General features: G+C 33.8%; 1 protein-coding gene across 1 annotated transcript; it reads right to left on the reverse strand.

The window, feature by feature from the left end:
• Nucleotides 1–18320: 18320 nt before the first annotated feature.
• On the reverse strand, nt 18321–32996 carry LOC137408466 (galactoside alpha-(1,2)-fucosyltransferase 2-like). Its single transcript, XM_068095005.1, has 3 exons — nt 32890–32996; nt 25185–25602; nt 18321–19315 (listed from the first exon to the last, which is right to left on the reverse strand). Exons 1-3 carry the CDS (start codon nt 32962–32964, stop codon nt 18468–18470), a joined length of 1341 nt encoding a protein of 446 aa, XP_067951106.1. The 5' UTR covers nt 32965–32996; the 3' UTR covers nt 18321–18467.
• Between the last annotated feature and the right edge of the window lie 36835 nt (nt 32997–69831).

The raw sequence follows: 69831 nt of genomic DNA on the forward strand, positions 1-69831 counted from the left end.
ATGAAAATGAATGTTGAATTTTTTGCAAGCGTTTAGAAGTATAGTTCAAAGCTGAACGTACATGTAAAAATGCTGTTGTCTGACTCAAATGAGCATTGATAATTTTCTAAGCAGTGTATCAGTTTTACAACTCCTTAAGAAAGTTTAAAAAGGATGAAGCATGAACACACAATTATATCTGTTTAAGTTCTAAATTTTATAAAAACTTAACTCAGCTTAGCTAGTCAGCATTAAACCAAACCAAGCTACTTATGGCTAGCCAGCAATAATAAAAAACATTCAACAAAGGCTTATAAGTAAAAAGCAAGTTGACCTGCAAACACTTTTAACTGAGAATTGTCAGCAGTGTAACCAGAGGTTTACCAACTAAAGATTTAGAGTAAAACATGACTCAGGAGATCAGCGGTTGATGTAATTGCACAATTCACCATTCTAGAGAAGTTTTAGTTACCAGTACTTTTGTTAAAGCTTTATCTTTGATCCCAGATAAAATTTATCTGGGATCAAAGATAAAGCTTTAACAAACTTTATATTATTACATGTATATTATTATTTTTAATGTAAGAATATAATAATATAATCTCTATTATTATATGGGCCGTGGCCATCCTTATTTTCAAACCCATGATTAAATATTATTAAAAAAGAGTGCATTGTACTGAATTCAAACTCATAACCTTCCACTTCGTAGAACAACACTCTACCAATCAACCTGCACTAATCAACCAATCAGGATAATTGTGCAGATAGTTATTCCACCCGACGATTTCCCACAATGCACTGAGCTGCCACGGAATTAGTGTAATATAATAACTTTGTACATGCTATAATATAACTTGATAATATAACCACATCATACGCCCTAAATAATAAAATATAAAAATTCATTAAAATAGTAAAATAATATAAACTAGTATAGTATAACAAATATAGCATAATAATGTAACAAAGCAGAGTAGCAAAAGATATTACAGAATAAAAAATATGAAATATCCAAAAGGCTAAAATGTGAGTGAACAGACTGTCATAGAGAGAGAGAGAGAGGGAAAGAGAGGGAGAGAGAGGGAGAGAGAGGGAGAGAGAGGGGGAGAGGGGGAGAGAGGGGGAGAGAGGGGGAGAGAGGGGGAGAGAGGGAGAGAGAGGGGGAGAGAGGGGGAGAGAGGGGGAGAGAGGGGGAGAGAGGGGGAGAGAGGGAGAGAGAGGGGGAGAGAGGGGGAGAGAGGGGGAGAGAGGGGGAGAGAGGGGGAGAGAGGGGAAGAGAGGGGGAGAGAGGGAGAGAGAGGGAGAGAGAGGGAGAGAGAGGGAGAGAGAGGGAGAGAGAGGGAGCGAGAGGGAGAGAGAGGGAGAGAGAGGGAGAGAGAGGGAGAGAGAGGGAGAGAGAGGGAGAGAGAGGGAGAGAGAGGGAGAGAGAGGGAGAGAGGGAGAGAGAGGGAGAGAGAGGGAGAGAGAGGGAGAGAGAGGGAGAGAGAGGGAGAGAGAGGGAGAGAGAGGGAGAGAGAGGGAGAGAGAGGGAGAGCGAGGGAGAGAGAGAGTTGAGTAACTTGATGACTGAACCAGAGGCTATTAACAAGACGGGTCACTCAGACCCTTCTGGTGTTATTATAGGTTTTTCACAGCTCAACTAGAGGCATACACTAAGTAATAGCATTGATCGTTGGCTCATATGCTCGTGCTGGCACTTGATGAAGACAAGTTTCTCTTATTGATTGTTTGCAGTATGGGCACTCTATGGAAACTGAAGGACTGCTTGCGGCTGGACAGGGACGGAGGCTATGCTTGGCTCGTGCTTCTGTTGTCCTTCGGATCTCATATTATGCATATCGGGTTCAACTACGCAATTCTAGGTGTCCTTACCATAGCTCATAAAGAACATTTTAGTATCAGTCTCTCACAGAGCTGCATGATCTCTTCAGCACACGTCACGGTATTTCTATTTACTGGTGAGAATACTCGAGTTGAAATCATTCATCTTTCCATAAGAATCTGTTATTCCGTGGCTAAAAAACTAACTGGTAGTTTTAATCCTAGTACAATGAAAAAGATTATTTACTTTTAGTAATTCAATAGTGGCAATTGCAGGTTTTAATTACTGTATTTAATAGTTGTTTACAGCATCTCAACTGACCTGCATTTGTATTCTCCTGGTGAAAGAATACATACCAACAAATGTAAATAAATTTTTTTTCAACAATTGGATTTATCTTGTGGTAATTTTAGATATTTTTTTTGTGTATGTTTATTTATTTGTCTATTAAAATACCTCATTATGATGTCATTTTATAATCATTGATATCCAGCTGCTATATATTCCACATGTTTTTTCAGTTTGTCAAAGATCTTCACATTACCGGTTGTAAGTTGCTACCAAATATGGTCACATTACCAAATACGGTCAAATACCTAATATGGTCATGGCTATATTTTTGAATATGATCATAACCATACTAGGCATTCAGCCAATTATAGAGCAACAAAACATGCTTGTATTATTGGATTGACTAAATTTGTTCGCGTGTTTTTGTACCTATGCAATGTATAGTAGAAGGAGAAACTGCAATGTATAGCAGAAGGAGAAACTACAATGTATGGCAGAAGGAGAAACTGCAACGTATGGCAGAAAGAGAAACTGCAACGTATGACAGAAGGAAAAACTGCAATGTGTAGCAGAAGGAGAAACTGCAACGTATGGCAGAAGGAGAAACTGCAATGTATGGCAGAAGGAAAAATTGCAACGTATAGCAGCAGGAGAAACTACAACGTATGGCAGAAAGAGAAACTGCAATGTATAGCAGAAGGAAAAACTGCAACGTATGGCAGAAGGAGAAACTGCAAAGTTATGGCAGAAGGAGAAACTGCAATGTATGGCAGAAGGAAAAATTGCAACGTATAGCAGAAGGAGAAACTACAACGTATGGCAGAAAGAGAAACTGCAATGTATAGCGGAAGGAGAAACTGCAACGTATGGTAGAAGGAGAAACTACAACGTATAGCAGAAGGAGAAACTGCAACGTATGGCAGAAGGAGAAACTGCAATGTATGGCAGAAGGAAAAATTGCAACGTATAGCAGAAGGAGAAACTACAACGTATGGGAGAAAGAGAAACTGCAATGTATAGCAGAAGGAAAAACTGCAGCGTATGGCAGAAGGAGAAACTGCAACGTATGGCGGAAGGAGAAACTGCAATGTATGGCAGAAGGAAAAGTTGCAACGTATAGCAGAAGGAGAAACTGCAACGCATGGCAGAAGGAGAAACTACAACGCATGGCAGAAGGAGAAACTGAAACATATGGCAGAAGGAGAAACTGCAACGTATGGCAGAAGGAGAAACTACAATGTATGGCAGAAGGAAAAATTGCAACGTATAGCAGAAGGAGAAACTGCAACGTATGGCAGAAGGAGAAACTGCAACGCATGGCAGAAGGAGAAATTGCAACGTATAGCAGAAGGAGAAACTACAACGTATGGTAGAAGGAGAAACTGCAACGTATAGCAGAAGGAGAAACTGCAATGTATGGGCGAAGGAGAAACTGCAACGTATGGCAGAAGGAGAAACTGCTCGCAAAAATGACTTCAACATTCAGTCACTCAGACTATATAGAATTGATTTTACTGTTGCTTACATTAATCCGCTAGCTATCAGTATCTGCTAACCAATTGAGACCAACTGCTAGATTATGTTTCCTTTAGGGTAATTTTTACAACAAAAAATAAAAATTCAGAGTATCACCATAACTTGGTAAGAAATGAAATAAAGAACAATCCTATTGGTATTCCTTTCATTCAACCTCTAATTTATGCTGCTAGTTGTGCATTTGTCACACAGACAAGAGAAAACAACTTCTGAAAGAAAACAGAAATAACGTTTTCCTCGCTACACTATTCTTAGCCAATTTTTCTATTATTAGTTTTGGTGAAGATTTATAGAGGTTTATGTACGGAATGCTTTAAAATTTAGTTTTAGTTTCATTGTCCATATATATATATATATATATATATATATATATATATATATATATATATATATATATATATATATATATATATATATATATATATATATATATATATATATATATATATATATATATATATATATATAGTGATTAAAAGAGAGTGATGCATTGACAGGTTCTGTTTTCTGTTCTTTCAGCCCCCCTATCATCAGTTCTAGTGAAGAAGATAGGATGCAAGTGGACAACTATAACAGGTGGATTACTTATAATAGCATCACTAAATACATCCTCCCTCGCTACTAAACCTTGGCACGCAGTCCTCCTCTTCAGTATCCTCTGTGGTAAGTTGATATCTTAAAGGACGGTATTACTTTTTTATAATTTAGAATTATTAATAACCTGCCTAAAGTCATAGACTACTTGAGTTCATTGTTTGCATTTGATTGGTTATTGATATTTATCTACAATATCAGAAAAACTCAAGTAAACTTGTAATGGTATTGATTTTGATTATTTTTGTTCAGTATAAGCTAATAGCAGGGCTGTGTAGTTATAGGAATTTGCGTAGTCCAGTGAGATAACTGTCTAGTTAGTGCTGATGTATGAAAATCAGCAAACCAAGGCACACAGGCTACCATTAGTATAGCAGTATATCACTCTACAAAAAATTAGTTTTTGTAGAGTGATTCTTTTTGAACCACATTTTCACCTGAAACAGGCAAAAACAAATCATTTTTTGCATTTTTCAGCTCTACATTATTACCGATTTGGCGAGTAATTAAATATTTGTTTGTGCCTTGTAGCTGCTGGAATATCACAAACCTACATAGCCTCTACGGAAGTCATCTCCCTCTATTTTAGCAAATACAAGTACTTTGCATTCTCAACGATTGTGTTGGGATATTACGTTGGCCTAATTATTTGGCCTATTGCATCACAGAGACTCATCGATGTCTATGGATACTCCAAGACTATGTCTCTATTGTCTATTCCTCATGTATTCCATCTTATTTCTGGAGCTTTGTTTTTTGACCGATTACACGACTCTAATGAAAATGGATCAAGCCCATCAGACACAGGTATTCTTTTTGCTATATTGCGGAACCGTCAAAATATTCATTACAACATCAATATGTTAATAGCTGATAGTAAATTATAGACTAATTCCAGCCTTGACAATAAAAAAATGTTGCTTATTGTGTTAAATTCTTTAAAAACATTTCATTTTTTGTAACAAAAACATTTACGAAAAAAATGTAATAAAATATATTTATTAAACTGTTTTTCTAACATTGCAAATGTGAGAGCTCTGAAAGAGACGACAATACGATTATGTGTCTTTGGAAGCTCAAAGTCAGGATTATAACAGTATTTAATAAAAATATCTTTTAGCCCTTGCATGTCCAACATTGATTACTAAAAAACATGCAAACTTCAGCTGAAATAGTTTGAACAAAAACTGAATTTAGGAGAAGATAACTTCAATTTGTACTCAGAATTCACTCAAGTCAAAATTTGCTCACCTACTACAGAAAATTATATTAGTATATATAAAAGTTATATTGTAAAGTTATATTAGTGTCTGATATAACTGCCTGCATGTAAAACAAAGAGAGTCTCAGCTAAAATAGTTGGAACTAAAATATAGGAATTAAATACCTTCTCATGAGAAGATAACTTGAACTCAAAACTTATACTCAGAATTCACTCTTGTCAACATCTGTCAACAGATGCAACTACAAACACTCTTGATGAGGCTTCACAGAAACTGTATGTTGAAGAGGAAGGTACGCTAGCAGTGACTCCCTCACTCGCTCGATCTCGAGACACATTCAAAAACAACACGAATGAGCCTCTCTTTGAGCAGAAGGCAAGTGTGTTGAAATGTCTTTTACATTACAGTTAAACCTCAACATGTGAACACCTTTAAACATAAATGTTTTGACATATGGAATGAATGTTGAGTTGATATTTACATAGCCTGGGCATGGCTCTCGTGGGGATTGGGAGAGAGAGCCTGGGACACATAGCGAAAAAAAGGTAAGATAACTTCGGCAAAACGAGCGACATATGTTACATATGACGCTCAGACTGATACTAATGAAAGCGTTTCGATAGATTCCGATCTCACGATGTATTAGATGTGGCGCGTTTAAAAGCCTATCGTCACGGTAACGTGACTTGATCTAGTGAAAGGCCCTATGTTTTTGATAGACTGGGTAGTTATGCAATACCCCGTTTGATAACAAAACGATAAGAACCATAGGTTACTATTCTCTTGCGTTTTCACGTTTGCGGTTTCATTTCATTTACTGATAAAAAATGGAGCGATTCAAAGATCATCTATCAAAGCTAGGCATAGTCACGCTGAGACCAAAACAGTCTCAAGCTTTACAACATATTATCGTAGGTTTTGACTAATTCATAGTTCTTCTTACTGGCTTCGGAAAGAGTATGTATTTGCTTTCAGATAGCACCGTTTTGCAGTGGTAGGTCCGAGCATAGAGTTATCTCCCCCTAGAGTGATAACTGTGCATTCAACAACACGAGTGTTTCCGGTGCCAACAAGGAGCGTTTAGGCCACGCCCCTTTTTTGTGCTAGTCAATCGTAGTGATCGACAGAACAATAACGTCAGCCATGAGAATGATCATGAATTTCCAGTTAAGATAGTAATTATTGCTCATATTAAAGAAATGATGATTATAGTTTATTACTCTAATATATGCTTATTATTTAAAGCAATTCAATACCTACATGCATTGCAAAGGCACTGAATAGATGGTGTTAAGTAAGTGAGTTAATGCAATCAGTTACTCCAATGATGTACAGCCCCCACACATGAGGGGCTGTATATCATTGGTTATTCATAGATAAGATAGATAGTCATACTGGGGTTGTATTACATTGGTGTGATAGGAAGCTAATCGACTGCCATCAACTGAAAGTATTGACATTGTATGGTGATAGAGTGATTCATTGTCACCTCAGTTCACAAACAGCCCTTGCATGTAATATTAGATTTCAATACATATCAATCAAATACATAGACTAGCTTGAAGCAAAGATGTCCACTAGTTAGTGGACATCTTTGCTTGATGTAAGCAAGCAAAAAGTTTGAAAGTTAGAGTGGCAAATGTTGTTATATGTTAGATAAAAATAAATTATACTTAATTATACTAAATTATAATTATTTAAAAATAAAATAGACTTTTTATTACTTTATTTATTAAATAAAGTAATAAAAAGTAGTTGTGAATTACTTTATTTATTAAATAAAGTAATAAAAATTAGCTATGATTACAACAATTTTTTATTGTAATCATAGCTAAACAGATTATATTTAGCATTACTTGCTAATTATTTTACATTTAAACACATTTGCAGTTTCATTTTTCTTCTTAATTTATTTTAACAAAAAACTTCTTTCATGATATGAAGTTTAAAAGTGGTAGTTGTTTGAAAAAGCTTGAAAACATTTACAGTTGTTTTTATTTTCTCTCTTCTCTTCATTTATTTCAATTACACAAAACACTTTTCATAATATGTAGTTTGAAAGTTAAAGTGGTAAATGTTGTTATATGTTAAATAAAAATAAATTATACTTAATTCTACTAACTATAATTGTATAAAAATAAAATAGACTTTTTTATTACCTTATTTATTAAATAATTTTTCATTGTAATCATAGCTAAACAAGATTATATTTAGCCATTACTTGCTAATTATTTTACATTTAAACACATTTAATGTTATATTTTTTTTCCTAATTTATTTCAACAAAACACTTCTTTCATGATATGAAATTTAAAAGTTGCAGTTATTTGAAAAAGCTTGCAAACCTTTAGAGTTGTTTTCTTTTTCCTCTTAATTCATTTAAACTGCTTGATAATATTTTCTCATGATATGAAGTTTAAAAGTTAGAATAGTAAATGTTATATAAAAATAAATTTTCTGTCCAAATACTTTTTTATTACTCGGGCAACACCGGGTAGTACAGCTCATAGTTGATGGCAGTTGATTAGCTTCCCATCACACTAATGTAATACAACCCCAGTATGACTATGTATGTTATCTATGAGTAACTGCTTGCATTACCTTCACTTTCACTCACTATCTATTCAGTGCCTTGGCAAGTCATGTAGGTATCAGGGATTACGTGTATGTCACAATTTCCATTTTCATAATTAATTTCCATATTATTTCCATTTCCATAATTCATTTCCATATTATTTCTATTTCCATAACATTTCCTTAATTCATTTCCATATTATTTCCATTTCCATAAAAGTTCCATAATTCATTTCCATATTAATTCCATTTCCATAATTCATTTCCATATTAATTCCATTTCCATAACTCATTTCCATATTATTTCCATCTCCATATTATTTCTATTTCCATAATTCATTTCCATATTAATTCCATTTCCCTACTTCATTTCCATAGTATTTCCATTTCCATATTATTTTCATTTCCATAATTCATTTCCATAATTCATTTCCATATTATTTCCATTTCCATAAAAGTTCCATTATTCATTTCCATATTAATTCCATTTCCATAATTCATTTCCATTTCCATATTATTTCCATTTCCATTATTCATTTCCATATTAATTCCATTTCCATAATTCATTTCCATATTATTTCCATTTCCATATTATTTTCATTTCCATAATTCATTTCCATATTAATTCCATTTCCCTACTTCATTTCCATAGTATTTCCATTTCCATATTATTTCCATTTCCATAATTCATTTCCATTTCCATAAAAGTTCCATAATTCATTTCCATACTAATTCCATTTCCATAATTAATTTCCATATTATTTCCATTTCCATAGCATTTCCATAATTCATTTCCATACTATTTCCATTTTCATACTATTTCCATACTTGTAAAATAAAATTTCCATATCCATTTCCCTAAAATTATGGAAATATTTATGTTTATGGAAATGAAAAAGTAAACATTTCCATAATATGTGTAGCAATCTCTGGTAGGTATTGAATTGCTTTAAATAATAAGCATATATTAAAGTAATAAACTATAATCATCATTTCTTTAATATGAGCATTAATTACTATCTCAACTGGAATTCATGATCCTTGTTTAACCCTTCTCATGGCTGATGTTATTGATCTAGTCAATCACTACGACTGACTAGCACAAAAAAGAGGCGTGGCCTAAACGCTCCTTGTTGGCACCGGAAACGCTCGTGTAGTTATCACTCTAGGGGGAGATAACTCTATGGGTCCGAGTTCTTCATAATAACTGTCGCGAGTAATCCCAATACTCGCGAGTAAAATAAAACTGAGATTACTTTTTACTAGATAAACTTTTCTTTACTAGCAGCGTGCGATTCATTTTTGTTATTCTATTGCTATTCGTTTGTATTGTTATTGTGAAAATATTTTATTCACTTGATTTAATTTTTGATTATAATAAAATCAAAACCTAATTAATTAAACATATGAAATAATATAACTCCCGTGATTGATTTATTATGCAACCAACATTTCATACTTACCAACCAGCGTTTGTTTGCTGCCAATTCAAATTAAAAATAATACATAATACTCGCGAAGATCATAAAAAAGACCGTCACATGATACTCCTTCGGAAATAACGATTGTGATATTAGCGACTGCAGAAGTCGACTTTTAGAGTTGTCTTCTCCGCGTGTTGCTATGTGTCCCAGGCTCTCTCTCCCAATCCCCCACGAGAGCCATGCCCAGGCTAATATTTACATATGAAGTAATTTTTAGCATTCAACATCCTAAAATCTCTGAAACGATGCAGCTTTGTCCGTAAAAGTACATGAGATGCGGAAATTATAAATAAAACTGACAAATAGCAAAAGTGAATAAGTTTACAGGTTGACTAGCAACAAAATTCACATTACAGTTATTTGGTATCAAAAGATTCACCATGTCTTACTATGTTGTGTTGTAGGTGCAAAATATGTAGAAATGTGATTACAAGCTTTGAAAAGCTAAAAAACGAACAGTTAATCGCAGCCACACGAGACCGCCGTAGTTTGGATTCCTTTCCAAAACGGCTCAAATGTGATGTAGTTGTGGGAGATGGTTTCTGTTTGCACTTTCATGCAACCTTATTGGTCGAAATATTTTCACAAATGTACTTCGCACATTCAATAAAACCATGTCTATTGTTCTTAGGCGTCTGTTTTATCGTCATTGTGATGCTGTCACTTTTAGCACTATTATCTTATAACTTACCGTAAAAATTCATTTAATTTTTTAACCTTACTTCTAAGGAGTACATATCAATGTCTGATAATCAAGACAAGCCTGTTGGTCACCTGCAATAATTGAAAAGTGCTGCAAAAATTATTTGCGAAGTATTGGGTCACATGATTAGATTACGACTTGACGATTAGATCAAGCCGAAACAAAACTGTAAAGTAGCGAGCATCTATATTTGATACGGGGTCTTCGGTAAAACCTGAAGTGTTTGTCATGAACTAGTGCTACAATAAGTTTTATGTTGAGCTTTCTATTGGCCTTCCAATTTATGTGAGAACATCACATGACAAGAAAATAACCAAACTGTCATGACTACGCCAGAGAAATAAAAAGATTTCAATCTACAGCGGCTTTTCGTTTTTGACCTTTTAAAAGCTTGTAATCACATTTCCACATATTTGGCACCTACAACACAGCAGAGTAAGACATGGTGAACTTTTTGATACCAAATAACTGTAATGTGAATTTTGTTGCAAGTCAACCTTTAACTAATTTGAGCTATGTATATCTAAGCTATTCTATCACTCAGGCTGAGCTGACACTTCCGTTCCCTTGTCGCTAGGGCAACGAAACAGTTTCTTTTCATTGGTTACATCCTTGTTATTTTAGTTTCTACAGATTTTTCACTTTTAGCTTATTTTTAGCTGTCCATTTGATGTTATATAATCTAATTTTTATTTTTTTATTTTGTGTTATATAATATATTTGTTTTAATGACTCATTAAACTACTTGAGTATTTAATGTTTTACTGTCTCTGAAATGTATTAAAAATACAAATCATGTTTGTAAAAAATATTTGTTCCAACAAACCATGGTTTCGAAATATGAAATAGAAATTGGAATAAATTAAGTTCATATGTCGAGGTTGAGGTTGTACTAAAAGTAAATAAATAAATGCAATACTTGTCAGTTAGAACTAAACTGAGCACTAATAGTAAACGGATATTTTATTATTTATACGTAAATAATTTAGTAGGTCATAAAAAGGAAGACAGCACTTTACAAATTAAATGAATTTTTAAAATGATGCTAGACCTAATTTTTAAAAACATCAAATTTTTTATTTTTTTTTGTTGCTTTTTAAGGCGGAACCTTCTAGACTCACAAAAAAGTCCAACTTGAACCCAGTACAAACTTTCAAGAACGGTGATAGCTCCTCTGATGACCTTGAAGATGAGAAACTGCAGGAAGTATCTCTTAAGAGCGTTGACACATCTGGTCTTTGGCAGCAATTTCTTGGCCTCCTAAAAGATCCAAAGGTCAATAGGGTACACATACTAACATGGAAATGCTCTTTGAAAGGCATAAAAGGTACAATAAGTGTAAACTGTGGTAGCCCTTTCATCTGACTATCATTTTTATTAAATATGAACTCTCGCGGAATTTTTAGTATATTTTATCAGAAAGCATCGGTATTGTTCTATTTGCGATTGTTTTTGATGTTTGAGGTGATAGAAAGAGTGATTAAAAAATGCCGATACTTTCTGATAAAATCTATAAAAATTTTGTGTAAGTTCAAGGGCATGTTTTTATTATGGTAAATAATTTAATATTAAAAGGTAACAACCAATAAAGCACACTGTTTTAATCTAGCAACAGAGTGCAGTAATGATATTGGTTGGTAATTTGTTATATTAATTCTGATTGGTAGGTTTGGGCATTGCTTATAAATGCACTCTTCTGGGCAGGAGTCATCACCAGTTACTATGTTCTAGTGAATGATTTTATAATTAAAAGAAATAAACTGACCGAGGAAGAGGCAGCAATGGGTGTTACACTCACAGGTAATCTTACCCTTTTACTGCTTGGCATGCAACTAGAAAATTCAAAGCTTTACTGAGAGTTTTTTTCCAGCTGTTGAGATTTATACTGTTTTTCTATATGAAGTTATAAATCTAAATTTAAAACTCGGTACCTTAGTGCCCTGTGTTCAAGCTTTAGTTGTAAGCAACTATAATATGCCCTCCGTCACACAGCACATCTAATATGAAGTTTTCATCGAAACCATTATTTTGATAAAACATTTATAACGTACTATATACATAAACATTTATGACGTACTATATACGTAAACATTTATAACGTACTATATACATAAACATTTATAACATACTATATACATAAACATTTATAACGTACTATATACGTAAACATTTATAACGTACTATATACATAAACATTTATAACGTACTATATACATAAACATTTATAACGTACTATATACGTAAACATTTATAACGTACTATATACATAAACATTTATAACGTACTATATACATAAACATTTATAACGTACTATATACGTAAACATTTATATTGTACTATATACATAAACATTTATAACGTACTATATACGTAAACATTTATAACGTACTATATACATAAACATTTATAACGTACTATATACATAAACATTTATAACGTACTATATACATAAACATTTATAACGTACTATATACATAAACATTTATAACGTACTATATACGTAAACATTTATAACGTACTATATACGTAAACATTTATAACGTACTATATACATAAACATTTATAACGTACTATATACATAAACATTTATAACGTACTATATACATAAACATTTATAACGTACTATATACATAAAAATTTATAACGTACTATATACGTAAACATTTATAACATACTATATACGTAAACATTTATATAATATAACGTATTTATATACATAAATTATTTGTAAACAAATGGCTTTGAAAAATATTTTTTTAGGCTTCAATGAAAATTAATCAATTTAGCATTTTTATACAATAATCAACTTATTATAGTGCAAAAGATCTCTTTATGATGATGCGCATAAGCAAGGGCAGAATTAGTACCAAACTTATTTATGAAGTCGTCCTCTTTTGGATGTATTTTGTCTAGAAGTCATCTTTGTCTGAATGTTTTACAAGTTTTAGGATTTTTTTAACTTTAGAAGCAAATGTGAATGCATCTAAAGTTGTGAATGCGGAATTTATTGCTATTTTTAACCGCAAAAATTTATAAAAAATAGTATTTTTTGAATTAATATTGTTGTCAAAATGTAGTAGTACAACCATGTAACTGTAAAATATGTCTTGCGTGGAGCACCAGTAACCACAATTTATAACTTGTTTAAGGAAAGTAGCATCATTTACTTTCTTATTCAACTCTCTATTTTGATTTGCAATTTCTGCCTGGAGCAAGCAAAAATTGTTATTTTATATTTTTTCTGTGTTTGAAGTTTGTAACAATATGCAAAATAATTCATAAAAAAAGTAATATTTTTCATTGATCTAGTTGACATCAATGTTATCTCCAAAAAGAAACGATTTTCATAGAGCAACATTAAAGACAATCCATAGTTCACCTGGAATAAACATTACATACATGTAAGTTACAATAATAGATTCCACAGCTACTATACTTTCATAAGTTACTGTAAAACTTGACAGCCATATTTGCATCAGTAATATTAGCAAAGGATGGGACGTACAGCTCTGAACCATGCTAACATTACTAGCATTATAGACTGAGTTTTATAGCATTATAGACTGAGTTTTATAGAATTATAGACTGAGTTTTATAGAATTATAGACTGAGTTTTATAGCATTATAGACTGAGTTTTGTAGAATTATAAACTGAGTTTTATAATACTACACCGCACTACAGCTATCTTCCAGCTATATTGAGAACTCAGACTACGCTAGTGTAGCGGTGTATACATTATTAAATAAGATTCATAAAGTTATGCTAATTTTCTAGTACATGTACTTATTATGAAAACAGGTGTGGGAAATCTGGTGGGCTGTGCATCAGTCGTGGCTCTAAGCAAGACAAGAGTTGATAGGGTGATTCTCCATTTTTTCACCATGCTGCTAATGGCTCTCTCTACCATTGCAACAGCATTCAGCAATGGAAAGGTCAGCATGACTTAAACCAGTGAATAATTCACATTTCTTCCTTAATTTAAATAGTTTAAATTTGTCAGCAATGCAGACAAATTTGCTTTTTGTGGATTTTAAATGAAAAAGTAGATGTTGGAATAAGCAACCAAGAGTGTCAGTCACTAAAAACCATGTGGTGACTCCAAACTCTATTCCCATAATTATTAAAATAGCATAAGAACCATTTTGTGATATTTTGCCGCCTTGCAATTAAACTGATATTTTATGTAAAAAAAGCTGGAAAATCTAAAAAATTACTCTATTTGCAGCTTTTAAGTTTTAACACTATTCAGAGAAGCGATATTTTAAGGTTGCACGGTATGTGTAAGCACACATAGCGCAAAAACAGTAAAGACTATTTCAAAAATTTCATATATAAGGCTGCAAATGTACATGTAGAGTCCAGAAGCTATCAGATGGTTTGATCTATGTGTTTGCCTAAGAACCTACTGCTGTCAAATTTAAAAATTTAGTTTAACAAAAGAAGTCGCCTAAATCTTTCATACCTTGAAAAGCTTTCAGATTTTTTCTTTTGGTCAATGGATAAGCATTCTATACAAGAGAGAACAACTTCTAACAACTAAGTTTTGTGATGAGCATGATACATGTACATTAGAATGGAGTAGTTAAAATCTTCATTATCATAAAAGCCGTCTTTGTCCGACAGTCCGAATCCATGGTTGAAGGTTTGGAAAAAAAGATTGCATTGTACGGGTTTTAAACTTCTAGTATGTAATATTAATAGGCAGAATTGAAGTTTGTTTAACCAATCATATATACCGTACATTGGCACTTATGTTATCTTACGTTTCTATAAAAACATAAGTACGTCTCAGTACTCAACAGATAATACAAATATTAGTAGAAAATGATTGTCTGTTTACTGCTGTGCTTGTAAACCATGGTGTAGCTCTAGCTAGCCCATTTTAGTCACTTTTTATAAAATACCAGCAGTTGGGCTGTCTCACTATTACTAGATTGGTGTCCAGAAACAAAGTGTAAGTCGATGAGCTATCTAGGACCTAACAGGCAGTCATCGAATGGCATGATGTTTGACTTTAATGTACTGGAGTTGATCACTGATTTTCAATCTGGTGGTCCTTGTGCTGGTGCTCTTCTTTGAACATATTGACCTTGAACTTTTACTGACTCAGAGAGTTTCAGCAAAATTAGCCTTTGGTCAAAGAAAGGCTAATTAAGCATGTCTTTATAGTCACGGCAGAAACTTTAAATAGCGTTTTTGGCCACATAGAATGCTTGCCTGATTTGAACTTTTCTATATAATCCATTTAGATGATGTTCTATCTACTGGCTGGAGTTTGGGGCTATGCAGTAGGAGGTGTCAATGGTAACCTGCTGTCAGTTGTCAACAGCTTTTGCACCCAGGATAAACTTGTTTTGCTCTTTTCACTTCACCTCTTTATTGAAAGTGTTACAGCGTTGTCTGCACCCCCTCTAGTCGGTAAGTAAAATTGAATATTCAAGTTTTGTCATGTTTAATAGAATTGTCGTTTTTGGCAATTTGACTACCTGTAATAATATATCGCTCGGTATTATATTAAGTAATTTATTTTTACTTTGGTATACTTTGGTATTAATATTTGGTAATGTTCCAATTGTCAGCAATGCAACCAGATTTCAAAATATGGTAATTTGGTAATATCACCATATTTTGCAGCATGTTTATAATTAGTAAAAGTTGAGCTAACATCAGGTACAAAAACATCCGTATGTTCTGGAAATTTCATTAAAAATTCGAAATACATATAAGCACAATTATTATAATATGTACATGTAGTTGTACCTTTTAATCAAATTAGCTGGGTATGACTATATCAAAGTGACGGCTACATGGTAGTACACTTTGACCTTATATGGTAAATATAACTAATGACCAACTATGGTAATATAAGCAATGGCCAAATATAGTAATATGATAATACTCTAATATTGATATAAAAAAGACTTCTGTAGTACTGTTATATTCTGTAGTACTGATCTCCAAAATAACAACAGACCAGCTGGGAATGATTATAGCAGGCTGCTTTGGCCTCTGCAGTTGTCTTTCCTTGTTACCAGTGATAGTCAGCAATACAAGAAAGAAAGTGAGAGAGCCTGAGATATATGGCAGCTTTTGCTGCTCTAAACTATAACAAGAGCATGATACTCTGGTAGCTTCTTTTCCTCCAGCGATCCATGAAATATCTGAAGCCACGTATGAATCTCACAGCCTTGAGCATATTCATAAACACACTCTTGTTGTGCAAAAGTATTTTTGTTGCATTGCATATATATTTTTGCTGATAAAATAAGCCATTTAGTGTTAAAAGGCAATTTAATATATGTGTAGCTAATATTACTGAACTTGCTTTATTGGGAGTTATCTACTCTCAGTATATTTTCAGTATTGTTGGTATATGATTTTTAGATAGAATTGTTTTGCCATTACTCACATAGCCTTACAGGTATACTAAAACCATGCCTAATGAAATTTATTTTCTGTAATCTTTTGCTCTATAAATCATAGTTTTAATATCGAAGATGAAGTATATAAACAGATATATACAAACACAAGTATGACGAATATCAGTTAGCCATATAAATCCTAATGTTAGGTATAGCGGCTTACAGTAGGTTCGAAGCTTGCGAGTGTTCTAAGTTGGGATTAAATCACTGATTTGGAGATGACTCGTTACTGTTGTATTGGATCAACACCGAAATCGGTAAGCTACAATTGAACAACATATTTACAACAAGTTCTTCTACTGCAATACCAAAAATAACGATTTTATAAGAGATGAAAAATTATCGACACAAACTTTTTGCCATTTTACAAAAACACACTCGCAAAGCTAATTCAAGTAGTCCAACCAAACTAATTAACAGAATAAATGTCAAAATTTTCTGATCAGAAAAATTTTCTTTAATCATCAACTGTGTTCGTTAGAAATCAAATACCCTAATGCCAAACTTGGATGGAGGGTAAGTAGCGGAAGTGAAACCATAATGCCAAGCTTGGATGGAGGGTAAGTAGCGGAAGTGAAACCATAATGCCAAGCTTGGATGGAGGGTAAGTAGCGGAAGTGAAACCATAATGCCAAGCTTGGATGGAGGGTAAGTAGCGGAAGTGAAACGTGTCGCGACACGTTTCACTTCCGACACAGAGCGACACAGAGCCGACCACCGCAGACAGCCCGATCTCACTGCTAAACCACCAGCACAGTTGGCCAAAACAACCCTTGTGGCACCTTATACCCAATCACAACAATGTGCTAATTAACAAAGGAAAATAAATTTGGTGAGTAAGTAATACACACAGATAAGGCTACTTGGGTTCTCTTACACTAGAGTACACTTCAAAATGTTACAAGGTGTATGCTTCTAAAATACGAGACTTGTGCTTGTGTTTAGGAGTTCCAGATTTGTAATGAGAACTTGTATTTTCAGCTGAAAAAGGAACAAAACTAAGAAACATGCAATGCGCATAAATGCGTTAAATCTTTTCATACATGTTTATAATGACTAACTTTCTCATACTTCCTGATTTCATCTGGCATTTAGTGGTGAAAATAAAGCATTTGCATGGTGCACTTCTTTTCATACAAATGATGAGCCTATATAGAAATTCATAAGTTTGGCATAGACTGTGTCCCTAGATTTAAGAGCTAATTAAAGTGAGGCGTATGATATGGGTGTCCTTTCTGTTTGGTAGAGAGTGTGTCACTAGATTAGGAGCTAATTATAATAAGGTGAATAACATGGGTTTCTTTTGTGTTTGTTATGGACTATGTTGTTAGAAAAGGCGCCCATTGATGAATAAAGTGTATACAAGGGATTTTATTTTTGTTTGCTAATAGCCTGTGCAGCCAGATTATTAAGCTAATCAATTTGAGGGTGTATGCTGTGAGCCTCCAACCCATTTCCTAGTAGATTGAATTATTAGATTACTAAAAAAATTTATATTCATAAACTATCAATTGGTAACTTTTTTCACTGTACATTATTTTTACTGAATTTTTTTCTATTCGCAGAAACTTTTTTGAAGTTGAAAGTTTGTAGTAACATGCAACTATCATACAGGAAGTAAAGTATTTTTTACTTAAGGCATCAAAGGATGCAGTTCTTTAGACAGCTTCAAAGAAATGTGTACTAAACCTTTCTCTTTAGAAACTTGTTGATTCTATATATTCTTGCTGTATTTCTGTTAATGTGCAATGTCACCAATAGCAACAAAAACTGCTGGAAAAACAATAAATGTAAAAATCATGCAGATTGTCAAAATAAATGTTAATAAAGAGTTTTCAACTCCAGCTTACAGCGATCCAACTGGGAACATGAAAATTTTTGTTGCTAAAACCTCTCGAAAAGGGTGATCCTGGTTTGGCAAAGTTATTGAAATAAAATGTCAGGCCAGGAGTTAACCAGCTAGTCCAGAAGCCGTAGGTGCCTCCACTCATAATACTGTGATGGCAACTAGAGAGTGTGGCAAAGTCTTCAAAAGCCGAACCATTCAACCAAAATATGTTATACAACAGCTGAGCATCTTGTAACATCTGTTTTCCTAATTTGGGAGTGTCAGAGGCAGCGATGAATATGATGTTGGGTGAGTCATCAAAGTAGGTTTTTTTGACTAGTTGTAAAACATGGTCGTAGTAAGTTTTGTTAGCCATCTGATAGCCGTAACTGTTTCCTACTAAATCACCGATTCTCATGTGAAGCCCTATGAGAATAGGTTTTGTTATATTGGGAAACGCTTGCTGTGCTTCTGTTAGTTTGGCAATGGCGTAGGTCCTATATTTTTTAGTGAACTGGAAAGCGTCTCTTACAGCCGTACGTTGAGCTTTACTAGAAAAATATTTCCATGTTTGTCGATATCCTGCAATTGTGAAATTGTTCTTTTTTAATGGAATCGGATCATAATTGGTAAAGCTTGATTCTCCAAGGTTTTCCCAGTTCTTCATCATCGAGTAGGGTAAGACCGGAACTGTCTCATTGAATCTAACAAAAAGATCCTGTAGCAAACCGATCCAGCCGCAGTCTTCATCTTTCTTCACCAAAACGTATGTCATTTTGTGTGCTGCCGCTGCACCTATGGCAGCAGCCATCATTGACATCTTGTTACCTAACCTTGTACCACCACAGATCCATCCTACAAAACCAAAAATACATAACTGCTTTTTCATAGTTTACATTATTATTATATTATTATGTTATTATATTATTATATTATTATATTGCCTAATTGACAAAGAAAAGAAAGTGATTACTTTGGCCTTTTTACAAATACTGTAAATAAAAAATTTGAAAATCCGACTAAAACCAATAAGAGTTGTCTACCCATAGTACTTAGAAAGCATTGTGGATGGTCTTTTAAAAAGGAGAACGTAATTCCTGTTCTATAAACAACAAAATGCAAGAGGAATATAGCTAAAGATGCCAAAGTAATCATACTCCCTTGCAGCCGATGGTTATATTCAACATGCTGAGCCGGCATAGAATGTGCAGACCATGCTCAATTATATTCGCATACACCAGCAGCCAAAAACAAGCACTTGCTACCAGCTGACAATAGAACGCAGATGCAGATGACAATAAAAAGCTTTTCTAATGCAAGTAACTTTGATATGTTTACAATGAAAGAGAGTTCTGTGTTGTTTGTTATTTTAAAAAGTTGCTTGCTGTTTAATTTGCTAACAAATGCTTTCAGTTGAATATTAGGCCAGTTTAGTTCAGATTTAATTTTAACTCAACCTGTGGTTTGGTGTTTTGGTGTGCAGAAAGTGATAAACTACCAAGTAGATTTGCTAATTGCTGTTACTGAAGCTACCAATTAGCATCGGCTATTTTGGCAAGTCAGCCAAAAACCTTTGGCCAAGTCAGCCAAACTTCAAAAAACTTTTGAAAGGCAACTGAAAGGTTAGCATAACCATGAGAAATCTTCTGCTTGATTGTCTGTTGCGTGACTTTAGCTAAAGCGTTGTTACTTGTACAGGATTTTTTAAACTCTCTGACACAAAATAACTTTGTAGAGTAGACGTGAACTTTAATATTTTGCACCAAGGCAACGTGTTAGAAAGGCATTTTAGCCAACTATGTATTGTATCTGTCAATCCATCTAAGAATACATTCACCCACTTACATTAAAACCATAACAAATTGGAGCTAATAATAGCTTATCAGTATAACTGATTAATAACCTACAATACCTCTTTACCAAATACTATAGCATTAAAATGTATTATATGAAATGCGTATAAAGCTGAATTTATGTTATATTTATTGCATTATATATGATATTATTGTATTAAATTTATATTAATTTAATTTGTTGTAATAATAACCCACAAAACGATTTTCTATCTTTTTATTCTATAAGTAGGTGAACAAAGGTGCAAGGTTTACACCTTTTATAAACATCCTTATAGGACAGACAACTCCATTTTAATCAGCTAAAACTTTGGGAATCTAGAAATAATTACCATGCAGGTTGAGCTGGTGACAGAAATACGCCATGTAGGTCAAGTTGGTGACATATATACACAATGCTACTTATTTTAATTTAAAAACTAAGTTTTTTATATTTTTAAAGTCTTTTTATGATTTTACTTTCATTTTTTCACTTTTATACAACTCCATTGCTTTGAGAGAGGCTTCAAATGTTGTGTATTAAAAATTATGTGTAAAGTAAATGTTTTTTGCAATTTCATGTGCTAGAAATTATTTGTGACAAACAAATTTTAGGTAGAACTTTGGCTATATATATGAATAAGTGTATCAGATGGATCTCAGGCTCGAGATACTCTTCCAAAGGTTTTAGAAAGGTGACAACCATTTGTATGTTACTATTACCCTGTCAGTCTAGTAGGCCGTGAGAGATTGCCATGTGTAAGAACTATACATGCAATTATTTTGCAACACAGCAAGGGAGTGGTTGAAAATGCAGATAGTAGCATGCTTGATTGATAGGATAAATGTCTGAGTTCAAATCCTGTGCTATGCAATCTTTTTTTTTCACATCTAACTGTGACTTCGGAAAGATGAACAGACATGACTATTATTATAGTAAAGACTAGCGGTGCTTCCCGGTGTTGCCGGGGTATTAGAATTCAGCTTATAAACAATGAGAAGTAATTGGAGTTGCCTGCCACTTGCTATTAGCCTGGCAAATTGCCAATGGAAGATTTGAATAAGCTTACTAATGAGAGTTATGCACCTCCGGGATGTTACCCAATCACCCTGCGTAGTACGTAAAGCCGTTGGGTATTTTCTCCCATTGAACGACATATATCGGCTAGCGTACGATATCAATCTCTGCGGCCTAATTGGTATGGTGTTGGAGTGGTCAATGGAGGGTCCGAGATCAAATCTTCATTGGTACGGATTCTTTATTACAAGATTCTAATAATAGCTATAGCTGGACAAACACACCGACAAAAACATGAGTACACATACGACATACTTAGAGAAATTTGTAGATTTAATCCTTCATAATTGCGGATTAGCTTAGAGAGCTAAGATAAACATGGTAACAGTCCGTGCCTTTAGATGTGCCTTTAGATGTGCATTTCATCTCACACTGATGATGATAAATTGACCCATTAAACTTATCTTTTACAGGTCAAATGATAGGATTTTAGTTATACAAACACTAAAAGTCGTCCTCTCATGTTGAAAGAAAATGAAATATTAATTTTTAGTTTGACTCAATTCGCAAGCACTTCGACTGAAAACAGAAAATTATTCATGTCAATATGTACAACAATAAAGTTGAAGGTACTGCATTACTAAAATAAAATGTTTACATATTAACGATAACTCATGCTTTTCCCTTCCTCCAACTAACCTGAGTTACGATGGTATAAAAAGTCAGCACCTTGAACCAGTTCTTTCATAGTAAGACAGGAGAGTGTAAAACCTCAAAGCAGTAGAAAACGCTTCACCTTTTATTAGTAACAGAACAATTTAATTGTCGAAAACATAAAACGGCTTTGGTTAATTAACATATATATTGTTACTTGATTATGCTATGTGGATGGTAAACTCTAAGTATATTTCCTATATGTCAGTTGCATAAAGTACTTGGTATAAGAAAAAACATTCACGGACAGCCAGAGTTCATATACGCAAAGTAAAACAAAGATGGTTTAATTTTTCTAAAATGAGGGCTTTTATTAACTAATTTGAGAGCTGAATGCTTCACTGAATCCAAACCGGTGACAAATCTATCTTTGTACAACACTGGACAAGAGTGTATGGAGAATGATCAGGGTAAGTAATAGCCATAGATGTACTCATAGATGTACTTATAGAGGTACTCATAGAGGTACTCATTGAGCTACTCATAGGTACTCTATGAGGACTTTCAGGAACTATTGACTTGGATCAGTGGCAGCAGCTGCTGTTAAGTATTGAGCTAACATAAGAGTGTCTCAAGGACTACATAGGCTAAGTTTTACAACAGAAATTTTGTTCCATCGATCACACAAGTGCATTTATACACTTGCTTACATATAAATTGTTTCATCATAAACCAACAGCCTTTTCATAAAGTTCTGATCTCTTCATACTTTTTAAATATTATCGTATGAACAATTGGCAGTGCACGGGATGTTTTTCATTTTCAGTTGGATAGCCAGCAGGTGGGGGTTTAAGAGGCTGGTTCACAAGAACTAGATGGAGTTTTTATACCAAATATTTTTAGCGACCTGGCTGAAGGCCCGGAGCATGTGCGTATATAGTTTGAATGAAGTCAGCCTAATAATGTGGAAATGATTTGCATTTACATAGACTAACAGACACTCGCACTCTCCCACCTTTGAGCTCTCGCTCCCTCTTGCTCACTCGTGCTCGCGAACCCACGAGCTCTTACACATTATTTCATATTTTATCATTTTATATATGATTACACACCAAACATGAAAGCAAGTGCATCTTATGCTATACATATGATGCCTAACAGCTAACTAACAGATGTCTCAGTCTGAACAAACATAATTAAATTTTGGTTAAAATCTATTTTATTTGATGTCTCTCTGTATTGCTATCATAAACTCTCTGTATTGCTATCATAAACTCTCTGTATTGCTATCATAAACTCTTTGTATTGCTATCATAAACTCTCTGTATTGCTATCATAAACTCTCTGTATTGCTATCATAAACTCTCTGTATTGCTATCATAAACTCTCTGTATTGCTATCATAAACTCTCTGTATTGCTATCATAAACTCTCTGTATTGCTATCATAAACTCTCCGCATTGCTATCATAAACTCTTTGTATTGCTATCATAAACTCTCTGTATTGCTATCATAAACTCTCTGTATTGCTATCATAAACTCTCTGTATTGCTATCATAAACTCTTTGTATTGCTATCATAAACTCTCTGTATTGCTATCATAAACTCTCTGTATTGCTATCATAAACTCTCTGTATTGCTATCATAAACTCTCTGTATTGCTATCATAAACTCTCTGTATTGTTATCATAAACTCTCTGTATTGCTATCATAAACTCTCTGTATTGTTATCATAAACTCTCTGTATTGCTATCATAAACTCTCTGTATTGCTATCATAAACTCTCTGTATTGCTATCATAAACTCTCTGTATTGCTATCATAAACTCTCTGTATTGTTATCATAAACTCTCTGTATTGCTATCATAAACTCTCTGTATTGCTATCATAAACTCTTTGTATTGCTATCATAAATTCTTCATGAAATCAGAATTATAAATCATAACTGCTTCATCTTTCATGGTCTAGTTAGTATGGCTCATTGAGCTCATTCTACTTCTATTTTTTATACAGATGTCAAGGACTTTCAAACTCAAGGACCTAAGGAACTTATCATGGCTGCAAAGTTTACACGTCTCATAATAATCCTTTAAAACCAAAAACTCTATTTTAGTCAGATGTAATTTCTTTGAGAAATGTTACAAAATTGCTCTGTATTCGTGCGCATAAGCAGCAGTGCAGGTCAAGGGTTTATAACTAATCTGCTAACTACCTAGATAAAAACCTGCCTCCAGGTTTTATTTTGTTGAAAGATTTCGTAGATATTTTGCCTAACACTGGTCATGAAAAACATCAGTGCAGTGTCACTCATAACTTCTCAAGCAAGACCATTCTATGCTGTCTACCATTGTGAGCAATATTATATTTTTATTGTAATTGCTGTACTGTTATGAATATAGCGGTATAGTATACAAAATTTTATATATTTTTATTTATCATATTATAGTTTATATAATATTATATTTTATATGATATTATACAATATAGCAATTATATATATTGCTATATTAATAGTTCTATGGCAACAAAAATTTAACAATACTACAGCTTTCATTTTGTTTTCATCAAATTTGTTTAAATGTGTTTATTTACACATAAAGTTATCTTTCATCTTTATTTTTAGCTGCACTAGAAATATAGAAATCACACAGTTTTTAGTGTTTTTTTCTATATTTTTAAATTAAGTGTTTTTGAGGCAGCAGCAAAAGTTTTCAGCCATCAGTATTTAACGCCGCCATCACATGCAAAACAGAACTAAAAATACAAATTTTAAATTAGTTTCAATCAATCTTGTGGAGCGTTAGATTTGCATTGTGTCATTGCGGCGCAGTATGCAGTAACTTTGTAGTTCATTAAAACTTTTCAATGTGCAGTATGATTTTTTATAATGGTCCCCGCCTTGGTTTTAACATAAATCACAACCAAAAAAAGCTTTAGAAATCCTCATGTCACAAACTTTGCTATAATAAGAATGGTTTGTGTGCATTCGTCTATTTGAAACCACAGCAACAGCATTAGCAAAATATTTGCCTTGCTTGAAAATTGAACTCAGACTTTACTTCTTACAGGCCATCAAGCTAACCACTACTGTACTCAGCCGCCTTACTACTGCAGGAGATAAATATGCAGATAACGACTACTCACACCAATTTAATATGATGCATTGGACTGCCAAGGGTACTACTTGTTTTAATGTTCACACTTGAATAAATGTAAGCGCACCTTTCTGTACTGCGATGAGAACTTTTCCGGCAAGACATCCTTTGCAGGCATCCATGTTGTACACAACCTTTGGGCCTGTAGTGGTAGTGCGAACAGTAACCCTCTGAGATTGGGTCGTCATTGTTAGCTTGTCATTCTGAGGTTTTATTTTTCTTGATCTATTAAAAGTTGGTTTTACAGAAGTGGGTGTTGATGTCAGCATTAAAGTGTAATCTACAGAATTTACGCTTCCATTGGACATCTGTGATGTCTTGCAGAGTTTTCTACACATGTAGCTATTAGAAGTTCTTCTGCAGTCACATAGTAAAGAGGGTGTATTGGTGATGCGGAAGTCTGTGTAGTATAATATTGTGCAGAGGAGAAGGAAGATTATGATAAACAGCATGCAACCCTTTTGCACTCGGCCTTCCTTTAATACCTACAAGCATCACCAAAGACAAGTTTAAGGTGCTGTTTTACTGTGTTTTAAAGCCTCAATTAGGTTTGGAGTTGCCTACTGCTGACAAATTTGTGCCTTTATGTAGGAACGATTCAGAGTTGCAATAATTAGATTTTTTTCAAGATTTGTAATGCATTCCTCATAATAAAACAAAGTACCCTCGCTTATGGTCACTTTTCAATTTATGTGTAGTCATTTAACAGATCTGAAAAGTAATAATTTCGTCATCCTCATACAAGCAACCGATCCTTGAAATGTAAATGTTGATGTATAGATCAAAGGTCAAGCAGATACAATAATGAGTAAGCAGAAAATTTTGTTAGCGAACACTCGTATGGTTGTGTACTGAAATGTGCTGAAATCTTTTCACCTTCACCGGGGAGAACTTAGTCGAGTATTACCGATTCAGAACCATCAGCAGTGAGCATTTTTATGAAGTTGAATAATGCTTTCACAGCGAGTGTTTTCACACAGATTTAGCAAAATGATGTCAAATGCGCCAGGATTTTACCATTTCTGAGATTTTGAGTAGAAGCAATTTTCAATCTATTCAAGGCATGGAACATACTGTTTGCTTGGTTCATTTAAGTATTGCGTTTAAAAATAGAGCCCTTAGTCCCGACTTTTTCATTCAGAGTTGGTAAAAGGTTTTGAGATGGGTATGACTAAATTTGCAATTCCTAAATGAAGACATACAGACATACAGACACAAACATACCAATGTACAGACGTACAGATGTACAGATGTACAGACATACCGACATACAGATATAAAAACATACAAACATACAGGCATACCGACATACAAACATACAAACATACAGGCATACAAACATACAGGCATACAGACATACAGGCATACAGGTGTACAGGTGTACATGCACACCGACATACAGGCATACCTACATAATGACATACAAACATACAGACATACAAACATACAGACAAATGTAGCACAGGGATTTAAAACAATAATGTACTTTATATAAAAAAAGCGAAATATGAAGCAGCAAATACGAAAAGATGTTGAAACATTACTAAAATGGCTCAGAGTTGCTTATCACTGAGAATCATGGAATAGTTGGACAAGCAAAATTGTCCATTCAATAATTTCTAAAAATTACTGAAATTCCAAAATGTTACCATCATATTATGTTGTATAGACTTTACTGCATTATATAACATGTCCATTTCTACTATGACCACAAAACTTCACAAAAGTTTTGAAGGAAAAGTGAAGCCCATTAGCTGTAATCCCATTGAGATTTTAATCTAGTAGGTCGATGTGATTTCTCATCACAGAGTGCTACTGCAACTAACAACACCGATAACTTTCAAGACAGCTAGAATAATAAACTATTTCTGAATGCCGACCAAAGTACTACAAGGAACTCTAAGAACTTCAGCTGAAGCATCAGCAGAGATTATGTCATCGTGTCTTAAAATGTTTTGCTAAATAAGTCTTTGCAGTTGTCGCCTTCTGTGAAGTTACAAGTTCAAAGATCAAAGAATATGTTCCAAACTATCAAATTAGATCAATGCAAATAACATGATACACTAATAAAGCTAATGCAAAAATGCAAATACACAAACTAAATCAGTGGCAATAATGCAAATACACCAACTAAATCAGTATAAACAATGCAGATTCACTAACCAAGTCAGTGTAAACAATGCAGATGCACTAACCAAGTCAATGCAAACAATGCAGATGCACTAACCAAGTCAGTGTTGATAATGCAAATTTACTAACCAATTTAGTGTAAAAAGTAACGTATCGTTGAGTGACAATTTCATTTGATAAATGACCTTGAATAATGCAACAATTAGATCCTTCTTGGGTGCAAAACTATGTAGGTTTTTACAGTGCATTATATTACAATACACCAATATTTCATGATTTTGTCGGTTCAAAATCACTGTTTTTGTTTTGACCAACATTACAGTAAAAATACTATTTTAAACAAACAAATTTATTGAATGCCGACTCTAATTTGATACCTCTTAAACCGTTACCTTATGAGGTCATGAGGTCATTGAAGATGCAGCTGAGTCAGCAGGATATTGTGGCTGACTTGCTTTAGTGCCTCAAACACATTAAATGTAGCTTAGTGAGAACTTTTGTTCAACTAAATAATTTAACTTAATTTAACGTACTTCACTTAGCTTCACTTAGCTTAATTTTAGCTTTAAAATTAAATCTACAAAGTTTAAAATGCTCAAATTACAAAAAGAAGCACATTTTTTACACTAAACTCACAACAAAACATTTTTACAGCAAAGGAAACAAATACATAGAGAAATCAGAGACAAATTGTCTACTTTAATGTCTTGGCCAACAGTCTAATTCAAGTACTGGACATTCTTGAATGCACAGATCTAGGCATCTAGCTCTATGCTGTGCTGCAAACCTATCTTGCCAGCAGAGTTGGAAAGCATATTTCAGAACAAATTAAACATAAAACGTAACAATAGTTCATAAGAAGTCACATACATTAATGTTCCCTCTACATCCAAGGGAGACAAGTCCAAATTAGATTTTAGCAGTATCCCGAATATGCTGCGATTGCTAATACTCAAAGCTCTTAAAATTCTTATATCACACATTTATGCTGATATGCTGACAGCTGGTGGCTAGAAGACCCTAATCTACATATGTTGCATATCAGCTGACCTTCAAATAATCTTTCTAGCGTTACGTTACATAAATATGAGCTACTTGAAGAGGCTATCTTCAGATTATACGTGTGACCTTGTCTGCCACTCTGGAGTCTTCTGTAAATAGTATGTTTGCACAACCTGCACTACAAAGGCAGCGTGAGTTTGCATGCAATTATATTATGAAGATATTATATGATGGTGACATCTACTAATATGTTTCCCATACCCTCTAATGATTGGTCTAATAACAATAACTTTTGTAGAAAAACTTTGTTGTGATTTATTTCAAAAAGTAATAATATTTTTTACTAAAAATGGCAAATAATTACAACATTCATATACAGCTTATATATATATGGATATATATATACATATATGCATATATATATATATGTATTCTATATATATATATCTGCATTCCGGGTATAATTCCTAAGTTCAGCATTCTGATGGTTATGAACTCGCGACTAATACCGCGAACGCATCAACAAGTTTGTTATTCGGATGTTCTACCACTGAGGCTAGAACATTGTCATATACCCCATACCTAATGCGCATGCTAATTATTTCAACACTTCGCCTACGCGTTGCGATGCCTCTGTTTAGAAATATTTTGAGCCTTAAGTTTATGTAACACGATGCTTCTTCGGCTTTTTCCCTGAGGGCTAATAATTTATCTCAAACTTAAAATTTGGCCTTTTTGTACTGATTACATAAGTTATAATATGTTATAATATTATAATATGTTATAATATGTAAATAGATTATAATATAAGTTACCAAAAGATGTATGTACGTTGCGTAGTCATTTCGTAGTTTACATATTTATTTTACATCTACATTCAGTTCGCTACTAATTTATTCCAGCTGCTCAGAAGACTTCTTCCCAGCTAAATTATGTTTTTTGACTTATGATTTAAGAATCTTGCATTCCACAATCATTAAATACAAACAAAATCTTTGTTACATTAAAAATAATTAAAAGATCCTTTTACGTTCTTGCTTTTAGTTCAAATTAAAACATAATGTTTTGTATGAATATTTTTCATTTTGTTATTTCCCGTTTATTACAATAGCGATATACAGTAGTATATTAACAAGCGCTATTTTCTTTCCTCAACAGCCGAATGTTTCGTCCATTAAATGCGTGTTTCACAAAAGTTCCTATCAGCGCTTGCTTTGTGTATTAGCTTACATATCTTTTTTTCTTAACCTAACCAATTAGTAATTTGTAATTAATTTCACATTTACAACAACCATTTGTAAGATTAATGTAAGATTATATGTGAGAATTATCATTTGTATCATTATTATTCATTCCTATGTTACAAACCAATTCTGCATATATGCAGAAGTGGTTTTTAACATAGGAACTTTTTTGTTTATTCTTAATAGCTGAAAGGTCTCTATTGTGACACACCTGCCAGCAACTAGCAATTGCGTCAGCTAGCAACTATATCCACTAGTGGGTAGCGGCTGCGTCAGCGAGCCAGTAGCAATTGTGCAAGCTAGCAAGCCGCAAAGCACCTGTTAAAGCAGCTTTCCACCGGAGCACAACCGGAATAGTATTTTAGAATTAACCAGAGTAAACTTACAAGCACCCTAGAATCAATTGGCTGTTGTCTAATTTTTATCAAATTCATTTTGAAATGCATTTTTAGGTATTCTTTTCGTTAGATAAATAACTTCATTATTTGCGGTAGACTTTGTTGGAACAAAAATATTAGGATAACACTTTTGTCATAGTTAACTTATGCGAAGCTAATGTATAATTCATTATAATTAACTGAGACAAATTGAAATTTATATGAGAATAGCAGTTTTTATCATAGAGACAAGTAATGTTCAGAAACTCAGTAGTCATAAAGGAAATTCAGTATCTTGATAACACCGAGCTCTAACAACCAGTTAACACTGGTTTCTAACATCGAGATAACGCTGGCTTCTAGTATTCAGATAAAAGCCGGTTCCATTACCCAGATACAGTATTAGTTCCGCCTATTATCAAAATAAATGTAGGCTTATTCAGTTTCAAATAACACGGGTTTCCAACATCCAAATAGCACATGCTTCTAATATCCAGATAATATTGGTTTCTACTATTCAGATAAAAGTGGGTTCTAATATTCAGATAATAGTGGTTTCTAATATCCAGATAATAGTGGTTTCTAATATCCAAATAACAGTGGCTTCTAATGTAGCCCTTAGAAACTGTGGAATTAAGTTCTGTACACCATCACAGTCAACTACAAACAGCAACCTGCTACCACAGCTTACAAATGATGTAGACAGTCTTCCTGAAGAAAACAAGCTCACACCCCTTTAATCTAGCCTTTGGTTAAGGATTAGGGGTAATATATCAAACAGTAATGATCTGGTGAAGTGGTAAAATGGTAAAGATTAACTGTTAAATGGCCTAATTTCTGACAAGTTCTAGTTAGGTAGTTGCTGTATGGTGTCTATATCATTGAAACATCTTGAATAAGATAATAGTTATTCAGTAATAATGAAAACTTATTAGGTTCTGTGAGATTTTGAATATAAAACCAATAGCATGGTAAGAACCGAGCCTTAGCGAGTAAAGGACTATATGAAAGTACAGCTAGTTAGTGACAGTTAATAGGTTATTGATTGTCTAGCAGCTTGATTGTGTTTTTCATCTTGCATGTGACAGCTGAGGCTCTCCTGATCTGTGTGTGACAGCCGATGATATGCACCATCGCAATTCGCTATCTGGACTAAAGGGAACTGTTGCCATTGCCATGATAAATTGAAAGTGTGATTTTAAAGCTGTTTTTAGCCTGGACTTCACAAATATGTTTGAGATTTCCTGCTTTGACTATTGTTTGTTTTTTAGCAAAAGGCAAACAACACTCCCTTGAGACCGGTGTTTATTGAAAGCTATTGATCGTTATTGCTTGTTTCAGTGTCTTCAACATGCCTGACCACCTTTGTATAGAAAACTATAAACCTTAGCCTCGCCTTTGAGTGGTAGTCGTCGCATGCAGCGCTTCACACCGTTAGCAATGTACTCTCTACTAGTTTACTAGTAAACCTGCACAAACTTATTGACATTTTCAAACAGGTTGAAATGCAAGCACAAGGAGATGATCGCTAGGCTGAACTTCGAGGAAAGCTTGTATTGTAATTGGAATATTTAGCACACTAATACCTCTGATCATCTATCTAGGGCTTTTACAAAATGCAAGCCATAAAACGGCTTTCTATATGCATGTCCACAACCATTTGTTTAAAAAATGATATTTTTAAGGTTTGAATATACCAGGAAGATTTGCCGAAGTTTTGTTTTTGCTGATAGCTTTGAGTGTAGAAAATCTTCTATAGTCTCCATACATTCCATTCTATAGTCGTCCATAGTCTCCATACATTCCATTCTATAGTCTTCTATAGTCTCCATACGTTCCATTCTATAATCTTCTATAGAATGGAATGTATGGATATTCATTCCATTCTAACCACTTACAAGCATAATCACAAAATAGTGTCACCCTGTTGCTACATGCCATGTACATGTACATGTATGAGTAATAACTATAGTACCCTAGGACACTTATGCATTCGCGTCATCTAACTTTCGCGTTTTCGCGGAGTCATCCTTTCGCGAAAATTTCATGTGCGAAACTAAACTATCACAACGAACGAGCGAAAACGCAAAATTAAATAGCTTTGTTCATCGATAGTCCAAGAAACAAATGGCAGCAAACGATCAAATTCCATTGTCGATTTCGCCCACACCATTCTACCTGCAGTTCAAAATTATAAACTAGTCCCAAATTGCAATTTTTTTCTTAACGGTGAACCGAACCTGAGGAATCTAATTATGTTTGTTCCACTGCATTTATTTTCACATCACTATATTTTCGCACTCATCAGAGCTGGGAAATTAAGTTGCAGCGAAATTTTACTCTGTATGCTACTCACGAAACTAAATACTAGCGAAATATAAGTGTCCTAGGGTAACTAGTGAATGCTAATTAGAATTGACTTCAAATCATTTTTCCTCAAAACACACTTAATGCTATTAATGCTCTTTTAACTCTCCCTTTGGGAGAACAGAGTTTATCTCCATTGTATTTCCAGCTCCATTGCAAGATAGGATTAGTTCATTTTATGTTGCACTCTATTAATGATGGTCGTCAAAATCGGACCAACATAGGGTGCAGAATTTCACCGATTTTGTGTTGGCGACAGGGATGAAACTGTTTCTACAACTATTTTTCGTTTTATACAAAACCGACTTTGTCATTGTGGATGCAACGCCAGTGAACCATCCTGGTGTAAACACACTTTTAGCCACATCGATTATACTAGTTTGAGCAAAAACAATTAATAGCCGGCAGTACCAACCTGTTATACTAGATAACAGTACACCAATATATATACTCAGCGACTAATACACCTCTATGGAACGAATAACCCAAGTTGCGCCTCAAACTAAAAGTTTTGACTTACTTTACAGTTGAAAGATGACATAATGCTTTCTATCTGTAAGCATATTTCTAGAAACTGCAACGTGTATCAAACATATACTACCTTTTAGGATCAAACACAGCTACTGCATAAAACTATCTACCTGCTGCTTACCTTCCAATTAATAGATGACAGAGCACTTTCAATGGATGCTAAACAATTCCAGCAGGCGATCATCACACCACCCATCTCGTAAAACAACACTCACTTCTCTGCTTTCTTGACTAGCTATACCGGCTGTTTATAAGCTTTTCTAAAGCTATATTGTTCTTATTTTGACATAGTTTTGCACTAACAAAAGGCGTATTGTGAGCAACAAGCGAGCATACAGCAGAACATGTTGAGCGTCGACTACACAATACGAGACTGTTGAAGCGAGACGCCTAGACACACAGCGCTCGCTGTTTATGGCTAGATGAGGACTCTTGAGAGATAAATCAAGAGAATTAGCTCAGAGTTACAAGAGCTGGTATGGTTCATCATAAGAAATGCAGCCAACTATTAAAGATTACCATATACACAATTTTAGTCGATTTAATAAAAAAGTATCAATATTTTTCTATTATTTGCGGTTATTTTTGATGTTTGAGGTGATCTGACTGACAGGATGTTTCAAGATTAAAATCGAAAAAACTTGATCACTCTTAACACACTCAGATCAGAAAAAAAATGTGATTATGACATCACTAGTTGCGCTTCGACAAAGAGACCGGCTGAATAGGAATACGTACCACTGCAATTTGAACACATTAGCCGATATCAATTATAATGAGTGACAGGCAGCCGCGCAACTAGTGATGTCATTTCAGCACGTATTTCTCTCCTGCGCGATCATGTTTTATCAAATTTAATCTTGAAACATCCTGGCAGTCAGATAAACTCAAACATCAAAAAAAATCGCAAATGATATAAAAAGATTGACAATTTTTGATAGATTCTGTTAAAATTTTGTGTAAGGTCATCTTCAAGGTCATATCTGGTGGTAATACTAGCATGATGGTTAGTTGAGCACCGTGGCAATTATGGTTGGATCTCCTTACACTAATAATGGGCCTGGTAGGGTTTGAACCGCTGACCTATTGATCATAAGCCAGCGTACTAACCACTAAATCACAACTGCTCCCAAACACAAGCAAAAGCATTCGCATTTGTATTTACATGTACATTAAAATGTATTACAGGTATTATAAAATAGATAAAAAAGAATCTTCGAAATACTACTGGCAAAAAGGTTTTCACTTCAAATGTTTTACTAATTAACTTAACACTGTGATAACCAATAAGTGTGATAACCAATAAATTAGAATAAACAGACTCTAGCTATGTATCAGTGTTAAAACTTAATTTTAACAAAATTGTTATTTTAATTAGAGTGCGTCACTATTCATTTAATAAAACTTGTTTTTCTTGTTTTTGCTCATTGCACTAAGAGTTTTCAATATTATTTTCATGGTATGACAACTCCACAAAGCTGAAACGTTTTCTTACAACTCCTCATTTTGGCTCTTCCTCTCTAATAGCTTAGGGTATCTTGTATCCTATTCTTCTGGTAAGTTTAATACCCAGAAATAATGCTATAATTGGTGTACCCTATATAGACGACCTTGAACTTTAAAGGGTAACTTTCATTAAATTTAAAAAAAATTTATTAGAAAGCATAGACATTTTTTTATCATCTTGTTTGTTGTTTTAGATTTTATTGCCAAGATGTTTTAATATTAAAACTGGGAAAAGTTGGTCACAATTAAAACGTTAAAAAATAAAAGACTTTCCGATAAAATCTTTCAAAATTTGGCTGAGTTACCCATATAAGTACTTTTACACTAAGGTGGAAGGATTTCAACGACAGACTACATTTCTAGAATACCACCTGACCACGATCTGACACTTTTTACAACTTACTTCTATGAACATGTCACCAATCCAACTAATGCTTGTTAGCAAAGTGCAAGCAACTCCGGGTTGTCTGCCAATTCTGTGAGGACAAACACTCATTACTACTCGGTCAACACTAAATTTCACCAATATTTGTAATCTTTCACATGTGTTGTATTGACGGCTTTTCTCAAACCCGCTCTTTTAAAAATATTTCATTAATCTTTGGTTGTTATGCTGTCAATTTTTTTGCAAACATCACTATTTTGTACACTGCCCTGATATCCACCATCAATTTATACGCAGAGTTAAATCAACATCTAGTGAAGACCTGTTGGCAGCTGTTATACACAACCGTCTCCAAGTATACTTATAATAGCGCTTGTATGAATGTTTAGCTGATGACACCGTATGACCTTGTATGACCCCGTAGCTGTAGGCAAAATTGGTCCAATTCATTTTCAATCTCATTCGTTTAAACATTAAAGTTTTTTAATACTTTAAGCTTTTAATCTGCTAACTTTCTTGGCAGTTAGTAGCTGTTATGAAAACTCATAAACTCATAATGGGAATTTGTCATGGGACAATTAAACAAAAACTTGAGATTAATGGTGGTTCTGTGGCCAACACACTGAATCTTGAGCAGGCAAGAGTGGTTGAAAACACACAAAGACTATTGGTGGTGTCAGGAAGTGTATCCAACAACTTGCAACCACTATATCCTTCTGTGTTCCAACGATCATGCCAGTATTAGATTTAGAGCAGCGAATGTCCCATGAGCAAAATGTGCCTTAGAAATAGCAATTAGTTTGCACAGTGGCAGTAGATTTTCTTTTATGAACATGCAGTGAATTTTATCAGTTTCAAAGAATAAAGGAAAATGATCAGTTTACCTTCATCTACGATATGTCTGATTTGTTTCTCTGAACACTCCACACAAAGTTATGTTGGTACACAAGTTCAACACCGGCAACTGCTTTGGCATCATTTGCTATATTTATCCCCTCTCATAAAGAAAGCTAATACCAACTCATGTATTTTGTCACCAAGTAAACTCTAAAAAATGCAGTACAATTGATAATAGCCAACATAGATTATGTTTGCAATGGTAAAATGCATTGGTTAAATTTTACCATTGCAAACAAATTAATATTTAGCTTTTTTTACATGTATATCTGCATTTTCAAACCAAAGTTTTGTGTAAGCTAAATACTTCCAACAGTTTTTTTAACAGTTTCTTGTATTCACTGATAATTCTTTAAAGGCCCGTACACACTATCTTTTCAAATCAATGTTTAGCTGTGCGATGGACAACAACGATTAGCTATTTTTACGCCATCCCCAACGATAAGGTGTACACACTATAAGCATTTAGCTCTAGGTTATCGCTAACCAACAACCAATTAAAAATTGAGAAATTGCAATAGTGATATTGTGGGTCCTTATGTTATCCTTTAATTATCTGTTTACGCAATTCATTACGGGCATAGTTCTTTGCCATGCTTGCGAATATGAATTGACACAAATCTTCATAACTGTTGAAATTAGATCCGATGCGTCAACAAACAGCCAATCAAGATGCTAATAGTTTCGACCATTAGATGTAAAGCGAGAAACGAAACATTTCGAGTATCGACCTGTCTCGTCCTGGATTGATCTTGTCTTGACCTAATTATTGCCAAACTTGAGACAATGAATTAAAACTAATGCACCTGCGCACGGCTGTTAAAACATGGCTGCAAAAGAAGGAAAATAAAGTTGCAGGAAATAAAGTAAGACCTATTCAATAGATGGTAAAAGTATACATGTACAAAGCAATATGTTTATAATAATTATTATTAATCAAGCTCAAAATTCTTAGAAATATATAACTTCGCTATTTTAGAACTGTTTGTGTCACTTTTGGTTACAAAAATTACATGCATATTGTAATTCAAATGTTGTATTTAAATTGTTTACACCAGGAAAAAATTCAATTAAAAAAGAGGTTTATCAGTTTCATATATCAAGCGCGCTAGTCCTTGTGTAGTGGAATCATCACCAAATGCTCATTATTTTATTGTTTCGTGTCTCGATTCTCGAATTTTTACAAACCAGTGTGTGGAGTCTCGTCGAGAACTTAAAAACCTGTCTCGTTTTACCTCTAGCAACCATCAGTGCCATCGCATTGTCACTAGCAACGACTTCGTTGGCCACTCATCGCAAAATGATGTCATAGCAGTCCATTGTTGCGGTCAATCGCACAGCTAATCGTCGATTTGAGTGATAGTGTGTACGGGCCTTTAATTTAGTTTATGATCTACTTAGTGTGCAGCCTACAGGCAGTCCATCTGAATGAGATTTGTCCACAAAGTAACGATGAAGGAAAAAAACTCTGTTAAATTATCAAAAGAATCAACTCATAAGGTGCTGGTTGGTGCGCTGGAATGGAATTATAGCTTCAACATTTCTTGTGTACAGCTTTTATCAACACGAGTTTAGGATCTGTACAATAAATGTGAAGCGTTGAACATAAAACAGTAGAGACACATATAATATGTAAAACGTGATTACCAGACAGCAATTTACACACTACTAGCAATAAAGCAGTAACTTCTTTTTCATATGTAAAAATTTTGCAAAGTTAGCAGATAGCAAGGTAATGTGATTGATCGGTTTGAACAATAACTGTTAAATCTTAGTTCACTCGCTTATGCAATATATATAAACTGCTGCATTTTCTTGGGCAGGACGGCTTTTGTTTTGCTCCTGAGAGAGACACATGAATGTGTTACTTCAATAAAATTGTTAATTCGTAGGAGAAATGTTATAACTTTTTGAACGTCAGTTAAATAATTGACAGCAACATCCTTTCCCTCTGTTGCTTCAGCAGAACACAAGTGAGTTGGTTTCAGCGGGTTGTATTTTAGGAAGCATTAGGTTCAGAGCACTCTGTTGGTTTTAGAAGAGTACAAGGGAGTCAAGTCTGTCAAACATTCTTACCAAATGAGATTTATTCCACTGAAGTTCACATAAGAAAAGAATATGTAGAAGGAAAGTTTATAAGGGATACAGTAGACGCTCCCATAATGTATTACTCTTAAAACATAATTATATTTCATAAAATGTAAAAAATTATGTCAGATTTTTGCTTCGTACAGCATAAAGAATTTATATAATGTAAGATGTCAAATCAGTGCAAATTCTCACATTTGATTTGCATCACGATAATCTTGTAGTTGACCTTAAAATGTCGCTTTCTCTTTGCTGCACCTGTGAGACACAACAACATACATATAACGTATTCTCTATTATATATATACTTGTACACAAGTTCCATTACATTCTAATGTAGTTCAGTGTAGTAGACATGCAGATGTGTCGCCAAAACAGTGAGAATAAGCAATTGCACAGCTGCTCACAAATACTTAAAAGCGGTAGATTGGCGTCGGTGTTACAACGTTGGTCTACCCGTCTGAATGTCTAAAGTCGAAGTATAGTTGACCGATAGCTTTTATTTTAACTTTGACTACTTAGAGACAAATAGACGATGGACAGGTACACGCTGCTCTTGTTATAACAAAAAGTTTTTTTTAACTTTATTTTAGACGTATAAAATATTTGTTATTAGTTGTACTTTGATGAATAAGCATTTTTGTCTAGAGAAAATAAACAAATCATTATAAACGGGGGGGGGGGGGAAAGCAAAAATTTTCTTAACTTTGTGCAAAATGGCTGTAATCAGGAAACATAAAACGCCAGTACATAATACTACAGTTACGGTGCAGCCAATAAATTAAAAGGTTAAGTCTAGTTTTTCCTTTTTGTATGGTCAAAAGAGTGAGTTTGGGAAGATCTTGAAATGGATTAGTCAATTTACATGTATTTTACTGCTTCTATAACATAATATCTCTACAAGGTAAACATTCCTGCAATGGATTATTTACGTAGTAGAAGCGCTTATTTCACATTAATAATTTACCAGTTGTTTTTTTCTATACACAATGTTGGCCAAAAATTGACATAAAATAATATCAGAGTTGTGTGCTCTTAATATGAGCTACATATTTCTTCAAAGTTTCTGTAAGTGTCTATATAATTGTCGATTAGGCTTATTTTCATTTCCTAATTGCACTAGAAAACATGTATTTGTACTAGCCCTGGATTTGAGTTTCTCATTTGATTTCCACTGATCATAACTCTATGCTCTCTTTCTCACTCATCCCAACTTTCTATCTCTATTTCAGTCTCATATTAAAGTAAACTTGTAACAGTGTTGAGTTAATACATTTGATTTTTACGTGTGAAACTGCCACACAATGATTACAAAGAAATTAAGGGTTACTACAGCTGTTGCTTTGTTCAAACAGTTTATTCAAACGTTCCTGCCTTTTTTTAATGAAAATTAGTAAGTATAGTTGGAGTTGTCTACACAATAGGGTGTAAACAAATTCAAACTTCCATAATTCATAACTATACATGAATTTGCATCAAGTTTCAAGTGATATGTGTAAAAGGTTTTTTGTTAATTCTCGAGTGCAGCAATTAAAATTTGGTAACTAAGAATAATATTTTATTTAAGCCACGTGATCTTAACTGAATGTAGGGCAGGCGTATAGCAAATAGATGTCATGTGCTGTTAGAAAATACCAGTATCAGATGGAGCTCATGCTATTTTCTTTCTCTAACTTTCTACAAACGCTCTAAAAGGTTACTAGCTTTAGTAACATCCTACAAACAGGGGAGATGAACCACATATAGCAGTCACAAAACAAATGTTAAGATCGTAGTAAAAGTATAAACAAAAGCAAACAATTAAATAATCATTTTAAAAAAAGTGCCATCATGCAATTATATTGTATAACACAGTGTTTACTAAATTAGCTATAGTATGAGATATGAGATGATTAGGGACATTATGAGGATAAAGTCGTACAACAAGGTTACGAACGAAGAAGTTCTTAGATGCGTTAGCCTGCCTTCAATGGCTGACATCTTTGTCGGGAAGAACCTTCGATGGTTTGGCCATGTACACAGGATGGAGAAAGGCAGACTCCTCAGACAATTCTCTACTCACAGCTATGTGAGAGAAGGAGAAATCGAGAAAGCCTAGACTCAGATTCAAGGATGTAGCAAAACGCAATATTTCCTGAAGACAAATTTAGACAACATCTTGGCAAACAACAGGAGACAGCACATTGTCCGCTGTCCTGGAGAGCCGCAATCAAAACAAAACCAAAGTGCCGTCTTAGTTGCTTTGACTGACTGCAAGAGAGACTACGAGACTGAGTAGTACATATTATATTTTCTATGTAATATAATTGCAAAGAACTTAGATTTTTCTCATTTAGTTGTCTTTTATAATAACAGTATTTTAGATATTAAATAAATTAAAGATTGAAAAGCAGCTATTTACTGCAAATATCGTTTTTGATAACCTTGTTGATAAATATACGGAATGTGTTCTAGTCGACTCGCAGTGGATTTACGGACAAACTACAGACTAAGTCTAGCTACCGTTTTACCCTATTTATTGACATAAACTTTAATGACAATCCTACATGTAGGCCTATATATCTTGTAGGCAGAATGCTGCAGCTGCCGTAAAAGCTTAATTAGAGTCCTGTTATAGGACAGATAAAGGGAGCACAGGCTTTGAAGGAGAAGAGTCTGTATTTGTAGCTACACTCTTTTTCTTTCCTTTATTCTAAGAAAGGTCTATGTTTTACTCTGTTTACAAAAGAGATAAATCAAGCATCATTGGCTAACTATATTATTATTGATTCCTGTTTGTTCGTTTGTTTATCCATCTGTTTGCCCAGTTGTTTGTCTGTCTGCTAGCCCATTTATTTGTCTGTATGTTTGTTTGTCTGTTCATTCATCTGTTTGTGAGTCTGTTCATCTTTATGTCTGTTAGTCCATCTGTTTGCTTTTGTGTCACAAAGCAATCTTTTTTCTTTGATTGGCTCAATTATGCTGGGACTGTAAAGGTGGTTGATTAACTCAGTTGGTTAGAGTATCAGTCTAATCAACTGAATATCAAGTATTCAAGCAGCCTGTTGGCCAACAGCTCGAACATCTCATTGATTGCATGTACAGAATTTTGTGATTGCTTAAAAACTGGCACAATTAAAACAACTGCTATTGCAAAGCAAGATTAAAAAGCCTTGACATTTATATTGCTTTTTATCATTTCTAATAAATTAATATTGATTCAAAAGTCACATATTTATAGTCACATTCGACAAATTTGTGAGTTTTCTTGAATGAATCTTAAATGAAGCTGACTTCAGATAAAAAAATTGCAATGGAAATTGTAATCTGTCTAATGCAGCTCACTCATCATAATAAATCCAATACATGTAAATTATTTCTCATTCGCCAACTGCAAAGGTTCATGAAAGCGGAAAGCGGTAGCTATCATTTAAAATAACCAATGATAATAAAAAACTTTGAGGTAACTATCTCTGTCTTAATTTAAATAATAAACAGACTGAATTATAAAAGTACCTAACATTCAGTGTACACATTTAAATATGTAGTTTTTATTTGATAAAATGTCATCATTTACTGGAAAGAGCTAAATGCAATACTATTACTACTATACCTGATATTTATTCATAGTAAACGTGACAGGGAACTCTGGTTAAGGTGTGGCTTTCTTCAAGAATTGCATTCAATACCAAGCGTTACTACTACTGACCACTTCTACTGATCACTTCTACTGACCACTATTATCGACCACTATTACTGACCACTACTACTGACCACTACTACTGACCAATTTACTGACCACTATTACTGACCACTATTACTGACCACTATTACTGACTACTATTACTGACCGCTATTACTGACCACTATTACTGATCACTATTACTGAACACTATTACTGAACACTATTACTGAACACTATTATTGACCACTATTACTGACCACTATCACTGACCACTACTACTGACCACAATTACTGACCACTATTACTGACCAATTACACCCCCACTAATACTGACCACTATTGCTGACTGCTATTACTGACCACTATTACTGACCACTAATACTGAACACCACTACTGACCACTATTACTGACCACTATTACTGACCACTAATACTGAACACTACTACTGACCACTATTACTGACCAATATTACTGACTACTATTATTGACTACTATTACTGACCACTAATTCTGACCACTATTACTGACCACTACTACTGACCAGTATTACTGACCACCATTACTGACCACTATTACTGACCACTATTACTGACCACTAATTCTGACCACTATTACTGACCACTAATACTGACCAATATTACGGAGTATTATTACTGGCACCTTCTACTGAGTGTTACTACTTTCCATAATACACTTTGGTATTTACAAACACAGTACAACCCGTAGGCCATCATTGCTTAAGCTAACTGATGGCAAATGGTCAAGGTGAATAGCTTAGGCTTATAAATAACTAAACTTTAAAATGGTACCATCGCAAATCCTAAATATAAATACCATCAGTCAAAATCTTTACTATAATAAAAATTGTATCCGCCTGTCTGGAGCCCCACTTAGAGGTTACGGCAAAAGACTGCTTTCAACTGGATTTGAATTCAGAAGACTTGTTCCTTAGACCGACACACTACTACCTGCACCAATAATTTGCTTTCTAACGTTTTGGAATACTTGTCCAGCTAGCTTTTACATCTGGGAATCTCTCATGCCACTTTTGACTAGGTGCTAGAATTCAATAATTTCAAATCTAAGTTTTCATTTCCTTCCACAAGACTCTTCAAAATATCTCTCTGACACAAGCTTTCCAAGCTTCACCATTATGCGTTGATATTTAGCTCTATTAGCAGCTACCACTGGCTAGATAATAGACTTAATTTAACTGCCTAACAACATGGTAAACTTCCATAATTAATCTACATAGGCTGTTATCAATTATACTGCAATTTTTTAATGTTTATTTAGTGATAAAATATATGAGTTGATATTTGCTTATTTTAAGAGACGCGGTAACTATAGAAAGAGCTTTCAAAGCAGTCGCCGGTGAACATGTGTACCAACATAACTGTGTGCAGAGTGTTTAGAGCAACAAAGCAGACATCGAAAATGAAGGTAAACTGATCATTTTCCTTTATTCTTTGAAACCGATAAAATTGTTTAAAACAATTGTATCATAGATGCAACATCTACTTCAAGTTTAAATATATCGTTTAAAAATAACAGCCTTAAATACAATACAAAGACAAAAAGGTGTAGTGAGATTTTTTATGTTCAAAATTGAAACATTGCCAAAGTTTTCATTTTACAGGTTTTTGGCTTTTATATGCAAAACTCTATGACTTTCTCAAAATAATATTGTGCTGCAAATGAAAAGAAAAAGCTGGTATAATTAAAAACAAAGAAAAAATCATAGAAGTTACATCAAGTTAATCAAAAATACATCTAATGTAAGTTTCACTGTGCACTTCTCTCAGTAATTCCACAGCTAACTGAGTCACCGAGCTAACACTTCTAAAAAGAGCAATAAAGAACTTGTTACTAATTAATAGTGTCACTATTGGTCAATAGTGTCACTAATCAATAGTGTCACTATTGATTAGTAAAAACTGCCAGGTTAAGGCAGTAAATCATCGCTACCAGTAGATGTCTCTTAAAATGTGAGCTAGTCTCATCATTTCTGAAAGCACTGTATTTATAAAACAGCCTTCCATGGTGAAGGAGTGGCATTCGCCATAGAAGGCTTGGGGCCACGAGTGAATCCCAAGCCTTCTATGGTAGCTCAGCGAACTTACTTGGGTCATAGGTCACTGAAAGGTAAGCCTAAATGTTGCTGTGAAGTAAAGCTTCATGGTTTCCAATAATCACAAGACAAATTAATATTGCAAATTTTCAATATCAACTTGAATCATGATATATCGCAATATTATTATCGATATGTAAAGAAACTTGTAAATTTTTTAAAATATTCATCTGTGTATTTTAACCCAAAAATAATCTGTTTTGTGTTCGTAATAACTAAAAACACTTATTTCATCAATGCCTCTGTATGTAAAAGACCTTGACATAAGCTTATTATACGACTTATTATACGACTCATTATACGACTTGTTATACAACTTGTTATACGACTTATTATACGACTTGTTATACGACTTATTATCTGACTTATTATATGACTTATTATACGACTTATTATACGACTTATTATACGACTTATTATACGACTAGAAGGCCCATTCGTTTTAGTTTCAGTATTATTCAATCTAAAAATCTTCAAGTATAATATAAATCGGCATTATACGATTGTATCCTTTATACGATTGGCGATATTTCTTTAAATGGTGGCAAATTTCCAATCGTTTCCCTTCAACATTGTCACTGAACAATAACATTGTGAAGTTTTACTGTGAAGAGGTACATTTAGTTTAAAAAACAGCAAAGGTAAAACTTAAATAAAAAAAAGAGAATTAGGGCATCACTTAGTCTCACAGAGGAGGTGGCAGCAGCAGAATTATAAACTGAAGTGACAGATCCTGACAGGCAAGACTACGTGCTTGCTCATTGTCTTGCCTGTCAGACTATGAGCAAGCACTCTATAGACACTCTTTATTTTAAGCGCAGCTAATATATTATCTCTTTTTTCGCTGTTTTTTACCTGAGTAACTTGCAACGTGGAGTCATTAAATTTATAGAAAGTTGACCGTTTTGATAAATCACTCACTTAAAATTCTGTTTTGGAAACAGTAGAGACAACTCTATCTCAAATTCACTAGAATGAGATACTAAACTCTGTGAACCTATTTTATGGTGAGACTAGACATACACCCACACACAAACTTGGTTATTCTGTTTCATTTTGTAAAAATTGGTCAGTGCCCTCAGAAAATGGTAGATCAACTTTTGTTAACCAAACCTGATGGTGAGTCACTCATTAAAACGCATATATACTTATGCATGCTGTTGTAAAATTTATAATAAGTATTTTGGTGAAAACCTGCTTGGAGTTGGAGATTTTGTTCCAAACACCTCTACAATGACTTATATTGACCTTGGGATTCAGATTGTAACATTATAATTGGTGAATGGGTGGATGGTTTGAAGAGCTTTGCACAGCTATAAGCGCGACTTGTTTGTAATAACACTCTCAGTCTAAGGATAAGATTGATGGTTCTTAGCTAACACAATTCTGATCACCAGATAATGCCTTGCTGCAGCTTGTATCAAACAGGCACATTTAAAACATAATCATTTGTACTGCTGAACTAGTGACTAAAGGTAGCAGATGGCATTTCAGTTAATGTCTAGTTACAGCATGTACATTATATGTTCAAATAGTGACTACAAGTAGCAGGTGGCCCTTCTATAGATATCTAGGTGTAACATATATATCTTCAGCTAGTGACTGTGAGTAGCAGGTCGTCTTTCAGTGGAGTTTTAGGTACTATATGTTCAGATAGCGACTACAAGTAGCAGGTGGTCATTCAGTTGATGTCTAGGGGTAGCATGTATATGACACATATATAACTAGAGACTAAAGGTGCCATTAAACACTGCAACTATGCAACTAAAATGAAGCAACTGAACATTGTAACGAGTCATGACATGGGTCAGAACTGAATGCAAACCCCTAGCATGGTTTCAACTGCCTTCCATTTAATGGTTAACTGATTCTATTTGCTGTGTTCTAAAACATGATTGAATTGATCATTTGGGAAGAAATAAAGTGACTTGCACTATTGATCTAACCAATCGAAAAAGAGATGCGGATGTGCTTGGCCGAATCAAATTGACCATGAACAAAGTTATTTAATTGCAAGCTTTCGTTGCATTGGCTGCTTCTCCTAGCCAAAGCTTCTATGCAGTTTTCATATGGTTTACTTGTTTTCAGAAATTACAAAAAAGAAACTAAATTTTTGTATAAAAATACCATAAAATCAAGTATAAGCAGATTTAAAACTAAAAATGACATAAAAAGAGATTTTTACTAATATTAAAAGATCCCATTGTTGCAACACCTGCTTCATTTTAATTTTTTCCTTAATTGTAAACAATTTTGAAATAAATATTTAATTTTGCTATAAAACTACTGAAGTGAAAAATATTTTTTTATCTGAAAATTAAAAAAAGTTCTGATTTGAATAGAAGGCGTTAAAACCACGGCTGGTAGGTAAAAATGTAAGAGACAGTAGCTATAAGCTGCAAACCGAGCCCCACTTAAAATATAGATTTCAACATTATCTAACAATCATGAAAGTTTCACATAGAACCTTTTTGAGTAATTGATGTCAATTTCATTTGAAGGAGAATTTAGAATAACATTCTACTTAGAGGCTGTTTGAACATAACTCAGTAACAAGATCAGAATGTTAACAAGTGTTCATGTTTTCCTAAAATATTATCTAAGTTGTTGACTGGTTGTATGAGTAAACAGTATAAAATGTAAGTTGTTGACTGGTTGTACGAGTAAACAGTATAAAATGTAAGTTGTTGACTGGTTGTACGAGTAAACAGTATAAAATGTAAGTTGTTGACTGGTTGTACGAGTAAACAGTATAAAATGTAAGTTGTTGACTAGTTGTATGAGTATACAGTATAAAATGTAAGTTGTTGACTGGTTGTACGAGTAAACAGTATAAAATGTAAGTTGTTGACTGGTTGTACGAGTAAACAGTATAAAATGTAAGTTGTTGACTGGTTGTATGAGTAAACAGTATAAAATGTAAGTTGTTCCAAAATGTTGGCAAAAATATTTTAGAGTAAGGTACGAAAAATGAACTTGCGCAAATCTTCTGTAAATTTCATCAGAAAATATCAGTATTTTTTATCATTTGCGATTGTTTTTGATATTTTGAGTTGATCTGACTGTCTGGTAGCCTGTCTTGACAAATTGTTGTTTTTTGCGGAGTTGTTCCCCCGTCGAGCGGGCGAGCAACACAACAGCTTGTCACAAGACGTACTGCACCTGATGCATCAGCTGCACTTATAGGGAGTTGTTCTCTTCCGTCTATGCGGCTTGGTTGCGATGTTATGTCAGTCGCTCCATTGGTAATCACAACGAATTTCGCGCAAAAATTTGTGCAGAAAAAATAAGATTATAATGTCTAACTAGCGACCAGTCTCTGCGATAAACTTTAGTAGAATTTGAGAACTTAGGTAACAACAGCGACTAAACATGTCGTTATTTGTGCGCTCAGTCAGTTTTATTTCTATTTTCGTATCAGTCAGTTTTATTTGTTCTTATAGATTTTATTTTCAATTTATTTTATTCGTAAATTTTACTAACGTTTACAATAGAAACTGGTCTTTAGTTAAACGTTGTAATCTTTTTTTTTCTACATAAATTTTTGAGCAAAATCCGTTATGATTACCAATGGAGCAACCGCCATAACATCGCAGCCAAGCCACATAGACGGAAGAGAACAACTCCCTTTCAGTGCAGCTGTTGCATCAGGTGCAGTACGTCTTGTGACAAGCTGTTGTGTTGTTCGACTGCTCGACGGGGGAACAACTCCGCAAAAACAACAGTTAGTCAAAACAGGCTCACTGTCTGGATGTTTCTAGCTTAAAATTGGTAAAACTTGATCACAATTAAAACTCTCAGAAAAAAGACATGTGGAATGACATCACTAGTTGTTATTGTTACTATAGTTGATATCAGCTATTGTGTTCCAGTTGCAGCATTATGCGTCTCTATTCTGTTGATCTCTTTGTAACTACAGACATCGTAAGCACACTTTCACTTGATCTGAATGTTGTAATCGGCATCAAGTTTTATCTATTTTAATTTTGAAAAACTCTGGGTCAGATCAACTCAAACATCTAAAACCGATTGCAAATAATAAAAAATGCAGATAATTTCTGATAAAATCTATAAAGATTTTGTGTAAGGTTTTTATGTGTCAACCTAACACTTTAAATAAGAAATTGCTTGTTCCGGTTACCTTGATAAGTAGCATAACTCTGACACCTTGGATACGCATAAGAAATAAGTATAGCAAAGATCTTCAAGCTTAGCATCTCCTGTCTCATATTGCTATTATTTAAAATTGTTTTAGCAAAACGCCGTAATTGGTCACTTGGTCTTTATAAAGAGCTGTCATTGGTCATTTGGTTTTCATAAAGAGCTGTCATCGATCACTCGGTCTTCATATAGAGCTGCCATTAGTCATTTGGTCTTCATAAAGAGCTGTCATTGGTCACTTGGTCTTCATAAAGAGCTGTCATTGGTCACTTGGTCGTCATACAGAGTTGTCATTAGTCATTTGGTCTTCATAAAGAGCTGTCATTGGTCACTTGGTCGTCATACAGAGTTGTCATTGGTTGCTTTGTCTTCATCAAGAGTTGTCATTGGCATCTAAGATAGAGGTCTGCTCACATCTGTCCACACATTTGCAATAAGGTTATCCCAAATATCTGGTATATGGGAGTTTTCTACACAACCACAAAGATATAACTTGCTCATTATGTTCCATGTGTGATCTTGCATTTGGTTTTATATCAATCAAAGAAAGCATTCAACTTTTGGAAAGGTAGCTGGTAGTGTCAGAAAGTCAGCTGATTTTTAGTCGCTATGTCTTTTTGCCCTACAAATTAAGTTATGCAAATTAGTCTGCACTCTGGATATTGCCAAACTGAAACCTGGCGAGGAGTAAGAAAATAATGAAGTATTGTGTGTATAACTTTATACTAGCACTAGCTCTACTACCCGGCGTTGACCGGGTAATAAAGTAGTCTTTGGACAGAAAATTGATTTGTATTTAACATATAACAACATTTGCCATTGCTAGCTGGATGTCTGGCGTTGCCTTAAAAATCAACATATAAACATTGAGGGGTAATGCTACTTGCCACTTGCTATTAGCCTGGCCCATTGCCAATAGATAATTTGAGTAAGTTTACTAATAAAAGCTGATTACTTGCTCTAACGATAAAGCATGCGTAAAATTACGCTAGCCTCCATCACGCTACGCCATCACGTTGCGTCGTAATGGAGAGCGGTAGAGTATTTGATCACATATAGCGAGCGACATATATTGCCTAATGAACTCAGTTAGCTTGTATGGCTAAATTGGTAAGGCATCGAACTGGCCAATGGGAGGGTCCGAGATTAAATCTTCTGCGATATGGATTCTTTGTTCCAAGATTTTAATAGCTATAGTTGGACAAACACAGCCGCTAACTTTGAGAAATATATATATATTATTAATCATTAATAATATGATGTTTTCGTTACGTGCCAAAAGAAAAAACAAGGTGAGAGATATCAGAAATTATTAAGTGAGTTGAACAAGGGTGTTTTAAAAGTTGGTAATCAATTAGTATTACGGGGGAGTTAGACTAGTGAATTAAAGGTTGTAGTATCAGAAAGTTCATAAACTGAAACATATGGCGGTGGATGTAGTATATTAGTATATTGATGTTTGTCATACGTGTGGAAGGATAAATACAAATATTCTGAACATAGTTTATGCAGGTTTTTGAAACTTGTAACACATTCAGAAACGAGCGATTTTGGGATAAGGCAATGTTTAAAGATTTGGTTATGTGATTGGTGGGAGTGTGGTAAGCTGAAATACATGATCAGTAGTAAACAAGTCTCAGTACATACATATATATTTTTGTAAGAGGAATATACTGTTTTGCTGTTGGTATGGTAAAACGAGGAAATATATATCAACACCAATGATCAGATGACAGTGCGTAAATTGAAAGTAAAAAAACAGTGCTGCCATTATGTTTTATGAAATGTCTGCATTTCTGCTCCTTTTGAAGCATCGAACATGCTTCAAAAAAGCATGTTTGATGAAAGTGATAATCTATACGTGTAAATCTCAAAGTTTGTTATTGTACATCATTGTTTGGAGTCTGTCCCACTACAGCAATGAAAGTCTAGCAATGAAAAATCTGTATCTCCAAGATTTGATCTCAGTACCTTACGTTCATAAGGTGAAAGCTAGCTCATTAAGCTATACAAGATGCAATGGATTCATTGGGCTGTATGAGTCATTATCTTGGCTAAAATATGCATAGCAACTTTGCATTATGCGCAACGCCACTTGCTTGCTCTCACGGTTCTTATTTGTAAGTTTAGCAATACGGATACTAGCTTACTCAAATTAGCTAATAGCATTGTGCCAGGCTAATGGCAAGTAGCAGGCAACTGAATTATACCTGCCACTGCTTGTAAGCTGTTTTAGTACTCGTGTAATGTGGGCATTCAGCTAGTCTTTACTATAATAAGAGCTGCATTTCTTTATTCGTCATCTGTCTGTCTGTCCGTCTGCACGAGGACTCTATAAGAGCATTAGGAAAAAATATTGCACCACATGGGAATCAAACTCAAATTTTCAGATTCCCATCAAGCCCTACCATCTGAATCGCTCAACCACCTTTACACATCTAAAAATAATTGTTCCCATAGTTACACCTGATGGCACACTACTATTATACTCGCAGCTTACTAGCATTATATAATAATAATACTTTCTTTGCAATGCTGAAAAAATATTTATGTTTTTTAGATGCATAAATTTCACAATTTGCGACAGCAAATGTGTGTTGGCTTTTTCGTTGGATTCATCATCATTTCAAGCTGTTTGTATTTCTGGATGTATTCAACACAATTACAACAAATCAATCCTCCTACTGCTGAGAAGGTCATACTGAGAAAAGTAATTACTCAGACAGATCCTGTTAAGAGATTTTCAACCATGTTGTTTGACGATGTTTTTAAATTCCATCAACAAGAGTCAACTGCCGATGTGAAAATTCGTCATTGGTCTGAAAGTCTCTCAGTTGCTGCTCCAAATTCTACTGTTTCACTCTCAACTACAGCTGCTGATACTAAACAAGGTAAGACCTTGACATTTCTCGTTTTTTTTAAATTTTCTCTCATTTTTTCTCATTTCTTTTCTTCTTTTTTTATCATTTATTCTTGTTTTTTTCCCATTTTTTACCTTTTTTGCTCATTTTTCTCATCTCTCGTATTTTCTCATATATTATGTTTCCATGATGCGGTCAATTTACGAGCTTGCATCATCCACAAGATGGGAAAGTAGGATTTATTAGTATAACACTAATTAGTATTACTATAAACTATTATTAGTATTAATTAGTATTACTATAAACTATTATTAGTATTAATTAGTATTACTATAAACTATTATTAGTATTAATTAGTATTACTATAAACTATTATTAGTATTAATTAGTATTACCATAAACTTAATTTAAGCAATTTTCATTCCTAGTAGTTTTTATTGAAATGAAAGGAAATGAAATAAACCATTTTGGTAAATAACTTCGTAAGCATGTTTTGTTACTCACAAATTTTTGCTAAATGTTTCATGCTTGTCAAAAATTGAAACCCCACCTGCAAATGACTACACAAGCTATTCCATTTTAAACATTTTTGCACTTCATTTGTTCAATTTGAAATTTCTATTTCAAAAGCGTGTTGCTAAGCAAAACTGGAGTGCGCCGCTATGATCTCTGGCGTAGAATTCCTTATCTTCTTTAACAAAGCACTCGCGCCAATCCATATTGAAACACTGTAACTCACTGTAACTCTACTGTACAATCCCAAATTTGCATCAACCTCACAATGAAAACATTTTATTGAGATTGAAACACTGCAAACACTTGGCACAATATTCCACAACATATTGTTATTAAAATACGCCTGCTTATCGTATGTGGTTTCATAGGTAGGTATTATCAGGATAATAGAAACATTATTTGAAGCAATCAAGTCTCATGAAGATGTGATATCTTATCCAAATAATAGGTAGGCAGATTTAACCTAACTTACAAAAATAACTTCAAGTTACTCGATGTAAAACTAGCTGCTAAAAACTAGGCTAGGATTTATTTGATGTAGAGATTGGTTCTTTAATAAAATTGTAAAGTGACACTCACATCAATGCAGTAAAGCCATTATTCTCTGGAAACTAATTCTCTGGAAACTAATTGAAATTCTTCAGAAATTATTATTCTTTATTCAAACAACTTTAGTTTGGCAAAAATTTGTTATAATAAAAATTTATTTAAATGTCAACTAGTCACCAATTTTCAGAATCACAATAAAAGTTCAAAAGCAAATGGTGGCCATTTTGTAATGATTAACTCACTAGTTTCATCAATTATAAACTGAATCTTTATATGAAAAGCATCATAAAATGGAGTATAAACAATTTAAAAAGTAAAAATGCTATAAAAATACAATGTGAAGATTTGTAGAAAATGTCATTGCTGCCACAGTTAAGTTCTTTTGATTGGTTGAAATAGAAGTCTTATTATTTTCTGGAATAATAACACTAATAATAAAATAAAAATATATAAGCTAAAATATTAAGGCTGACATAAATAAGATATGAATACAATAAATTATAACCAATGATGTATTTTTAAATCAATCAAATGTATTCTAATTTAATCACAGACTTTAAAGTAAAATCTGGCTGGTATAAATAGGAGAGGAAAAGGTTTAGTGTATCAGCCAGAAAGACAGGAGTTCAGTTCAATAGTACCTTCTCTTAGCCTCCAGTATTTATTCCTTATGTACAATAATATTATCATTTACTGTCTTTTAACAGAGCACAATGATGCTGCCAAGATGCCTGCTGCCTCTTTTAGAAATTCCACGGCAGCTGATACAACTCTAAACACTGCTCATGATGTCAATCAATCTATTTATATCAGAAATCTTGGCTTCTGTTCCGCGTGTCTCTCTGGAAAACGCTTAGTCACCATTGATAAAGGTTGGTTGGCTGTTATAGCTCATATCTGTAGCTTATAGCTTATAGATGAACCTCCACAAAAGTTTAATAGATTTTATTAGAAAGTATCGGTATTTTTTATCACTTGCGATTCTTTTTTAGGTTTGAGGTGATATGACTGCCAGGATGTTTCAAGGTCAAAATTGACAAAACTTCAGCGTGGTTAAAATGCTCAAAGAAAAATATATACCAAAATGTTGTCAATAGATGAAATGGTTGCAATAAATGATATAAGCTATTGCATTCAAGTTACAACGTTACGCGTCTCTATTATGTTGGCCTCTTTGCGACTATAAATGTCATATTTGCATTTTTGCTTGACTTGAAGGTTAACCGATTTAAATTTTGAAACATCCTAGCAGTTAGATCACCTCAAACATTAGAAATAATCACAAATGATAAGAAACTGATACTTTCTGATCAACTCTATTAAAATTTTGCGTGAGTTCATCTTTAAGGTGTGTTTATACCAGAATGATTTGTTGGAGTTGTGCTTTCGCTGAAAGAGTTAAAATGGCTTCCATCTGTTTACAGTTTAAAATAAGTTTATGCGAAAAGTGTAGGTATACCAAACCAACTAAACTCCGACCATACAAAATAGGTCACCTTTTTAGCCTATGAAATACAACATTGATATTCATCAATTTTCACGGCTTATCAGCATAAACACAAAGAGAGCCACTCAGTTGCTGCATGCCCTGTTCTACATGTGATAATTATAGTAGTTACTACAGTAGAATTCGTATTGTTTTAAATCATGTTTTACTAAAATTAAATTTTAAATGTAAATCTTTAGAGTAAACACACCTAATTCTACTTTTAACAAGTCTTTTTTGAAGAACAGATTATACCTCCATTGTATTTCTGGATATTGTGAGATATAATTGGTCAAACCAATGTTGTACTCTGTTAATGGCGGTCATCAAAATTAGACAAACGTAGTCTGCAGCATTTCAATGATCTTGTGTCAGCGGCTGGAATAAAACCGTTATTACAGCAACTTTTTTGTTGTACAGCAAACCAACTTTGTTGGAGTGGAAGCAACTTCAATAAATCGTCCTGGTGTAAACCCACATTTAGCAATTCAGATAACATGACTTAGAGTTTGAATTTTAGAAAGACATGGTGATGATAGGAAGGAACATCGGACTCTAAATTTCTAAACACAGTACAATACACCAGTGAACTGCTTTGTTTGATGTAAGCGGAATAGTGTCTTTGTTTGGTAGGCAGGTGAATAAGGTTATAGACTTGGTCCAATCTGTTTTGAGATGAGACAACTCTAAAATAAGAACATCAGAATTAAAATGTAGCTGCTGTATAGAATTTAGTCTGACAGCTAAATCGAATAATTTTATGTTTTAGGATTTTTGTGTGGACAAAATCAATTCGGTAACAAGCTCTTTATGCTGGCCGCATCTATGGCTGCCAGCGCCTCTTGGAATGCCACTTTTGTTTTACCTGATGGAAGCAACTGCCCTTGGGTAAACTCTTTGAGTGAATTTCTCACTTCTGTGAACACAACTATACCCCGTCTCCCTGAACACATGATGTCTAATTGGCCAGCCATTGCTGAAGATGGATTTTCTAAATACACGCCTCTTCAAGCTGCCAATCATAACATTTCTGTAGTTGGATACAGACAATCCTGGATGTACTTTAAAGATGACCTAAGCAAACAAATTATTCGTCAAGCCTTTAAGTTTAACAGCAAGTATGAAATGTTTGCATACCAGTCACTGCGAAATGCAAACTCTTTGTATAATTTTTCTGAACCTATTTTTGTTGGAATTCATATGCGGATCGGTGATTTACGATACCAGTGGCGAATAGATTATGGTTATCAAATAGCCAATAAAAGCTTCTACTCAAAAGCATTGGCAGCGGCAAAGGCATATTTAAACCAATCGGAATCTATTATTTTTATTGTGACATCAGACACGCCGACAGATTCAAAAGTTATTCTTTCAACTGTAAAAGATATGTACAACATTGTCTGGGTGCACGGGTCAGCGTATGAAGACTTTGCTACGCTGTCCTATTGTAATCACAGCATTATTAGTGGAGGAACTTATGGGTTCTGGGCAGCGTGGTTGGCTGGAGGTGAAACGTTCTATTTTAGTAAATTTTCTAAGCCCGGTTCAAGTTTCCATAAATATTTTATCACGAAAGACTTTTATTTACCTCAATGGAATGCCATATCTTAAACAAAGGGTCACTGAAAAAGATGGTTAGTCGGAAATATTATAGCAACACGGACAGTTAAGGAAGTCCTTTTGATAGGCTGAGAATATACTGAACAATTAAAACTCTCTCAAGAAAAATGGACCATCTCAAATTTGATCATATAAAAACAAGCAACCAAAATATATTATATTTACAGCATTTATTATATATTTAGTGCATATTAATAGTATATTTGACAATATGCTACAATATACTAAAGGTCCTTCTCTAAAATGGTCAATCTTATGGTTCGTACCAAAAAGGAAAAACAATAAAAATGTTTGTCAAAAATATACAAGTTGTTTGACAAATAAACGGTAATTTACCAGTAATGGTTTACCTTTATTATAATAACAGAATAGACGTACAATTAAAACATTTCATTCAAATTACATGTATAATATGTTTAGTAATGAAAAGGTCCCTCGCTAACATGTATTTTTTGCCAGCTCTAGTCACGCTTGCTTCAGCCAGTGAGAACATTTTTTGTACATTTCGCTAATAGATCAATCGTCTTTAATATAATATTAATATTATATTTCATTAATAATACATTTTAGTAATATTATGTTCTTATTCATGCCAGTTTTTATGGATAAACCATTTGTATATTTGCTTACAGGAAAATTGTGTTTCAATTTTTTATGGTGTTGAGTGGGCAACTCCTGCTAACACAATATGCTTATCATGTAGAGAATACAAAGTTATGTGGCTTGCTGTGTATTTGTCGACTATTTTGGCTCTTATTACAAAAGGTAGCTTTTATTATTTATTTATTTAACATTTGCTAATTTATTTGTATGTACGCCGAGTCTATAGATTTTTGTGTAAAAAATAAATGTGAATAATAAGTGAAAATAAGTGTGATTGAATATTAAACTGTAATATATAGCAGTAATCTATTTATTTTGTATCTTATGTGTTTACCAATTTTTATCAAAGGGTTTCCTACAATGTAAAAGAGCAAAGCGCAATGTAAACTGTACAAGCAGCTATAAGTAATTGCTTAATTCCCGAAGCTAAAGGCTATAACGATATAATCAGTTCTTTTTCTTCAATTTGCATTAGTACAGGAAATCTTTATCAAATATCAGTGAGTGCTTTTAGATCTGTTATTGCCTCTCTAAAGAGCATGCTAGGCTAGAGAGCAGCCATAGCCCTGGGATCTAGAGAGCCTGATCTACTAATAACAGGCCGGGTTTAATTCCCATAAATGACCACCGATGGTCACAGGAATAACATCCAACCTTATATTGCTCTTCGCAACTGGGCATGTCTTTAGTTATCTAAGTTCTTTCGCCACTGGACCCAGATCAATCTGGGTCAATCAATCCAATTGATTGGACAAGGTCCAATCAAGATCACAGAGTTATAATTTGTACGAAGTTACTCTCAAAACCACTTGCAGCCTCTGCCTGCAGTGAACAGACATACTCGATCTGCAAGAGATGGCTTGCAATAAACAACGATAAAAAGTTATTGGCTTTTCTGGCATGCCTAGTATAACCATGGCGTGTTGTCTATATGTTGTTACTGGCTTTTCTGGCATACCTAATATAACCATGGCATGTTGTCTATATGTTGACATTGGTTGACTTTGATTGGCTCAATTATTCTGAGGCTGTAGAAGGTGGTTGATTAGCTGAGTTGGTTGGAATGTCAGTCTAATAAGCTGAACGATAGACATTCAAGCAGCATGGTGGCCAACAGTTAGTTCTCTCAATCACTAGTGTTACATGCTACAAAGTTTTGTCGTATTTTTCATCTTGGTAGCTTGTAAATAGTTTAAAAAGTCAAATCTTTAAATCTTCAATGCGATTCAAACCTCCGTTTCAAAGGGGGTATTTTTGAAAACATCGTATCAACAACGAAGTACTGCGTATGATGTACTTCGATATTCGTATTATTGCACAAATCTTTGCGATCGGAGGTTAGATTTTCGTCGCCTTCATTAGTGACGTCCTTACAGCATTCCTACACAGCTCTGTTTTTAATGCATGAGTTTTAAATATATTATCTCCAAGATAAAAAATATTCACTCCGAATTTTAAAAAAAATTTCTCACACACTTTAACATTGACGGTTGACTTCAGACGCATTTTATGAGTGCCAGTCGCAGCAGACTAATATAGAAAACGCCGAGTTGCACGACAATTTCTTTGTAGCATGTAAATTTGTCAGCTATGAATAATTGTAAGTTGTTTGACCATTCTTGCGTATCATGTAAATACGTCCTCTTCATTCCTACGATCAAAACCACAACTTCGAAGCTCGCAAACTTGTAGCATGTAACACTAGTGATTAATTGCAATAGCATGTACAGGATTTTGAAAGCAGATGGAAGCATACTCACTTTATCATTTTGAAAAACTTAGCATAGAATTAAAACGAAGCTGATTTCAGATAGAAAGCATTACATTAGAAACTGTATTTTGTCCAATGAGGACTACTCATTTCAACGAATCAAATATACATAAATTATTTCTCAATCGTCTTTTATGAAGGCTTATGAATGAATAACCTGCTAGCTATCATTTAAAACGACCAATAGTAATGAAGAAAATACCTAGACTAACAATTTTGTTTTAATTTCACTTATAAACAAGCTAGTTAGATAATATCCTTATAAACAAGCTAGTTAGATAATATCCTTATAAACAAGCTAGTTAGATAATATCCTTATAAACACGCTAGTTAGATAATATCCTTATAAACAAGCTAGTTAGATAATATCCTTATAACTCTAAAAGCTAAATTTAAATACTCATCAATTTTTTCCAGACTGTTTTCACTGTAATGTCTTCACTGTAATGTCTTCACTGTAATGTTTTCACTGTAATGTCTTCACTGTAATGTCTTCACTGTAATGTCTTCACTGTAATGTTTTCACTGTAATGTCTTCACTGTAATGTCTTCACTGTAATGTCTTCACTGTAATGTCTTCACTGTAATGTCTTCACTGTAATGTCTTCACTGTAATGTCTTCACTGTAATGTCTTCTATGTATCACTGTAATTGCACTGTTTATAGATTTGATGACAAGCCAATTCATTTAAACAGCATGTCCAATATAACCATGATATGTTTTATTTTATAAACTGTCAATATAAATTTAAAAAAAAAAGAAAATTATCCATCAGTTTTTTCTAGAATGTTTTCAGTTCTTCAATATAAAAGAACGTTTTGAGACTTCATAAAAATTTATGCTTGAGGAATTTATTACAAATATCCATATCTTATCATGTGATACAGTGTTCTACTTCTTACCGTTAACCAGTGAGAGCTGAAGCATCTTTTGGAACCATCATGTGACTACGAGCATAGTATGTTTTCATTAAAGCTGGTAAACACTTAGTATGTCGGGATTGTCTTCCCTGGACCATTCAGAGACTCTATGCATCATAGACTGTTGGCATTACAGAGGCAATGCAGATATGTTCGAGAATATTGCAGATGTCTAACCTTTCTGATATTTCTCAGGGCATCCGTGACAGTCTGTGAAATGTACATCATTTTAGCGATGGTGATTGGCTGCGCAGATTGCGTGATCTATATTCCGTTCGTGATAGTTGCTGCGGGACTAGTATTTTGTATTTGCAATGACCACGTTGTATAATGAGAACATTATTTTACTGATGTAAACTTGGATGGGTTTATGATAGTGTGAACAGTATTATTGCAGGCGATCTTCGATGTATTGTGGGATCAACGCCGACATACTGTGATACAGTGTGTCGTTAGTATGCATATTTTAAGTTAAAGAGAAAGTAAACACAATTTACTGATGAAGGTCAACTTTTACCCTATTTGTTTTGTGTAATTTACTGCGATTAGCAAAATATAAATTATTTTTTACAACAGATAAATACTCAGAAAAATATTTTAAAAACAAAAAATGCCCGTGCATTCACATGTAACTGAGTACAGAGTCTGTCTTCAATTGCATATTTTGCAAAAATCGGATAGATAACGCCATTGCGAAAATGAGTGTGAGAAACGGACCCGCCACTGGGAACACTGATCCCTAATCAATCATCCAATCACGAGACACGTAGCGTTTGACTTGAATCGTGATCTAATGTGAGGAACATCGTACGTCTCCCGCAATTGTGACAATCCGAAAACAAGTGCACATTTAGAACACGTCTTTGATCGTCTTTGCTAATACACGTATCGCTAAAATATTTCAACTTAAATTTATTTCTGTCGTTGTTCTATTACGTTCACGATACAATGGCTACAAAACTCACAGCTAAAACAACCACTCCTTATAGAAGCTACCCAATTGATGACAAAGTTGAAGATGGGCAAAGATATAAATATATCAGTGGTGAACTATTCAATGAGCGCATGCGAAGCAGTCAGTCAGATTCATCATCCTCATGTTCAACAACGATTAGTATAGCAATGACCACAAGCACTACTATTATTATCATTGCTTCAACTACAATTGCTTCGCCTACAACTACCTTCACTGGTGTCTTACCAACTCCTGATAAATTTTGCAAGTGTGGCAAGTGTTCCAATGATATACAGCCCCCCAAGGATAGCCGACGGCTCTCATATGGCCGGGTTTAATGATGGAGCTCTGTTGGGAGGAACTCGAACATGACACCCAAACAAACAAATATGCTGAATAAAGCCCCTTGTAAATTTACAAATATTATGAACTATAGTGGTTATTTTACTTATCTGTTGAATTCATTTTGTTTTCATATAAATATAGTATCCTAATATTGTCACTATTATGATCAGTCAGTTGCCATTCACAAGCATTCGTGATATTAATAGTCACAATCGTAAAATAGCCCAAATTCGGTTTTGTATTTAGATTTCAAGTATGAAAACTACATTGCACAGCTTTGCCTGCTGTCTCATCTTATTGGCCAGGTAAAACAATGTGACAACGATAAAAGACTTTGTCATTTTTGGAGTAGCAAAATATTAATCAAAAACTAGGGAAAAAAGGCCGTTGTTTGGGTAATTTTGGGTAAATTATATTCAACTTTAAGCATATACTACGACCTTTACCAATTTCAAAATTAGTAAAAGTAGGTAGTTTGAAATGTTTTATTTTATATAGTCCATTATTTTGGTAAGGTATTACCCCTACATTGTAGAAATTCAAGATTTGCTATTGTGACCAGCGGGGTCTACTAGCTGAATGAGCTAATGAAACGATAACAGCAAGTCGTGTTCTCCAAAACCTAACATGGCAACGCGACCGCCCCGTGAGAATTGTGTTAGCTCCGAAACACAGGCCAGCACAATCCTAACAGAGCTCGATCATTAAACCCCGCCCTTATGATAGCCGTCGGCTATCCTTGGGGGGGGGGCTGTATGTCATTGATTGTTCTGACTTGCCGACAGCTATTGAAAAAGTATGTTGCTACACTGAAAATTTGGCTAATACAAACTTTCAGAATGATCAGTATATTCCCTGTATATATAGCTGCATCCTGCAGTCTAATTTACTAATACATCAGATATTGGGAAAGTTGCAATACAACTCTCATGGTTCAAGCATCAAAGGTATCTTGGCTTCAGAGGGGATGCTCTTCTGTTTACTAACTCGACTAATTTAAACTACAGACACCATGCTTATAGAAACTATATAGATTTCATCTACGGGCACCTTGGAAGAAGAAACCGGAAAGTTATTCCTTCATGCGTTGTTGCCTACATACGCACAATGTGGCCTGATCAAATGGGAGTTATGTAGGCTTCAAAAATGTGAGATCAGAAGATGAAGATCAGAATGATGCAGATGAAGTGGAGCTTTTTATTATGGATGAAGGAAATTAATGTCAGTTCAGTTGTGAGTTGAGCAAAATATGGTTTTTATAAATCTTTTAACTGAATCTGACAGCAACGTTACTTAGCTGATCTTCATGACTTGTACAGCGAGTAAGTGAATAATGTCTGGTTTGAGAAATAATTATATTTCAATCATTTGACTTTCGCCATGACATAAAAACACCACATTTAACAGCTTACGTTACATAAATCTAAATCGTGTTATACAAAGAACTGCATAATATTTATAATTTAAATAGCCTGTTATAAAAATATCTAACATAAAACTAATCACACAATAATTTTATAATAATTAAAATTTAAAGTCAGTTATCAATTGTGTTATTACAATCTCTGCATAAATTTATCTTTAATGTTGTACAAGCTGTAAAAGTTGTATCCTTGTTGAAGAGTAGTACAATCCATGTATAATTTTATTGTAGATACAGCTTACCAGTCAGAACTTCTTTTTCCACATTCGCGTTGTGATCTATTGCTGCTAGTTTAATTTTTGTAAAATATCCTGGGGGATCAAAGTTTATTCGCTTTTGTGCATAAATTAATATGAGGCTGTGAAGGTCTTCTAAAGCACCCGTGTGTTGACCATGGTTCAACAGACGCAATGTGTTTAGCAGTCTCGCTTGCCCTAACGCATCACAGAGGACTTCCTGGAATTAACCATTTCACCTTTTTTTTCATTTCTCTGTAAACATCAAATTATTCGTTGTTATTTTTCAAGATATTATAAATCTGCAAAGTTTTTGTTTATTCTAATGTCAACCAGCTGCAGAATATTTAACTATTTGTACAATTTCTGTTTACTGTTATGCAACAAATGACTACATATTCTTATATCACAAACCAAAGGCATTCGAAGTGATATATAAAATATTATATTACACATCTCCCTGTGCTTTGATATTTCTGAATATATTATTAGATTTAACATACAGCTTTCATGCCAACATTGGGTATAAATAATATATTTTTTCATCACTCACAGATCAATTGGTTCATGAGAGCACTGGATGAACTTGTTGTGTCCTGGAAAGCTCCAGTGATTAGCGACATGGTTTGTATACTTGCATGGGATCATTGGGATGATTGCTAAAATTATAGAAGAAAAAATAAATGCCAACACAATCAATAACAAACTGAGGCCTAATTTACACCTGCAATTTATTATTATATAATTAGATTGTAAAAATTAGGTTTTCTTTTGATGAAACAGCGTTACAAAACAACGCAAATACTACAAATATAATCATGCGAGCTAATCGCTTCAAGTGATCTGTAGAGCCTATATTAGTAATGGTAGCATGAATATAACTATAATAATGCAATCCAAATTTTATGATAGTATTAGTCATATATTTTATGAACAATTACAGCATTTCTGACAATTCAAGCCGAACAAAAAATTTAAATTCCCTTACTAACTTTTACTCAGTTAACCAATTTAATTCAAGTGAATCAGGTTGACATCAACCGTAGCCTATGCAACTCAGCCTGAGTCTCATTGTCACCCAGTCATATCAAATCATTTTTTGTACTAATGTACAGTACTACATATTTTGACTTATTATATTTATTAATTTATATTATAAAATAACTATATTTATTATTAATATTTATTTAAAATTCTTCATAAATTACTTACAGTTGAGGTTTTTCTGTTTGACGATGCTCTCTTGCTGTATGGTACAACACCATTAGGGAGTGGAACCTCTCCCTTTTTCACTCTTAATCTTGTAGCTGTCCCAAATTGCTCCAAATAAAGCTGGGTCCTATAGAAGTGCCTAACGCACACGACCGCACTAGCAGGTAGTCTGCGAAAAGTTAAGTCGGCACGCTTTGCCTTAGACAGCCATAGTTTTGCTAAATTTGGCGACTGAGAGACAGGAACTCTAAAAAAGGTTATGCTACGACTTCTAGTGTCAGATTCACAACTAGCAAGGAGGCATCTACCCATTGTAATTAACTGAATGTGGTTAAAAGAAAATAAAATGCGTTGAATTACTAGCAAATGAGTAAAGAAAGCGTTACTAGAAACGGCTTTATTACGAATCAGTGATGGTCCGAGGTAAATGCACCAAAATATATTTTCAACTTTGAACTTGCTAAACTAGTAGAAATATCTGCTAACATTTTGTTTTCTCATTCAATTAGCATAGTATCATGCATTACCAATCATATAAAACAATGTTAAAATTATGTGTTTACTTTCACTTTAAAATTGTTTTGTTATTCACAAGGCAAATTTCTATTTACTGCTATAGTCATTCAAGAACGCAATGGTTCTAAAGCTACCAGCATGCGATGTGGTCAAAATTGGTGCAGTAAATACACAGGCTATAAACTATCTAGCTCACTCGCGTCACTTACAATCAGCTCTCTTGGTCAATATTCTCAGCGTCGATGCATCGTGCCAGGAATGTTTAGTTGTTGTAACAATGCTACATGTTCATTTGTACATGTAGTTACATCCAATACCAGCTGCAAGGCTTGCAGTAGTAATGATTAAAACAGCCTATCAAAGTGTGAGAGTCAAAGGGAGGTCAACTCTGTTCTGCTGCCAACGTTGCTCGTGGTCGATCAGTGTTTTATCCATTTCTACCAAAGCCTCAGAGATAAACAGCAAAGCAGACGTGATTTGAGAAGCAGTGAGATACTGATGATTTTCTTTACGGCAGTTGAAATAATAAAGAAAGATGAGACCAATGCTTGGTGTATGTCATAGACCTATTAACTATACCTATATTACCATAGACCTATTAACTATAGTATAGTTAATAGGTCTATGGTGTATGTAGTGAACTACTATAGTACAAGTGACCACGCCCAACGTGAAATGATATGGTGTAAGTGTGCTGGTAAATTTCTAGTGCCAGCCTTGCGTTGAACGCCACATTTTATCATCTGAGTGCACACTGCAGCTTTTAAACTTTTATTGGTAGCCAAAAAAATATTCAAAAATAATTATTATAAAAGTTTATAACATCACAAATAGTGGATACTAGTAAATTGACTTTTTATTTAAGGATCTAAAGGTACATCTTTTTTTAATAGCGTTATCTGTTTCTTAATTTTATAGTCTAACTACATGTGCACGCACACAAAAAGTTGTAATTTTCAGTTGCCAAAATTTGGATCATCTTTGTAGTCTTTATTTTTGTATTCATTGTGTGGTCACTGAAATAACAAGTAAATGCATACTCTAGGACACTTATGTAATCGCCTCATCTAACTTTCGCGTTTCCGCTGAGTCATCCTCTCGCAAAGATTTCATGAGCGAAACTAAACTATCATAATGAACAAGCGAAAACGTGAAATTAAATAGCTTTGTTCATTGATAGTCCAAGAAGCAAATGGCAGCAAGTGATCAAATTGCATTATCGATCTCACCCACATCATTCTACCTGCGGTTCACAATTACAAACTAGTCCCAAATTCAAATTGAAATGTTTTTTTATCGGTGAACTGAACCTGAAAAATCTAATTATGTTTGTTCCACAGCAATTATTTCCACATCACTATATTTTCGCAGTCATCAGAGCTGCGAAATTAAGTTGCAGTGAAATTTTACTCTGTATACTACTCATGAAACTAAATACTAGCGAAATATAAGTGTCCTAGGGTAGATTAAGTAAATACATTGATTAAGTAATACTTAATTTATGCATTTCTTATTTCAGTCTGAATGGTTATTTTGTCAATCAAGAAGTTAGGCATTTTTCTTTCACAATTGAACACAAAAACCAGTAAAGATTCATGCTAGCAAATTCCAGTTTACTACAGTGTGTGTATTTACACGTAAAAGTGGAGAATTTTTCAGGTGTACTTAGACCAGCTTGCTCTAAGAGGTGTCTTACAGCTATTTGAAACTGATTTCTAGGTTTGCTATAAAAAACTATTTTGGAGAGTTTTAGAACATGCCATCGCTGCCTCAGTTGAGTTGTTTTGATTGCTTCAATAATTGTAAATAAATTTGAAGTAGAAGCCTTATTACTCTATGTGAATATACTGAGCTTTACCCAAGGATGTATTTTTAAATCAATCAAATGTATTCTAATTTAATCACAGACTTTAAAGTAAAATCTGGCTGGTATAAATAGGAGAGGAAAAGGTTTAGTGTATCCGCCAGAAAGAAAGAAGTTCAGTTTAACAATGCCTTCTCTTAGCCTCCAGTATTTATTCCTTATGTACAACAATATTATCATTTACTGTCTTTTAACAGAGCACAATGATGCTGCCAAGATGCCTGCTGCCTCTTTTAGAAATTCTACTGCAGCTGATACAACTCTAAACACTGCTCGCGGTTTCAATGTATGTTTACCATAATAAGAGCCTTGCCTATTGGAAATATTAGAAATGATGACATAAACCATTTTAGTTAATGTCATATATTTTATAAATTATATTGTCAGAAATATTATAAATGTACTGAAACCGTTTTCACCGTTTCAGGTTGCTATACCGAAAAATGAAATGATCACTTTGGTGAAGGACTTTTTATGATAAAAAAATGCTATAAGTATACTGCAAAATTTTTTATTTTCACTCCTTGTTACTACAAAAATTAAAAGTAACCATTTTGGTGAGTGCCTTTTTTATTGTAAAACTAGTCGGAAGGCCCGGCATTTCTTCTATTTTTCAATCAGATAAGCAGCAGCTGCTTGTCTAAGATGCTGATTCTCAGGAACCAGATGGAGTTTTGAAATCAAGTATTTTGGTGACCTGGCTGAAGGCCCGGAACATATGTGGGTGAAGTTTAGACAAAATCCGCCAAAAATAGGAAAATTCATAGCATTTACACAGGCCAACCCAGGCACAGGAGCGAACGCACACGTGCCATCACAACGGCAAACTACAATTGGTTAATATACACTGTAGATGCACTATAAATTTACTATAATATAAATTTAATACTATAAATACTACATATTTACTGTGATGATTCGCATTTTTAGTCATTTTTCCATAAATAATGAAATAAAAAATTTAGGTAACTCAATTTATTGTACTACTACTGCTACTGAAAACACCGACAATTGTCACATATCTCTGTATACTTTCTGTATACGTATGAAACTCTGACAGCACAGTTTTAAACAAACTGCAAAACTCTTTGAGGATTAGAGTGAGGTCGTTCACAAATAGGTTTAGTTAGAATGTCTTAATTATCTTTCATAGATTCTAACACACCGTGGAACTTGTGATAATAAAATTGGTAATCAGTTGACAACTAATTCTGTAAATCACAAAATATTAACCAGTAAATAAGTCAAACGATTCTTGTAATAGCGTAATTAAAAAAATGACAAAATGTTTAAAAAATAAAATAAAATAAAATGCTGACCTGTGCCTTTATTTAGTCCAGCTAATATTCCGTTATAACAGTACTGTACATCAAGGTAGATTTGTATTAGCTTTACTTTGTGTCATAAAACTTGAAATTAGGAGATCAGCATCGTGTCATTACTGTTCCACTCAGTAGGCTCATTCAGGACTGCTATTGGTTAAACAAATAGGCCTGTGGCAGCAAGAACCAACGTTGAAACTGTATAACAAAAATTGTGTAACTTCTTGATGAAGTGAACAGCCACGAACTTCATTGCAATGTAAGAATAAATTCAAATATAGTCATAATAATTAGGCGAAAAATGCTCTGTTATTGTTAAGTTGAAACTCAAAGAAATTTATTACATCATCTTGTAATCTTGATGGAAACGATAACTAAACCAGGATTTACTCTACATAAACATACAAAACATACTTCTGCAGCTGTTTAGTTTAAGTATTTAAAATGAGAACAAAATGAGGATTGATTTAATGTATAATTTATGACTATTGTCTAAATTCACAATAAGTAATAATGTTGTAAATGAAAATTTTAGTTTTCCAGTAAAGTGATTCAGTTTATTTCCACTGTAGACTCTCCATGACAGCCTTTACCAGCGTCTGTAAGTTGTTATCTTACCTTTCAATGATCTTCTTTCTGAGTGTTTGATTGTTTGTACAGTGCTGATAATAGCTGATAATGGTTTATAGATAAAACAGGTTGTGGAGTTGTATAAACAAACTATGGGTCCGATATTGACACAGAGACTAAACATACTATATTTTGATAATATAAAAGTAAATACAGGTGAGTAATGAATTGATAAGCTATAGCCTAATGATTTGGACCCTTGACCTGGAATACCAGGTCAAGGGTTCAAATCCCCGGCAAAGCAGTTGTATGCGTATTCAGCTATATAGCTAGTAAAATCTTGGAAATGATGTTCCGGTTCCGATGGATTTGAACTCACTGAGATTGCTGCTGCAAGTTTAAATCCAATCGGTCTACTACTGTGCCATAGAAGATGTAATGTGGGTTACGTCAGAAACCTACTAATTTATTCCTGCTGCTCGGAAGACTTTCTCCCAGCTACATTATGTTTCTTTGATTCTGGTTTGGTACCTTGAGTTCCATAATAATTAAATACGAACAAAATCTTTTCCTTTTATTTATTCATGGTTTTTACGTTATATCTTTGAATTAAACTAATTTCTTTAACCAGTTTTATTTAAAAAAGTCCTAGTTGTTTGCATGAATATTTTTCGATTTTTTTATTTAATGTTTATTTTAATATCGATATAGAATGTTAACATGCACAATTTCCTTTCCTCAACAGGCGAATATTGACTTTGTTACATAATTGTTTAACAAATGTTCCTATCAGTGCTCACTTTGTGTATTAGCTTACACATCTTTCCTTCTAAACCTAACCAATTAGTAATTCATAATTAATTTCACATTTTATTAAAAACATTTGTAAGACTACTGTTATATTATCTGTAAGATTTACTGTAAGATTTTATCGTGTAAGATTACAAGTATCAGTTATTCCTCACTGGTTTATATTAACATTCATATATATAGTTTCACATTCTTTTATTACATTTATAAACTTCTTATAACTTTTGAAGTTTATAATATAAGTGTTTAAAGTTTGTTCATTATCATTATTATTTTAATTTGTATTTTTAAAACATAATTTGAACATTGTTTTTGAAGTTTAAACATTATTCATTTTCCTATCACTGTTATTATTACTTAGTTTGTTTACAAACTAGGTAAATTTGGATTTACATATACTTTGTAATGAAAAAAGAATGATCATCACAACTCTTTCACCAAATTTTAATTGTGCTACAGTGCTTACTGGAACTGCGATGGGTGAAAATGTTTTCAATTCTATAACACCACTAATTCCCACAAATGTGCCGTTTCAATTTAAACATATTCACTTTTCTGTTTGACTTTCATTTGCATTGACTATCAACAAATCTCAAGGTCAATCACTTTCTATCAATTCATTTTTTTTGCAATCATTGTAGTAGAACATATTCTATTTAACCATTTCTAGTTAATTATTTCACGTTTAAATGCCTTTATTGGTGTCTTATTCTTTTTGTAAATTATTTTGATGTACACAAACTGCCCTTCTCATGAAATGTTTTAGAGAATTTCTATTTCCATTGTCATGTAATAAACTTCATGTACAACAATCAAATTCTTGAGATGTTAAACTTTGTATACATTTTCAGCGGCTTATATGGCTTGAAAATTGATAATGCACCATTTGTCTACCTCTTGGGTGGGGTGAAAGAGACTTATGTCCACAAATATTAAAAAATTCAGTTTCCTGAGCAACGCCGGGTAGTACAGCTAGTTATATATATATTATACCTCTTAATAGCAGCCATTGTTACAGCATATCAAAGTTCATTTTCTAGCTTCAAAGCTTTCTAGTTTTTTCTTTAAAACTTGGAAAGCAACACCATCAAGATGAGTAATAACTGTATCTATCTAATATTTTACTAAAAGTGGTTCCTTGTTTAACTCGGTCTGATACTTTGGTGCATATGAAACAGCGTCTAGCAAAAATGCTGAGACCGACAGCACTAATGTCATTCTGCTCAAATGAAAGTGCAAACTATAGGCAGCATTAGCATCGCTTGACCCAAAAAAGGGTAGGCCCATATTTATTTTTCCACAATTCTAACCAGCTAGTCGAAAAATGCTGCGCCACTCTCCTTTTGAATTTCACCTTTAATAAAATGCCACTACAGAGTAGGGCTGAAAAATAGGGTGCCACTGTGTTAAAATAGAGGTTTTAAGGTACATGTATTATGTACATATATAGACTAAACTAATAAAAGTGCAAACACACTTTTATTAATTTAGTCAAAGTTAATAAAAAGTCAAAATTATTTTTTTTGCTTTTCCTGAGAGGCATATAAACCATGTAGCTTCAATAACGTCTTTTGGTAGACTGAGTGATAGAGTTATGTCGTGAACTTTGCTCTAATTTACACTAGATAGTTCAAATCATCATATTTTATATACGCATATTCATTTATTATCTTTATGTTTCATTTTGAGCTTCCATCAGCTAATTTAGTTTACATGTAACTATGTAAGTGTAATATTTTAAAAAATTCCAGATGTTGAAAAGTGCATCATACATCGACATAAATACAGTAAAACTCGGATAACTCAAACTTCACGGAACTGAGCAAAAGTGTTTGAGTTATCAGAGCGTTCAAGTTATCAGAGCACTGTCACGAGTGCATGCGTTTATCAGTAGATACATGTACATATACAAACTATATGTAAATCAAATGCATAGATTGCTTGTTGCGAGTTAAAGAGCCTCTCATGTAAAGTTTTAAAATTTTTTACCAGAAAGTATAGATATTTTTCTATCACTTGAGATTTGTTTGTTGTTTTAGGTGATGTGACTGCCAGGACATTCTCAGGTTAAAATTGGCAAAACTTGATCACTGTTAAAACGCACAGAAAAGTACATTTTCTTTTCCCGAGCGTTTTAACCAAGATTAAAATTGCCAATTTTACTTTAAGCTTATCCGAAGGTTACCTTCCTTTTCTTTGCTTATGAAGGACCATTGCAAAGCGGATGTTTGGTAAAATTGGATTTTTTTGCAAACCTTTAGAAAAGTCATAACAAAAATATTTTGCCAATAATGGTAATAATGACGCCTAAGAACTACTAAAAGTTGATGTTTATCTCTATGGATTGGAATAAAGTGATATTCTAAAGTGATAACAACTGTCTCGGTAGCCGTTGGGCAAAAAACTCTTTGAGTTAACGAAGTTGAAGTCGAGTTATCTAAAACAATTTATCCTTGCGTGGGAACGAACCAAACAAATCCATTCGAGTTAGCCATGTGTTTGAGCTATCCGAGGGCGAGTTATTTGAGTTTGACTGTTTTTGTTCAAACTTTAGGCCATCTCTAGAAAAATTGTATTTTTTGGTTTCATTAGGAGTTTAGGCTTGACTGTATATACAATTAAAAGGGGTAGCTACACCGACCATTGCCAG

The sequence above is a fragment of the Watersipora subatra genome, chromosome 11 (assembly GCF_963576615.1).
Source record: "Watersipora subatra chromosome 11, tzWatSuba1.1, whole genome shotgun sequence".
NCBI classification, from domain to species: Eukaryota; Metazoa; Bryozoa; class Gymnolaemata; order Cheilostomatida; family Watersiporidae; genus Watersipora; species Watersipora subatra.

Excerpts from the sequence above, each read along its gene's own strand:
- LOC137408466 (XM_068095005.1), bottom strand. The coding sequence starts at position 32,964 with ATGGGTGGTGTGATGATCGCCTGCTGGAATTGTTTAGCATCCATTGAA. Across the intron at positions 25,603-32,889 it reads TGTCATCTATTAATTGGAAG|GTATTAAAGGAAGGCCGAGT; the intron begins GTAAGCAGCAGG and ends TGATGCTTGTAG. Across the intron at positions 19,316-25,184 it reads TCTCATCGCAGTACAGAAAG|GATGGATCTGTGGTGGTACA; the intron begins GTGCGCTTACAT and ends TTGGTTTTGTAG.